At 41.5% G+C, this 72,089-nt stretch overlaps 5 protein-coding genes across 5 annotated transcripts; 2 read left to right on the top strand and 3 right to left on the bottom strand.

Annotated features, from left to right (window-relative positions):
* Positions 1 to 5,826: 5,826 nt before the first annotated feature.
* Positions 5,827 to 7,269, bottom strand: LOC125913741 (olfactory receptor 51I1). Its single transcript, XM_049618929.1, has one exon. It carries the CDS (start codon positions 6,921 to 6,923, stop codon positions 5,979 to 5,981), a length of 945 nt encoding a protein of 314 aa, XP_049474886.1. The 5' UTR covers positions 6,924 to 7,269; the 3' UTR covers positions 5,827 to 5,978.
* A 19,433-nt stretch (positions 7,270 to 26,702) lies between these two features.
* Positions 26,703 to 27,715, top strand: LOC125913826 (olfactory receptor 51I2-like). Its single transcript, XM_049618949.1, has one exon. It carries the CDS (start codon positions 26,750 to 26,752, stop codon positions 27,686 to 27,688), a length of 939 nt encoding a protein of 312 aa, XP_049474906.1. The 5' UTR covers positions 26,703 to 26,749; the 3' UTR covers positions 27,689 to 27,715.
* A 14,579-nt stretch (positions 27,716 to 42,294) lies between these two features.
* Positions 42,295 to 43,314, top strand: LOC125913842 (olfactory receptor 51I2). Its single transcript, XM_049618950.1, has one exon. The coding sequence runs from the start codon at positions 42,349 to 42,351 to the stop codon at positions 43,285 to 43,287; it is 939 nt and encodes a 312-aa protein (XP_049474907.1). The 5' UTR covers positions 42,295 to 42,348; the 3' UTR covers positions 43,288 to 43,314.
* Positions 43,315 to 51,993: 8,679 nt separating this feature from the next.
* On the bottom strand, positions 51,994 to 53,138 carry LOC125913753 (olfactory receptor 51I2-like). The gene has a single exon (XM_049618937.1). The coding sequence runs from the start codon at positions 52,936 to 52,938 to the stop codon at positions 51,994 to 51,996; it is 945 nt and encodes a 314-aa protein (XP_049474894.1). The 5' UTR covers positions 52,939 to 53,138.
* A 16,971-nt stretch (positions 53,139 to 70,109) lies between these two features.
* On the bottom strand, positions 70,110 to 71,106 carry LOC125914074 (olfactory receptor 51I2-like). The gene has a single exon (XM_049619222.1). The coding sequence runs from the start codon at positions 71,085 to 71,087 to the stop codon at positions 70,143 to 70,145; it is 945 nt and encodes a 314-aa protein (XP_049475179.1). The 5' UTR covers positions 71,088 to 71,106; the 3' UTR covers positions 70,110 to 70,142.
* Positions 71,107 to 72,089: the final 983 nt, after the last annotated feature.

The following is a 72,089-nucleotide window of genomic DNA, read 5'->3' as shown; positions in this document are numbered from 1 at the left end:
CATTACCAACTGATTCCATTGCCTCTCAGAAGTCCACTGATTCCATCGCCAACTTACAGTCTCTCTAGAACCTGAAACCAGAGTCCAACCTTGCACCCACTCAGAGAGTCCCCTCCATGGCATCTTTATCAAACTATCACCCACACTCAGCTTGAACATTCCCAGTGATGGCAAGCTCACTGTACCTAAAGCCACTATCCTGGTTAGATGCACTGACTTACAAAGTCTTACTTTGGGCTTAAAGGTTCTTCCTCCACATCATATATAATTGCTGCAGACACAGAGACACAACAGTCTTTTTCAGATTTCACCTGAATATTGTTCTTCATGGTATCTGCTGATTTCTTGAAAACTACATCTCAACTTGCAAACATAGATTTACTTGTGCAATTATTTGTTTAATGCCTGTAGCCCCTCTTAGGCTGTAAACTCCACCAAAATGAAGAGGAGTACTGGCTTTTTTCATGTTGTGTAATTAGACCCCCAATACTAGCACAGGGTCAAGCACATAACAGATGATTAATAAATACTGTAACCAGATAGATAAATAAATAATTGAATAGATACACTGTATCTGAATATGCCAAACATAATATTCTGTAACCTTCCCTTGTTCAGATTATCTTAAATTATTTTTGCTGTTCAAAGTAGCTGATTTTTCATTTCTTCACCATATATCCCCCTGTCCGGGTGACTCACAGATCATCAGTCTAATATGAATCAACGGTGCAATATGTAGCTTATAAAAACTTCATGGGTTTTAGTCTTTGCTAAAAGAAGTATTTTATTCAAAGATAATACGTCCTAACATGCACACATACAATTCTATACTTTATCCCCACTGCTTACATCGTCCTTATTTTCTTTGATAATGTTCTTAAGTCCCACTAGTAGTCAGACTGAAAACTTCCATTTTATCTGAAGCTTTTCCTAACACTTTTTAAGCAGAAATAATAATTTTATCACCTGTGACTTTAAAATAACTGTACAGACTTTTCCCATTTTGCTAGAATTACATTCATGCCTCTATCCTCCCTGTCCTGAGCTCTTTTACAGTCAGACCTGTGCTTAGTTCAATCTTGTCTTCCTAACACTTCACAGAATTCTAACACAAAGACATGCTTAAGAAATCATGAATTTATAATAAATAAAAGCATGACCATACTGCTTGGGACCATAACAGAAGTACATTCAGCTCTGGGCTCCACACTGCAGATGGGAGGTAAACCAACTGGGACACACTCAAAGGCAAGGGGATCAAGTCATTTAAACAGCATGGAAGGAGTCAGTGGTGCTTTGAGAAGAGGAGATAGAGAGGAGGTAGAGATGTGTGGGGGTGGGTGTAAGAGGTGATGAGCAATAAACAGAGATCACAGGCAGTCAGTCTGGGGCCCAGGTAAGGAGGATTTTTCTAAGAGTCAAAGCTGCACAATAGGGATAATAAACTTCTGGTCAGTGGAGACGTTCACGCAAAGACTGAATAATCCTTGATGGGAATATTAGAGGGGCAATTCCAGCATCTGCTGAATTAGGATTAAAGGCTCTTTCACCTGCCTTTCCGCCCTCACACTTATGTCCAGACTGCCAAGGTCTCTCTTATTCCATGACACTGAGAATATCATGGCTGCAGATCTCTGTGGGACCCAACAGAGATCAGAGATCATGGCGCCCCCTGCCAGGTGATCGCGTGTCTTTCTCTAAACCAGTCTCCAGCAGCCTTATCTGAAAGTGTGTGGGAGGACACGGGGGCATTTGAATAAATATTACTCTATGTGTAGGAAACCTACCTGAAAATAAGATCTGGGGACTTTTTTTCCTAGTAAACCTCTCCTTCACTGGCCAAACAAACTGTAGTGAATACACAGCACGCATGTGCCTTAACAGAGACTCACTCAAAGATACAGAGACATGAGAGAGACCAAGAGAACCTCAGGGGCACAAATGGAATTGCAGACAGAACACTCTTGGGCACATACCTAGGAGATGCAAATAGACTCAGATTCACCTGAGAGAGCTTTGTGAAGTAGCTTTTGGATTGATTGAGGGTAGGCCAGAGCTCACAATGGCACCGGAATGAGCCTCAGGCAGGCACTGGCCAAGAGAGTAGGTGGACTCTATGTCCCTGAGAGTCCCCAGAGCCCAGGGCCTTGGGGTCCACGTTGTGCCCGAGGGTGATGCTGAGCTGGTTATGGGGAAAGGAGGGAGATGAGATCTCGCCTTGGGGACAGAAGGAAAAGAAAAAACACATCCTCTAGAGACGCTGCCCTGTCTCCACACAGAAAATAAAATCCCAACTCCTTCCCTATGTTGAAGAGGATGGAGATAAATTTCTACAAGCTCCATGGCAACATCCCCTCTGCCCTCAAGTGTCCAATTTCAAAATTGGAACTCTGCACCCTTAATCCAGCATCTACCTCCTCATATTCTGGGCTTAAAACCTATATCTGAGGCATAACCTAAAGTTTAGACCCCAGTGGGCAAACTCTAGGACTCAGAGATCAAGAGAAGAGAGCTTGGAGCCCAGAGTTTCACCAATAGGGGATATAACCAAGCTTCCTTCATCCGCTTATGACGACTGTTCCCTACTCAATTTTCACTCCTATCCCTACTACTCAACCTCTCACCAAGCTCCAAAAGATGAAGGTCTCTTCCAGGAGAGACGTCCCAAGATACTGAAAGACCATGGGGTACAAAGTCACAGAGATGTAGGTTTGAGTCAAAGGTCTACCATCTACCAGACTTTATATCTCAAGAAACTAGCATTTCTTCAACTTAGAACCTAATTCATAAGGAGGATAGTAACCATATATAGGGGTAGACATTCAAATGAAAAGAAGAAAGTGACATTTTTTAATGTGATTGCACCACACATGATAATTATCCTTATTATAAATTCTAGTGGACTCCCCAATTTCAGATCCCTCTAATAAATTCTTTCCCCCAGATACCTAGACTTCCCATTAAGTATTTCAGTTGACCTCTTCCTTATTTCAGTTTCAGGTAGGGTGTAAGTGTATTTTGGGGAGAAATAGCAGAAGAGCTCTCTCCCCTTTCTTAATCAAAGGGTGGGATGCATGGGGAAAGCAAAGAGAACATGGATATAGAGTAAATTTCCCCTTCCCCATATGGAACTTTGAACTATCTCATAGAGGCAGTTTAAGAGCAATCTCTGCTTTCCCATTGCTGTAGAATTGTTTGCATTAGGTTAATGACTTGGGAACCTGGAGATGGAATTCAGAAGAACACAGATGACAATTTTGTGAATAAGGTCACAGAATTATGGGGGAAAAAGAGACCTAAAAATGCCTCAGAATAGGCATTAGTCCCTGGTGGGAAGGGGCCAGGATTTCAAAAGTCATAGAGCAAAGTAACTGTAGCTATGTCATTAGGGACAACATGATGCGGAACAGGCATCAGATCAGATCCAATTCATTCATTTATTTAATTAGTCACTTGGTTGTTCATTTATTTACCATGTATTGGGTGTACCAAACACTGTGCTAGGTGTAGGATTTTAGGTTTGACTGCCATTATCTCTCTTTTTTGACTTTTCAGAAGCCCTTTTAAGAATCAGTTTCTGCCTCCATTTAATGACAAGAAAAGTAAAGAGAAACCCTATGTACTTGTTCAGAGTGGTAATACTAAACATAACACCTGTACAAATCCCAACAAAAGGGACTTATAAATTAGAAGTGTTAAAAGTCATCTCTGGGGAAATTATGAAACATTTTCCCCCACAAAGCTTAAAGAGAAGAATCAATTTGCCCTGTAAAATAGAAGTGAGATTTTCCAGAGCAGATTGAAGCAAAGATAGGCACAATGCAGGTAGGTGTTTGGTGTAGAAGAATATAACCACGTTAAGCAGATGTCTTCTAAAAAAGGAAATACTTGCTTCAGAAAAAAAAGTTCATAGACTTTTTAGAAAAGAGAGAGAAACCTCAGAAGATGTGCTGGTCAGGGGACTTATATGCATTGAAATCCCAATGACACAGAACTGTTGCAAGGTCCCACATCCCACTGTGACAACCAGCTGATTTTTGCCTCCCAGGTTCTAACTGCCTAATGGGCAACCTTAAAATTGGAGCTTGCCTGAATTTTGGATTCCAGGTAGGTTGTGATGGCATGTGGGATAAGAAGGGAATCGCACGATGGAACAGGGGCCTCAGAGTGACTGTGGAATGGCTGGTGATTGTTCATCAAATCCTTCTGTGAAGCTATTTCAGTGTTCCCACTTCGTGGAGATAAAAGTCTCTAAGTCGGCATTTCCCGTCACCACCTGCACCATATGCCTAGTTGTCCTGCACTCAGTCTCCCCAAGCTTTATTTATTTTTGTAAATGTTTATTTATTTATTTTGACAGAGAGAGATAGAGCATGGGCGGGGTAGGAGCAGAAAGAGCAGGAGACAGAGAATCCCAAGCTGACTCCATGCTGTCAGTGCACAGCCCAATGCAAGGCTTGATCCCACGAACTGTGAGATCATGGCCCGAGCCAAAATTAAGAGTCAGAAACTCAATGGACTGAGACATCCAGGCACCCTGCCCCAGCATGATCTGACTAGGCGGTCTCTCAAGATCATGTTTCCCAAGCTTCTCAGTGTGAAACTTCCCCTTCGTCTAAACAAAGCTGTTTGGAATTCTCCTAAATATTCTAGACCAATATTCTAGGATAAAGCTTCTCTCAACCTTTGACATATATCAGAATTACCCAGAGGGCTTATTAAAAACACAGATTGCTAGGGGGGCCTGGGCGGCTCAGTCGGTTGAGCGTCCAATTTTGGCTCAGGTCATGATCTCATGGTTTGTGGGTTCAAGCCCCGCATCAGGCTCTGTGCTGACAGCTCAGAGCCTGCAGCCTGCTTCAAATTCTGTGTCTCCTCTCTCTGCCCCTCCCATGTTCATGCTTTGTCTCTCTCTGTCTCTCAATAATAAATAAACATTAAGAATAAAAAATTAAAAAAAAAACAACAACACAGATTGCTAGACCTCACCCCCCAGAGTTTCTGGTTCAGGAGATCTGAGGAAAGTCCTGAGAATTTGTACACTTAACAAGTTCCCAATCATGGCTGATGATGCTGGTCTGGGAATCACACTTTGAGAAACACTTGTCCAGACTCTTACACTTTGTGGGTCTCACCATTTTTGTTACATATCAGATAGGCATTACCTGAAAGATGTCTGAAAGAGTAGTGCTGTGCTTCTCAAGCTTTAGTCGCCGAACAGACTGTATTTAGTCTTATTAAATACTATTTGAATCCAGTAGGTCTTGTGTGAGGAGAAGAGTCTGTTTCTCCTAACAAGCTACCAGGTACACCAGTGTGGTTGTTGTCCATTGGGCCACACTTGGAACAGTAAGGTTCTAGCCTTCTTTTGCCTCAATATTTCTTCTCAAGCAGTTATTCATGCTATTTTTGCTAAGATCATTATCTTCTTTTTTCCTGCCACCCTGTACCAAGTACCTTAACCTTACCTCTCATCTTTCACAAACTACTTGACACACACACACACACACACACACACACACACACACACTTAACTTGACCTCCACAAACCAAACAGGTCCTCTTTCTCACATGAAGCACCAAGCCTTTACAAAATTTTGTCTCCAATGTTTATTATTTCCCCCACTCTAGGTGGTAGTAGAATTATTTGTGTTCAGCCTATTTCCTCTGTAAAACTTCCATTGTTTCCATATGTCAAACATTTTTCAGGGCATCTGTTACTCTTTTATATGCTTTTTCCTTGATATGTCTATCTCTTACTTAACAGTTCACCTCGTTCACCATCATAAAATTCTTAGTGACTGGCACTAGCTTTTTCACATGGTGAATGATCAGTACATATTTAGGTCATTTTATTGAGTCAGCTGTTCTTTTATTCGTTCTGTATTCACAACTATCAAGGTCCTGGTTCCCCTCCTGTGTCTCAGCATTCCTCAAGCTGGCAAACAAGTCCAAGTCCTTTCTCTCAGTAGCCTTCCTCAGCTCTGGGATTTATAGAGGACTTTGAGGATCCCTCTGCGTATCTCCTTTGTCTTCACACTGTAGATGATGGGGTTGAGCATGGGGGGTACAAACAGGTAGACATTGGACATCATGACATGAACAACAGGTGGGGCACTCTTCCAGAAGCGGTGGATCATGGAGACAGTAATTATGGGCACATAAAAAGCCAGCACTGCACAGATGTGTGACATGCAGGTGTTGAATGCCTTGAGCCGCTGCTCCTGAGATGCGATGGCCAGCACAGCTCTGAGGATCAATGCATAAGAAAGCAGGATGAACGCTGAGTCTACACCACAGGTGAAAATGACCACAAAAAGCCCATAGATGTTGTTAACATGGGTGTCTCCACACGCCACTCTCATGAGATCTGGATGGAGGCAGTATGAGTGATGCAGAACTTTGCCCTTGCAGAAGGGCAGCCATTTTACCAAAAAGGGGAAAGGGAAAAGAGTGATGAAACTCTTGGTGAGGATGCCCAGGCCCATAGCCAGGATGCGGCTGTTGGTGAGCACAGTGGAATAGCGCAGTGGGTCACAAATAGCCACAAAACGATCAAAGCTCACGGCCAGCAGTATGCCTGATTCCATGAAAGAGAAAGTGTGGATGAAGAACATCTGGACCAAGCAGGCATCGAAGCCAACATGGCGGTAGTTGAAGCAGAAGGTAGCAAGCACAGTGGGAAGTGTAGACAAGGACACTCCCAGATCGTTGAGAGAGAGCATAGAGAGGAAGCAGTACATGGGCTGGTGCAGAGCAGGCTCCTGAGCCACCAGAGTGAGGATGCTGAGGTTGCCTATGATGGAAATCAGGTAGAGGATGCAGAAAACCAGGGCAACCCAGGCGTGGCCTGTCTGCATCCCAGGAATGCCTGTGAGCTGGAGTGTGGCTGGCTGGAAGGGGGTACCATTGACACCCAACATGGCAGGCAGGTGGGAGAATGCAGATGGGGTATAAGCCCCTGAGGATGTATTGGGGGGGTTCTTCACTTTCTTTCAGACATTCTGTCTCCAACACAAAAGGTTAGAGATTGAAAGAGTTTATCTATGTTCCTGCTTCTCCCATCAGACTATGAGCTCTTTGAAGACAGTAACTGGGTTCTAATAATTTCTGTATCATCAGGGCCCAGCACCCTGTCTGAGCCATAGTAGGAACTCCATGAAGGTGTGATGATCAGGTGAGGGCCCATGACGTGGCAAAGCAACAGGGTAGGAGACAACTGGAATGATGCTCCCTAATCTTCCCCTTAAAGTGCATCATGCCTTCACATCCCCGGTCTCACCCCAGAAGCCATATTCTGGAAATTTGGGACAAACAGAAATTAAGATAAACGGGGGAAAAGAAACACCACCATGTCTTTGGGAGCCCTGTGGTCAATGGTGCAGATGAAGCCTCTATTGTCGTACACGTATAGCTACAATAAGCTGTCCTCAGACTTCTCCTCGTGTTCACAATCCCATGGCACACCCTGAATGTGTCATCACCAGAAACGCTTCCACCTCTGAAATCTTAAATTCCATTTTTTTCATTATTACCATAGACTTCCAGCTTCCACCTCACCTACCTTCTCATGCCCATGTACTTGCTCTCAGAGTTTCAATAAGTCTTCCATATGATTCTGTTCTATTCGTCTATGAGCCTCTCCTCACTTTTTCTCTGACCTACTCACACTAGGAGTGGTATCTTCATCTTCTCTATGCTTGTCTTTCATGTTCACACAGGAAACCCTAACCTTTGATAAATTCTATAACCAAACTTCCGGGTGTACAGCTGGATAAAACCAAAGAAGCAAGTGTTTGATTGGAGAAGAGACAGACAGACAAACTGATTTTACCACTACCTAAATTTTAAGCTCAACATCTTTATTTATTCTTACCCCCTTGGTATTCCAAGAAAGAGATGTCTCGCCTTCTCTGAGGATAAGGCACTCCACTTTCAGGATTCCATGCCTTGCTATCTCTTTCAGAGACCACTTCCAATAGTGTATTGAACTGTATCTTCAGCCTCTCCATTTCTGTCTCTTTCCTTTCAGGCAATAAGCATGTGCAAGACCAGCCCATCATGAAGCCATAACCTTTACTCTCTAGCTGTCATTCTATTACCCTCATTAACTCTTAGTCAAACTTCCTGGAACACTGTCTCTCTGGATGCCACGGAAAGGGGGCTTGTTCATGTCTGCTTTTCCAGTTCCGTTCTGAGATCCTGAGAATCAGGGTTTCAACCTTATTAACCATACCTTCTATCACCGTTCAATTCACTGTATGTGGCTTCCACCCTTCCCTCTCCCAAATAAAGTGAATTTCTCTCTGCTCACCAGCGAACTCTTTGTTGCTTCATCTATTTGAGCTCTCTACCAAAGTTAACATTGTTGGCAACTCAGTTTTCCTCCTACCTCGGCATCTTTTTCTGTAGCATCTTTACTGACTCCTCTTTCTTTGTCTTTCTCTTCAAGCCATTACAACTCTAGGAAGAGTAAACATTAGTCAGAATGGTGCAGATTGAGAAACCATACCATAAAGGGCTTCTTCTCCGCCTTTATCTAAAATATCTCTGTAACTGTATTTCCACGGTACTTGATATCTTAAAATTAAAGCTCCATTCTGTAGAGAATAGGATAGTGGTTGCCAGGGGCTGAGGGATGGGGTGGTGAGGGAAATGGGGTGATGTTAGTCAATAGGTATAAGCTTCCAGCTCTAAGATGAATATATTCTGTGGATCTAATTGCAGCTTGGTGACTCTAACTCATACTGCTTTAATATAGACTTGAAACTTGCCAAAAGAGTGTGTCTTAAATGTTATCAACTCACACACAAACAAAATAGAAATTACACAAGGGAACAGAGGTGTGAACAAATCTTATTGTGGTGATCATTTTGCAATATAGATGTGTAGCAAATCATCGCCTCATAGGTCCTAAACTGACACATGTTATATGTCAATATCACAATAAAACTGGAAAAATCTAGGCTGAAGCCAAAGGACTTTGAACCCCAGAGTCTGGGAGGAAAAGAGACTGAATCTACCAGGAAGAAAATGGGAAAACTGGAGAAAAGATAGGGCTACTCCAAGGAACAAATCAAAGCACACCTGGTAGAGGGTCCAAAATATCACTATGACTAGGGTAATAAAATAACCAAAGTGACAACAACAGAGAACAAGTAACAATCTCCAAAAAAACACCTCCTGAGGGGCCAGGCCCTGGACAGTGTATGACCCCCCCCCCCTTAATATAGCAGTGTTCACAGGTGCAGAGAACACAACAAATTTTAAAACGCATAAGGGATGGAAAACTAGCCAAAATGATAAAACAGAAGAATTCTCCTCAAAAGATATTCCAGGAAGTAGTGACAGCTAACACATTGATCAAAATCGACTTAAGCAATACAACTGAACAAGAATTTAGAATAATTGTTATAAAATTAATGGCTGGGCTTGAAAAAAAGCATAGAGGACAGCAGAGAATCTATTGCTACAGATATCAAAGGACTAAATAATAGTCATGAGGAGCTAAAAAATGCTATAAATGAGGTGCAAAATAAAATGGAGGTGGCCACAAGGAAGATTGGAGAGGCAGAGGGGAGATTAGGTGAATTAGAAGATAAAATTATGGAAAAAAGGAAGCTTAGACAAAAAGAGATTTAAAAAATCCAGGAGTACAAGGGGAGAATTAAGGAACTAAGTGATGCAATCAAACAGAACAATATCTGTATCATAGGAATTCCAAAAGAAGAAGAGAGAGAAAAGGGCTGAAGGTGTACTTGAACAAATCATAACTGAGAACTTCCCGATCTGGGGAAGGAAACAGGCACTGAAATCCAAGAGGCACAGGGAACTCCCTTCAGACAAAACTTGAATCGATCTTCTGCATGACATATCAGTGAAACTGGCAAAATATAAGGATAAAGAGAAAATTCTGAAAGCCCCTAGGGATAAATGGGCCTTAACATACAAAGGTAGACACATAAGGGTAGTAGCAGACCTATCTACTGAAACTTGGCAGGCGAGAAAGGAATGGCAGGAAATCTTCAATGTGATGAGCAGGAAAAATATGGAACCAAGAATCCTTTATCCAGCAAGTCTGTCATGCAGAAAAGGAGAGATAAAGGTTTTCCCAAACAAACAAAAACTGAAGGAATTCATCACCACTAATCCAGCCCTTAAGGGGGATTCTGTGAGTGAAGTGTTGCAAGGACCACAAAGTACCAGAAACAGCACTGCAAACATGAAACGTACAGATAACACAATGACTCTAAACCCATATCTTTCAATAACATTGAATGTAAATGGACTAAATGCTCCAATCAAAAGACACAGGATATCAGAATGGATAAAAAAACAAGACCCATCTATTTGCTATCTACAAGAGACTCATTTTAGACCTGAGGACACCTTCAGATTGAAAGTGAGGGGATGGAGAACTATCTATCAAGCTACTGGAAGTCAAAAGAAAGCTGGAGTAGCCATACTCAGATCAGACAAATTAGACTTTAAATTAAAGGCTGTAACAAGAGATGAAGAAAGGCATTATATAATAATTACAGGGTCTATCCATCAGGAAGAGCTAACAGTTAAAATGTCTATGCACCTATATCAGAAGCCTGCAAATATATAAAACAATTAACCACAAACATAAGCAACCTTATTGATAAGAATGTGGTAATTTCAGGGGACATTAATACCCCACTAACAATGCATAGATCATCTAGACACAGGATCAATAAAGAAACAAGGGCCCTGAATGATACACTGGACCAGATGGACTAGACATATATATTTAGAACTCTACATCCTAAAGCAGCAGAATATACTTTCTTCTCGAGTGCACATGAAACATTTTCCATATAGATCACATACTGGGTCACAAAACAGCCCTTAATAAATATAAAAAAGTTGAGATTATACCATGCACACTTTTAGATCACAATGCTGTGAAACTTGAAATCAACAACAGGAAAAAGTCTGGAAAACCTCCAAAAGCATGGAGGTTAAAGAACACCCTACTAAAGAATGAATGGGTCAACCAGACAATTAGAGAAGTAATTTAAAAATATATGGAAACAAATGAAAATGAAAATACAACAATCCAAATGCTTTGCAATGCAGCAAAGGCAGTCCTGAGAGGAAAATACATTGCAATCCAAGCCTATATCAAGAAACAAGAAAAATCCAAAATGCAAAATCTAACAGCACACTTAAAGAAACTAGAAGCAGAATAGCAAAGACACCCCAAAACCAGAAGAAGAAGAGAAATAATAAAATCAGAGCAGAAATAAACAATATGAAATCCAAAAAAACTGTAGAGCAGATCAATGAAACCAAGAGTTGGTTTTTTGAAAAAGTACACAAAATTGATAAACTTCTAGCCAGTCTTCTCAAAAAGAAAAGAGAGTACCCAAATAGATAAAATCATGAATGAAAATGGAATTATTACAACCAATCCCTCACAAATACAAGCAATTATCAGCGAATACCATGAAACATTATATGCCAACAAACTGGACAACCTGGAAGAAATGGGACAAATTCCTAAGCACTCACACACTTCCAAAACTCAAACAGGAAGAAACAGAAAACTTGAACAGACCCATAACCAGTGAAAACATTAAATCTGTTATCAAAACTCTCCCAACAAATAAGAGTCCTGGTCCACAAGGCTTCCCTGGGGAATTCTACCAGACATTTAAAACAGAGATAATACCTATCCTTTTCAAGCTGTTCCAAAAAATAGAAAGGGAAGGAAAACTTCCAGACTCATTCTATGAAGCCAGCATTACTTTGATTCCCAAACAAGACAGAGACCCAGCAAAAAAAGAGAACTACAGGCCAATATCCCTGATGAATATGGATGCAAAAATTCTCAACAAGGTACTAGCAAATAGAATTCAACAGCATATAGAAAGAAATACTCACCATGATCAAGTGGGATTCATTCCTGGACTGCAGGGCTGGTTCAACATTCACAGATCAATCAATGTGATACATCACATTAATGAAAGATAAGAACCATCTGATCCTGTCAATTGATGCAGAAAAAGCATTTGACAAAATTCAACCTCCTTTCTTAATAAAAAACCCTCGAGAAAGTCGGGAAATAAGGAACATACTTAAACATCACAGAAGCCATTTATGAAAAGCCCACAGCTAATATCATCCTCAATGGGGAAAAACTGAGAGCCTTCCCCCTGAGATCAGGAACACAACAGGGATGTCCACTCTCACTACTGTTGTTTAACATAGTGTTGGAAGTTCTAGCATCAGCAGACAACAAAAGGAAATGAAAAGCATCAAAATTGGCAAAGATGAAGTCAAGCTTTCACTTTTGCAGATGACATGATACTATACATGGAAAATCCGGTAGACTCCACCAAAAGTCTGCTAGAACTAATACATGAATTTAGCAAAGTCACAGGATACAAAAATAATGTACAGAAATCAGTTGCATTCTTATACACTAATAATGAAGCAACAGAAAGACACATAAAGAAACTGATCCCACTCACAATTGCACCAAGAAGCATAAAATACCTAGGAATCAACCTAACCAAAGATGTAAAAGATCTGTATGTTGAAAACTATACAAAGCTTATGAAGGAAATTGAAGAAGATACAAAGAAATGGAAAAACATTCCATGCTCATGGATTGGAAGAATAAATATTGTTAAAATGTCAATACCACCCAAAGCAATCTACACATTCAATGCAATCCCAATCAAAATTGCACCACCATTCTTCTTGAAGCTAGAACAAGCAATCCTAAGATTTTTATGGAACCACTAAAGACCCTGAATAACCAAAGTAAATTGAAGAAGAAGGCCAAAGCGGGAGGCATCACAATGCCAGAGTTTAGCCTCTACTATGAAGCTGTAATCATCAAGACAGCATGGTATTGGCACAAAAACAGACACACAGACCAATGGAATAGAATAGAGAACCCAGAACTGTACCCACAAATGTATGGCCAACTAATCTTTGACAAAGCAGGAAAGAATATCCAATGGAAAAAAGACAATCTCTTTCACAAATGGTGCTGGGAGAACTGGACAGCAACATGCAGAAGAATGAAACTAGACCACTTTCTTACACCATTCACAAAAATAAACTCAAAACGGATGAAGGACCTGAATATGAGACAGGGAACCATCAAAACCCTAGAGGAGAAAGCAGGAAAAAAACCTCTTTGACCTCAGCTGTAGCAATTTCTTACTCGACACATCTGCAAAGGCAAGGGAATTAAAAGCAAAAATGAACTATTGGGACTTCATCAAGATAAGAAATTTTCTGCACAGCAAAGGAAACAATCAACAAAACTAAAAGGCAACCGATGGAATGGGGAAAGATATTTGCAAGTGACATATCAGATAAAGGGCTAGTATCCAAAATCTATATAGAACTCACCAAACTCCACACCCAAAAAACAAATAATCCAGTGAAGAAATGGGCAGAAGACATGAATAGACACTTTTCTAAGGATGACCAAAAGACACATGAAAAGACACTCAATGTCACTCCTCATCAGGGAAATACAAATCACAACCACAATGAGATACCATCTCATGCCAGTCAGAGTGGCTAAAATGAACAAATTAGGAGACTATAGATTCTGGAGAAGATGTGGAGAAACAGGAACCCTCTTGCACTGTTTGTGGGAATGCACACTGGTCTAGCTGCTCTGGAAAACAGTGTGGAGGTTCCTCAAAAAATTAAAAATATAACTACCCTATGACCCAGCAATAGCACTTCTAGGAATTACCCAAGGGATACAGGAGTGCTGATGCATAGGGGTACTTGTACCCCAATGTTTATAGCAGCACTTTCAACAATAGCCAAATTATGGAGAGAGCCTAAACGTCCATCAACTGACGAATGGATAAAGAAGATGTGGTTTATATATACAATGGAATACTACTTGGCATTGAGAAAGAATGAAATCTGGCCATTTGTAGCAACGTGGATGGAACTGGAGGGTATTATGCTAAGGGAAATAAGTCAGGCAGAGAAAGACAGATGCCATATGCTTTCACTCATATGTGGATCCTGAGAAACTTAACAGAGAACCATGGGGGAAGGGATGGGGGGAAAAAGTTACAGAGAGGGAGGGAGGCAAACCATAAGAGACTTAAATACTGAGAACAAACTGAGGGTTGATGGGGGGTGGGAGAGGGGAAAGTGGGTGATGGGCAATCAGGAGGGCACTTGTTGGGATGAGCACTGGGTGTTGTATGGGAAAACAATCTGACAATAAATTATACTTAATATAAAAAAATTTTAAAAACCTGGAAAAATCTATATTAACAATTTAAAAATAAAACAAAGTTCCACTTTTGAATTTAAGTTAATGACTCCCTCATTTGCTTCTAACAACTCCTTTTTCTTTTGAAATTCTAGAGTTTCCATCTTTTTTTTCTAGTCCTCTTAGTAAATATAGTGAAATTACATGGTGCCTAGAAACTGGACAACACCCAGGTATTAGCAAAAATCCTGAAAGTATGGGGGCCATGAGAAGGAATTTGTCTATTCCTTTGTTTTCTTTCCTCCAAATCAGAATCCAAAGGAACCCTTTCACTGGTAGGATTTCTTTTCCCTACTCCCCCTGCAGACCTCTCTCTTTTCCTTACCCAGGTTTAAAGGCCACGTCTCTAAGAAGTCTTCATAAATCCAGCCTATCCAGATTTTTTCTTTAGCATCTTCACTTCAAGATTACTTCCACATACTGAAGAAATGGAAAGACTCTTCAGAGCACCAGCAGATACTAAGGTGTCTCTCACAAGAGAGATATAGCCCACTGTCCTTGAATCCAGGTATGCAAATTTAGGTAAACCAAAAGGGCATATTTCATCCATGCTCCAGACTTTCCTCAGTCTAGAAAGCAACTCTTAAAAGGTGTACCCCAAAGAAAACATGCTCTGCCACCACATAACGAACATTTGTCATTGTTTGGGCCATAAAGGTGTCAGGTAAAGATTCCTAAATGTGACTAATCTAGAAAGAAAAGCCAGGAAGATAGAGACAGACACAACAAGGTGGTACTCTTGCACAGGATGTGGATGAGCATGAACACACACATGGTCACACAAAAGTACCATTAAATATACATGCTTACACTCCTACACACACTAAGGCACTCAGATATTCATAAGGACTGTCTCAGGCATCACACAGACAGAAACTATAATGCACTCTTTTAGTCATACATAACACAATCACAACCACAGACTTTAGGTAGATGCAGAGCTGCTCACTGACATTATACAATATGCGTGAAATATTCTCTCATATTTATACCCCCTCAGAACACAGACTTGCAAGCATGCACGCACATGCACATACACACACGTGCCACAAATAACATCAGTAAGTCAGTAATAACAGACTCACATCAGTACATCAGTAATAACAGACCCACAGTAATATCTCTACCAATTACATTCCCATGACATGGTCAATACTAAAATCCCAGCTAAGCTTGAATACTACATGGTTGAATGACTTCAATTCATTTGGTTCTGTGATTTTTTTCTCCAGCTGCACACCAAAAAGGTAGGTATACGAGACAATAATTCAAATTTCAGGCCAATGAAAGTATGGACAAAATCTAGATCTCATGCATCTAGAGCTCCTTAGCCTTAAAGGTATATGGTTTGGTATCAGGGTTTTGGTTCAGATGGGACCTGGCATCAGAAGCTGTGATCCTTGACTTTGCAGGCCAACAAATTTGGCTCAGGTCTGCAGGGGAAATATGAGGATTGGAGTCTGTCTGAGGTTGCAGTAAGAGTGTTAAAGCTTGGGACAACTTCCAGATAAGGAGCCCACATAGGCAATCTAAAGGAAGGACACTCACTGGGTGGCAGATGATTCTTTTCCCTGTAGCTGGATGTGCTGGCCTATGAGTCCAGCTGGCAAAGCAGCATCAACTCACTCTCCTGTGACTCATAAATTTACAACTACCCTAGAATCCCAAAGCTCGTTTGTTTGTGGTAGGAGGAGGAGAAAGCAGAAACAATGGAGAAGGTGGTATCCATGAGTAGTGAGCCGGGCCATATGAGAATTGCTCCCAGGAGAATCCCATTCTTGGACTCATCATCCCTGATGCCATCATCCATATCCATTACTATATTAATTAACCTTTCCTTGATCAGGGGATGCAAACATATGTATGCAAAACATACATAGTCATAGACATTCTGAGACTCCCACAGACACAACCCTAGACACATTTAGCCATTTCTTTACCAACATTCGTACTGCCTCTTTCTGATCCATACACAAACAGAAAAACACAAATACACTCAACTGCCCAATGCTCTAATCACCAGTCACATATCTTGACACATCAAACACACACGCAACCTCTGTTTTCTTACACTGATTGTACAGGCTCATGTAGATTATAGACAAAATCTTAGAAATCACTAAAGGCTCATATAAATGCTTGACAAAACAAGCAAATATATTCCCATGATCACATATCCAAAAGTATACACTTCAAATATCCACATTCTCATTAAGAGATCAGCAAAAAAAAAAAAAAGAAAGAAAAAGAAAAAGGAAAAGAAAAAGAAAAACAGAGAGAGAGATCAGCAAAATATCCACTGACTTCAGACTATCACCACATCTATTCACAGATTCACATATGGAGTTTAAATGCACCGCATATTTTTTGTACAAATGCATGTCAGCACTTACAAACATACTTGTGTAAGCATTCCTTTACTCCAACACCGTATGGAGCCTAAAAATTATGAATTTCATTCAATTCAACTAAAACCAACATAAAAATTAAAAACCACATTTTTGAGCATTATTCTCCTCCAGGTATTATCTCAAAACTGATGTTATGCAGAGCAACAGTGCCTATTCTTGCAAAGAAGATAAATACTGGAAAAGTGATCCATTCAATAGCGCAGACAAATATGCCTCAGGCACTCCCTAGAAATATGTCATAAACAGATTTCACAAGAAGATCAATGCATTTGTCAAAAATGTATCTAACGTAGGATCTGTGCGTTATGTGCTTGAACAAAATCAAAGAACTACATAAAATATTAAACTTCAATTAATGATCTGAACTCTGAAATATTTAGGGTGAAGTGAGATGCATCAGTAAGACAAATGGACTGATGGATGATAGTGGGATGGATACGCCCGTAGATATATGATAAAGCAAGCAGAATAAAATATCAATGATCTGTGACAGGTAGATTGATGTTCACTGTAAAATTATTTCAAGTTGTCCATGTTTGAAATTTTACATGATAAAATGTTGGGGATTTTTGTTAAGTACTTGGGCAGGAGCCCACTCCAACTTGAGATCTCCAGCACACCCACCCTCCTTAGAAATCATACAGCAGGGGGCACCGGGGTAGCCCCACACCTCAGCACCAGGCCTGACACACCCACCCAATTCCTGATCACTGGGAGGGACTGAAAGTTCAATCAGAGCCAAGAGTCAACCTAGCCCACCTCTGGCCCACCTGACCATTGCCCCCCACCCAGCTGGGGCCGAGAAAGCAATTGGAAGCCAGGCATCCTGCACTGGAGAACAAAGGTGCCCAAAGCGGAGGGTGTGATAAAATGAGGCCTCTTCAAGGAACTGATGGCTCAACACAGCTCTCCCTCCCCAGTCCCACCCACTAGCTTTGACTCTGTCCCTGCCCCCCTGGATGGAGAGAGGAGAGGAAGGTGGGAATGGGGGTAACTGAGGCAAAGGGTGTTTACCTGATGGTGATAATATAAATAATAAAATTAAAAAACAAGTGGAGCCAGACATAGACCATTCTCCTGAAAGCACACACCAGGTTTAAAACTGCAATGAAGATGCAACTTTCTATGGAAACCAATTTGACAATAAATTTCATAATAAAAAAAAAAAAAAAAAGAAAATGCAACTTACTGCAAAATGATTTCAAGTCCTCACTGAAACCAACCCTGGTCATCTTTTGTATAAACTCGGTACTCATATGTGTTACGGGATAAATTTATCTATTTGGATAACTGCTGTCTTTCGTATGGCTAAAGACACGAATCAAATTTTTCAGCCACGGCTTGTTTTGTCCCAAGGTCAGCCACTTATGTTTAATAAAGGCACACTCCAGCCATCCTCCATCTCTGTGCCCCATCCTAGGGGCATCCGGTTCCTTCCCCAGACTGTTCTCTGCAGTGGAGGCTGCAGAACCAGGCAGAGCCAGCTGTAACACAGTGGGATCGCTGCTTTCATGGTCGAAATAAATAATGCAGTAAAGAGAGAGTCGTGAATTCTACTTGAACAGGGAAGGTTTTCAGAAGTTTGGCTGGTTTCATTGTGTGCCAATCTTGCAGTAGTTACCAGAGAAATCTGGCTATCTGGCTTTGAGAGAAAAGATCTTAATGTACAGAATTTCCACTCCTCAGAACGCTACAAATTCAACTACCTTCCTCTTCCAGGCATGACAAAGTGTTGCTGGCTATGACGCCGGAAGTCCATGAGAGATCACGGATCTTACGGTGTTAGTGGTACCATCACACCGCAGTGAATGAATCAACTATGCTTCTATGGTACTGAGGATACGCATGTTTACCCTCAGATCCGCCACTCACCCTTCTGCAGCTCTTCCCCCCATCACAGGGGACCAGTCATAACCTGAATATCCCAGACTTCGGAGGGAGATAGGCTCAGGTGTAGGGAGTACCGGCAGACAGGGGGCACGTCACTCACTCCACTCTCCCGCCTTGAAGCAGAGTCGCCCAGCTGGGTCTGCATGTCTGCTCCAGCTTCTACCGGGCAAGGTCACCTTGGATGCAGCTCCAGAACCACCACCTCTGACTCCCCAGCCTGGGGATTGCTGTGGCCTCCTGCTGTTGCAAATCTCTAGGTTGTATTCTTCTGCTGGTCAGTTTCTCAGCTCTTTTGAAATGTGTGTAAACAATTCCCACGGTTCTGCTCATTGTTATATTGTACTGGTTATTATGTTAATGTTTTTGTGTTTCAAGCCCACCTTTTATATTATTCTTTGTAATACTGTGTCTGGATCTCTGCAAATGACATTTCGCCTTTTGAAAAGGGAAATGGTTAATATTAGGGAGAGATAAGGGAGCCTAGGGCAGGTGGGGGCTGGAGGGGCAGATTGCAGCTGCAAGTGGGAGGCTGAAAAAGCAGCAGGGTTGGGGGGCAGGGGTGGAGGAGAAAGGTATTCCAGACCCGCCCAGGCTAGGTACCATGAATGGACCCTCACAAACTTTCTGATAAGGTCCCAATAAAAAGTCAGGGACAAAAATCCTTGGCGGCCATTCAGTCAAGAGCTGCGTCACTTTGCCAGCCAGCTCCCAAATCTGCAGAAGAGGGCATGGGGAAGCTAGCTGGAAGCTGGAAGCTGGGGTAGGAAGATTTGCATTCTGTCCTTGCTGGCGGCAGCCCAGCCACACCCCCGTGTGTTAATTGTAGGTTAACCCTGTCTGTTAAACACTGCAGGTTAATTCCAAGAGATTATTTGTTCCATTTTGTAGTTTTCCACACTTTCAGAACCAGTCTTACCTCAGAACAAGCCAGAGAGACCCCCTGCCCTGGCCCACTGCATCATCTCAGAAGAGTAAGTCCCAGGCACACAGGCCTCTTCTCTGAACTCTTGAGACCCCAGCAATATCTAAACAGCACCCAATGTTCAAAATCTGTTTCAGCTTGGGGGAAGGGGGGGGTGTCCCTCCTCCTCCAGTCTGGTCAGAATTCATACTCTCATTCTCTCTTTTTATTCCCCAGTACTAGGGTTAGAAAAGACTTCTGGAATTGACACCTCACATTCTTTTTTTGTGTATAGGTTCTCTAATGTTTGATTAACAAATTTTTATGTGATGTGGTTATATTCTGGCTGTACTGTCCGTGGACGCTGGTTTTGTCTCCTGGGTTAGATTATGACTAATACATACATTTCAGTACTGAATACTGCATTCTGAGCCCAGGCCAGGATGTGGAGACACTGTGCTCCTCTGGGACACTGGGATCCTTCTCTGGGAGGACTTGTGTTATATTTGGAAATACAAGTGAATCCCTTGCCATCAATGTGAAAGGACCCTTATAAGAAAGTAAGGCATAGTGTGGGAGTACTGAAGCACATATTATGCAAATAATCAGAAACAACTGAACAGAACAGACACTAAAATTTCACAGATGCTTAAACAAGAAACACATTCACAATATCTTCATCAAATAGAGCAGGGATCATGAGTTCATTCATTCAGCAAATGCTTATTGTGTACCTACTGGTATGCTACAATATTTCAAATAATGTAAAAAAGTAAATTAATTAATTAATTAATAATGTAGGCACAACTGTGAACAAGCTAGTTAAGGATCATAATGCTGGTGTTTCTCTTTTAGTGGTGATGACAGACAACAAAGAGTAATAAGATAATTTCAGAGCATGCAAAGTGAGAGAGAGAGTATGTGCATGCGCACAGGTGAGGGATAGACAGAGGGAGAGAGACAATCCCAAGCAGGCTCCGTTCTGTCAGCATGGAGCCTGATGTGGGGCTCAATCTCATTACCCGTGAGATTATGACCTAAGCTGAAACACAGTCAGCCACTCAACTGACTGAGCCCCACAGGTGCCCCACAGGCTATTTTAAATAATGCAGATAACGTAGGAATGCATGTAGCTTTAAAAATGTTTGGGTTTGTTTTGTTTTGTTTTTCGTAAACAGTAGTGGAATTACTGGATCATATGGTATTTCTATTTTAGATTTTTGGAAGAACTTCATGCTGTTTTCCACAGTGGCTGTACTGATTTATATTTCCACCTACAGTGCACAAGGCTTCCTTTCCTCCACATCATTACCAATACTTTCTATTTCTTGACGTTTTAATTCTAGGCATCTGGTAGGTGTAAAGTGATACTTTCCTGTGGTTTTGATTTGCAATAACCTAATGATTAGTGATGTTGAACATCTGTGATGTGTTTCATTGCCACATTGAGTTCATAACTTAATGACATAAGGATTGTTTGTTATTTTAATACGCTGAGGGTATTTTGGTAATCTTTTATATATCAATTGAACCTGATATGGATGCAGAATTCCTATTCCAGACTGTGAAAGATGTATTCAAGTACAGGTATAGACTAAACACATAACAGTGATCTTCGGCTAATTGATTTATTGTTTCACATTTTATTGAACAAATATTATTGATCCCCCAAGATATAGTAGAGGGAAATGACAACCAGACTCCTTCCTTCTTCATAGACCCTAAAGAGAGTTTTGTGGTGACAGCCTAACAAAATTGTGAGTAAATCCCCTCATTGACAATGCCAGAAACATTCCAGGTATAATAAAGGAAAAGGAAGTAATTGGCAAAAATCCACTTAGCCAGAGCAAGGTTTGAAATCTTTGGGTGAAAGATTCCAAATCCTGTGTACTATTCTGAAAACAGCTGGTTTCACTGCCTATATTATATTTCATCTCAGAAAATACTGCTCAATTTCTGAGTTTTAAAGAAACTTTGAAAATGAGTAAATGATGATAAATGGATATGATACCAACTGAGACTACATGGGACAACTGCTAATTTATGGAAACATCTATAGCTATGCCATGAATAGAGTTCCTCCGTGGGCACACTCCAACCCAAAAGCAGCTTCCAACTTGCTATAACACAGAGAGCCATGCCAGACCCTATAAGACATGCTTTCTGTGATTATGAAGTTCACAATAATGTTATTCATTCATTCTAAAGGACAACCAAGACCCAAACACTGGTCTACGTACTGGGGATAAAGCAATGATTACGGCTGGGAGAGCAAATATGTTTAGGTTGTAAACATTTCAGCAGTATCTGATAATCTAATGAAGAAATGAAAAGAAACTAGGGTTCTAATGAAAAAGGTCAATACATTAGGAAAAGAATCACAGAGAAGCTAAAGCTTATAAGGAATCTTGGAGCTGTGGGATTCAGCAGGAAGGGTTTAGGTGATAGAATTCCATGCAGAGGAAGTGATGTGAACACAATGACAGAAGCACAAAGCATGAAAGAGAGTAGTTAGTGATTCAGAATCTGCAACAGCTGCAGTAAGATGTCTTTTTCGAGAATGTCATAAGTCTAGGATTAGGCAGAGATGGTGGGAAAGAGGAACAACTAGGCATTGGCCACACTCAGCTGCAATCCTTTCAGGGAAGGGTTGTGATAAAGAAAATAAGCATCTCCCAAATTGCACAAATACAGCTCAGAAAATAGCCCTTTGAGGAAAGAAACTCCAATCGGCCAGGAGTTTGAGATTGTACACTTACATGGAACAGAAATTTAAAACGAATTCTCCATATGTCAAAATGGCTAATACATGAGCACAGTGGGTTCTATATCCTAAATGAAAGCGCATGGGGAAATTTTGAATTAATTATCAGGGAACCAGTTAGCCACATTTCAAACTCCTTCTCAGAATTCAGTGGCTCTCCACTGGGGTAATTTATTTCCCCAGTAATTTATTACACTGAGGTAATTTATTACCTCAGTGTGAGGTGTCATACCCTCAGGGGTGAAGCAGCTTCTGTGTGAAGATCAGGGATGCCACTAAATATCCCACAATGCAGAGGACATCACACTGAAACAAACGGTCATCCAGCTCAAGATGGTAATATGGGTGAGATGAAAATCCTGCCCTAATTAAAGTGCTAAAAAACAGTTTTGAATTAGAGGATTTGAATAATGACTGCTGAAGAGATCTGTTGGAAATTAATGAGTCTTCAGCCCCACACCACACCCAAGGGAAAGGGATAGGGAAGTACATCCCATTTTAACTTGGGTCAATACAGAGATACCTCAAGGATTCTACTCAGGAGGCATATGTTCCCCCAAAATTTGGAGAAAGAAAAACATGGCCGACTGGTTCCTGACTCATGCCCCTACATCTACTCTTTTACATCCTTACAGTTTGCATGACAGACTAATGATGTTCTGAGGAGACTATTTGTTGCAGTAGGGGCAGGTTGACCATTTCCTGGATGAGCTGTGTGCTAGAGAGAGCTGTCAAGGCGTTGCCTTAGCTCCGGTCCACCAGAGCATAGGGCTCTACAGGGGTGATGAGTATTTGGATGAAGACACAAGCAGTCATACAGAGTAAAGAGACATTAATTTAAACCAAGTGAAGGAGAAGTAAACTATGGAAAGAGGTTCCACGATAATCTATGAAACACAATGAAAGGGTCAGGTCTAAACATTTAACACACCTACTAAACATGACAGCAGCTAAATGAAACACGCATGAATAATGAACCATCCACTTTCCCTTCTCTCTCCTTTCAGAAGAACAAGTCAAAAGCCATGGTCAGCGAGTGAGGGATGGGAGAAGAGAAATGGGGTGACTCTGAACCCTGGAAAGTTCGACTATTATGTGACCGTGGGCATTGTCAGTACACACAGGGCTCACCAGAGGCTGTGTTATCATCTGCAGAGGACCAGAAATCTTAGGAAACTCAGTTTTCATGCACGGTGGAAGAAAGAACTAGCCTGATTCAATGCAACTAAAGGGGTCTGAGAAGCAAAATTGGTTATGTTCTGCTCATACATTACTTGTTGGGCTTGGTCAACATTACAAAATCCTGGGATCCCTTAGAAGACAATGAACTCCCCTCTAACACACCTGCCCATCCTTCCAGACAGTGTCTTGCCCTGGGTAGAGAATTAGACTGGCTGAATAATTGCTGAGTTCTTTTTCAGATACAGGGGCCCATGCTTTATTCTCACTGGTCTTTAAGGCTCTCCAGAGACTAAATTCTTTCCGATGCATGTTCAGACACAAAGCCAGCCTCACTTGCTCTCTCCAGAGGCTTAGAATTAGATAAAAAAGAGCAGGCATGAATTCACTCTAGCAGATACAGAGGAGTGTGTGTGTTGTTCCCCTGGTGACGTTCCTGTGTTTGGCTTCTGGTGAGTTCTGCAACCCAGTAGTGGGTAGCTAGCTGACTCTTCTGAGGTTTCTTCTAAGAAAGGGTGAAACTGGGTAAGGGGTGGGGAGATAAAGAAGAATAGAGTGCAGGAAGCTACCAGAAGGGAGCTTTTTATTAGAGTGAGCAGAGCAGGGGTCCCTGGGTGGCTCAGTCAGTTAAGTGCCTGACTCCAGCTCAAGTCACGATCTCACGGTTTGCGAGTTCAAGCCCCAAATCGGGCTCTGCACTGACAGCTCAGAGCCTGGGGCCTCATTCGGATTCTGTCTCCCTGTCTCTCTGCCCCCACTTGTGCTCTCTCACTCTCTCTCTCTCTCTCTCTCTGTCTCTCTCTCTCAGGAATACATAATAAACATTAAAAAAAACTTAGAGTGAGCAGATCAGATGCAAAGTCCCTGGACTTTGGGTTCCCATTCCGGCTTTGCCACTAACTTGTTAACCCTGGGTCATGCACTGTTTCTCCAGGGAGCTCACGTTGCAGATTCAGTGAACTTGGGATTCATGTTCCTACGATTCATTAACATTATAGCAGTTCAGGGTGGAGAATAGGATCAGGGCACAGGCAAATTTCAGAAATCCAGGAAGCAAGGTGATCACAAATTACAACACGGATCAAACCCACTGCTGAGCGTGCAGATGTTCAACGTTCGTACTTGTCATATGAATTCTGAGACAAAGTCTGTAAAAGTCACCTGGGAGATTAAAAGTGTAGACAAATCAGCTAGTTCTAAATTTTACAGCGGTTTGGCATAGCCAAGCATGTCTAATCTTTTTCTATTCCTGCCCTTGATTCCAAATGCTGGTCATCAGCAGAGCCTCTCAGTTCACCCCCAACTCCTTCTCAGCCTGTCTTTGCCTTCTTGAAGCTCTGTAGCAAACCTTCACAGGCATTCTCTCTTTGACTAGAAAGTAAAAAGTAAAAGGACTTCAGAGCCATAAAGGATAATATGTGGGAAAACAGTGATAAAGGGGAGGAGACTTGATCTAGACAGAGAACTTGAGCTTCCCAAGCCCACACGGCCAGGACAAGCCCCATCCAGGAGAAATGCCAGGGCTCCTCACCCCCTCCAGGGCCTGTTCCCCTAAACCACTCTGGCCTCTCTGTGGCTTCAGAGAAAGGAAAGTTCTGAGTTCCAGGACAAGGGAAGTGGAGCCCCGCATTGGAGACAAGAACTTCTGCATCTTGTTGGCCACGTGAATCTGCCTTTAGCCTTCCTCTTTGTTCGATAGTGTCTTTGAAATCTCCATGCAGAAATGTGTGCTCTGTTTTCCTTCTCAGCATCTTCTCCAACACCTCAATGGGTCTCAAAGACTGAACTAGACATTAGAGAGTCTTACAGTTCTTTACTCAGATGAGGCGTTATCACCTGCTTCCATGCTCTAAGAGGCAGGCTCACTTTGGGGAGCCTCCACCTCTGTCATAGATTCACTGGTGACATAGATATAAGTTCCTGGCAGGGTATCTGGCACGTAATGTGCTCAGCAAGGATTGGTTTTCTCTCACTGATTTCTTTTTTCCCATTCATCCAGACCCCCCAACATGGTGAGTCACTCCTGGGAATGATAAAGGATGTGCTCTTGGGGCTGTCCGGCAGCCTTTTTCCCACAAATGCTACAACTCAGATCCCTACACGCACGATGGCTTTCTCCCTGTCCTTCACAGAATCCTGCTCACTGAAGCCTGTTTTCTTCCGCTTTCTCTTTCTGTTCCTTTCACTTTTGCTCACTCCTCTTTTCTTTTTTGCCCCAAATTTCTTCAAGGAGGGTTGTATGAAAAATGGTAATTGTAGTCAGGTGGGAGAAAAAAGAGATGAATGGGGTGGGTCATTCATAGATCTGAAGCGTCACGTGTCTGGAGTAAGATAGGTGTGCACAGACTCAGCTCTAGGACACAAAGGGATACAAGCAATCACACAGAGAAGTAGCCACTGACTTCTTGAGAATCACAAGGCAATCTGAGCCATATACTACTCCCAAAATTCCAGGAATATTCTGAGTGATAATGTGGCATAGTCCTCATTGGAGCATTTCTGTGGCCTTCAGATACCTGGGTCTCCAAGCTCCTCCACCCTAATCAGCAAGGAATCTAAGATGCTGTGGCCTTGCTTTGTTAGGTTTGGCAGAGGAAAGAGGAAGGGAAAATATTTCTGGAGTTCTTCTCCCAAAGATGGGTGCCTGAACCTGAAACAGTTTTGTCAGACGAAAAGCCTTTTGGCCCTCACTGTCTTCATCCATCATGAGGGAATGAAAATGACGGGGTTTCCAAAATATCAGAATGACAGGAGAATTCAATATGTAAACACTCTCACAAAGAAATCATTGTGGCTTATCCTGTAGAACGCAGTCAGTCATGTGTCATTATACAAAAGCTGAGCAACGCAGTACATGAGGCTTTCTATGTGTGAGGGGTTAATAACGTGAGTTATTGATAACTCAAACTGCCAGTGTCCTTTATAATAACTACCTATGAATTGCACTTAACATATTTCTAGTCAAAGTTGCTTCAGGGACACCTTAAAATGGTAGATAATATTGCTTAACATAACATGACTCAAATGTTTACTTTGTACCTAGTTGATATTTGTGAAGCTTTACCAATGTCTTCCTTCATTTATAAAACAAAAGGTTATTAGCCAAGCCTATAGCCTGACGATCCTACAATATGAAGAAAAGAAGAATGCCTGTGTTTTCCCCTAACCAGTGATTTCAGGAAGGCATCAGTTTCCACCTGTGTAGACTTCACCCCCTGTGTGTCTTACTCCCTGGCTTCTTGCCCTCCAGTAGGGGCAACTCCCAGAAGTCCCCAGGTTCCAATCCTGAAAAGTGCCCTGGCCTCCCCCCAACCATGGGACTGTTCAATGTCACTCATCCTGCTTCCTTCCTCCTGACCGGCATCCCTGGGCTGGAGAGCTCTCATGCCTGGCTAGCAGGGCCCCTCTGTGTCATGTATGCTGTGGCCCTCGGAGGCAACACTGTGATCCTGCAGGCCGTGCGAGTGGAGCCCAGCCTCCATGAGCCCATGTACTACTTCCTGTCCATGCTGTCCTTCAGTGACGTGGCCATGTCCATGGCCACACTGCCCACCGTGCTCAGAACCTTCTGCCTCAATGCCCGCAACATTGCCTTCGATGCCTGCCTGATCCAGATGTTTCTCATTCATTCCTTCTCCATGATGGAGTCGGGCATTCTTCTGGCCATGAGCTTTGACCGCTATGTGGCCATTTGTGATCCCTTACGCTATGCTGCCGTGCTCACCAATGAAGTCATTGCCGGAATAGGCATAGCTGTGGCTGCTCGGAGCTTCATCATCCTCCTTCCCCTTCTCTTCCTCTTCAAGAGGCTGCCTATCTGCAGATCCAATGTTCTTTCCCATTCCTACTGCCTTCACCCAGACATGATGAAGCTGGCCTGTGCTGATATCACTATCAACAGCATCTATGGATTCTTTGTTCTTGTATCCACCTTTGGCATGGACATGTTTCTTATCTTCCTCTCCTATGTGCTCATTCTGCACTCGGTCATGGCCATCGCTTCCCGAGAGGAACGCCTGAAAGTTCTCAACACATGCGTGTCACATATCTTGGCTGTACTTGTGTTTTACGTGCCGATGATAGGGGTCTCCACAGTGCACCGCTTTGGGAAGCATGCCCCACGCTATGTACATGTCCTCATGTCCAATGTTTACCTCTTTGTACCTCCTGTGCTCAACCCTCTCATTTACAGCGCCAAGACAAAGGAGATCCGCCGAACCATTGTCCGTATGTTTCGGCGCATGAAAACATGACTTTCATGCTTGCCTTTAATATCTGATGTTGACTGTAGCCATAAGGCTTCATCCGTGGTGTCATTGTCGTCATCATCATCACCATTGCCATCATCATCATCTTCATATCACGAACAATGAGACAGACTGTGTGGTGGGGGAAAAGTAAAAGATCAGGACATGGAGCTACACAATTTGTACATAAAACATATGAAAGTATATTCACAATATACTCAATGGCATTCACAGAAAGGTGAAAATCGGGGACAATTGAATGATATGACACAACTTGAAAGGAAGATCCATCTAAACTATTCATTTCCCACACAAAAAATCTCTTATTGATGTAGTAATAATTAATACATTAAGACTTTAAAAATGCCAGTATCTGTTAGAAATTACTAATGTTCATTAATTCATGTTACCTTCCCAACAATCTCATGAGGTGTAAAGAATTAAGTTTGTTTTTCAGAGTAACACAGATGATAGATAGGTGACCCAGATGAGACTCAGTTCTTGTCTGTCTCCACTCTGAGTATTCTAACCCCTACCAATACTGTCTCTCTGTCGAGTTGGTCTGACTGCTAACATTACCACTGTTGTCCTTCCCTTCACCTCCACTGTTTCAAATTCACAAAGTGAAATTTGATGAACGGTCAGGACCTGCCATAAGATATATGAACAAATGGGACTCAGGGTAACTGCTCAAAGCTGAGTCTAAAAGAAACTCCATTTCTTCTCTGTTTCCTTCATCTGCTCACCAATCTGTCCTCCCACAGGGAAAACAATATTCAATATCTGAACCATAGATCCTTGTACTTTTGGACATTGGGCTAAGTAAGTGCATGATTTCTCTTCATTTTCTTTCACGGGATTGTAATTGTTACCCACACTATGACCTAAGATATGTCAAAAATTATGCCTTTCTAGGATTTCTAGCTACCAGGGCTTAGGAAAAACAGAATAGAGAATTTATGGTTTAGATCTTATAAAATAATTATTTTCGACCTTCTATTAAAATGGTTTTCTTCACACTCTTTCCTTGATAGCAGGGAAACTCCTTGGCCATACTTGATTGCTCTCAGATGACATATGTGTTTACATCTAGACTAAATTAAAGGAGGTGCCCTGTGGAGACTGACCTACTCACCAGAAATACTGGGTCAGAGACCTCAGCGCAGCTGAGCATAAAGTTATCCAGAGTTTTCTCTCTGTGAAGCTCTCCTGAAGGAATATGAAGGAGAAGTATCAGGTGCCAGAGGGAGGGACCCATTTCTGAATGGAAACGTTTTAAGTATTTGGGATCCCAGTTTCCATATATGCCCATAAGTGAAATACAGGACTCCTAATGTAAGTGCTCTTATCCACTAAATAAGCTAATTTACAAGCGTGACTGACCACCAATGCTCAGCATGTTTTTAAATGGAAAATAATGAGCCAGACTGTGGTCTTCAGTCAGTTTAAATAGTGACCTTATTGATTCTTGCAAAAAGCTCTATATCGGCAAATCAAATAATAATAGTAACAATTTGTAATGCCCTGAGCGCAGTGTTGAGAGAATTTACAAATAAAAAACAAGACTTGGGGAAATTGTCATTGATTCCTATCCTGGGGAGAGAGGGGAAGACAGTCCCTATGACCACAGCCTTGACATTGACAGCCCAGGGTATAAAGGAGAAAGGACAGGGAGCACTGGAATAGGAGTCTCCTCTAAGCGCTGCTGGCTCCTCTCCACTTAATTTCCTCCCTTCTTTCTCCATCATCAATTAGAAAAGCGGCTTGTCTGAGGGGATAGAGAAAAGGTACTTTTAGGTTTCTCTTCCTCGTATGAGGCAGGTGCCATAACATAGAGGCACTCCTGCGTCTTTTATCCTGAGAAGGCCAAAAACAAGCCCAGTTGTCTGGTTTGCATAGAAACTCTCTTTGCAGTCAAAGCATAAGAGACTGTTAAAAACTGAGAACAAACTGAGGGTTGATGGGGGGTGGGAGGGAGGGAAGGGTGGGTGATGGGTATTGAGGAGGGCACCTTTTGGGATGAGCACTGAGTGTTGTATGGAAACCAATTTGACAATAAACTTCATATATTGAAAAAATAAATAAATAAATAAATAAATAAATAAATAAATAAAAACTCTCTTTGCCTCTTTCTTCATAACAAGCTTTTTTTTTCCTTTTAACTCAACGTTTTTCCCTATTGAAATGGGGAAATACCTGAATTTTGGCCAAGTAAAAAAGGAACAGAGAGTATTTTATATTTCTTTTGGTTTAGGCCCTTAAAGTCCACCTCAAAAATTAAGTCACCTTAGAAATTAAACACTAACCATGGTTCAGCTAAGCTTGGGTGGGGACAATATTGAATTGTGTGTGTGTGTGTGTGTGTGTGTGTGTGTGTATGGCGGGCTAATCTCTGAGTAATAAAGGTCATGCCGATCAGGGAAAGGGTTAGCAGTAAGCAGGGGTAGATATGGGACCCTCAGGGAGGTTGACTGCAGCAGTGGCAGGGTTTGGGGGCAAAAAAGGATGAACGCATTCCAGACCTGCCTATGTTAAGCACCATGGATGGACTCTCACAAACAGTTCCTGATAAGGTCCCAATAAAGAGTCAGGGATAAAAATCCCTGGTGACAGCCCAGTCAGGACCCCTCTCACTCGAGAACTTTGTTACTTTCGCTCAATAAACTACCGCTTTGCTCACTCGTGGCTGTCCGCGAGATTCATTCCTGGACTCAGTGAGACAAGGACCCGAGTGTCTCCCACCTTGTGGTATAAATTGGCATTGCCTGTCAGCGGCTCCTATCTCATCCTCCAGGGCCTGTGTTGGGTAGGTCAGATGAGGAGAACAAAAGCAAGAGAAATGTAGCTGAAATTAAACCTCCTTACAGCTTGCAGCCCACTGATACGTACCTGAAACATGCAGACCATGACCTTCCTCAAGGAACTCATGGCTGCCTGAGTGCCTTAATGTTTATGTTTTATTAAAGACTGAAGGTAACATTATCCTTTTTTAAATATTTATTTATTTGGGGGAGAACACAAGGAGGGGAGGGGCAGAGAGAGAGGGGGACAGATATTCCAAAGCAGGCTTTGTGCTGACAGCAGAGAGCCCGATGCGGAGCTTGAACTCATGAACCGCAAGATCATGACCTGAGCCGAAGTCAGATGTTCAACTGACTGAGATACCCAGGTGCCCCTAAAGGTAACCATATGTAAACAGCATCTAGCCCTGCAAGGTCCTCAAAGTCTTGCTTTAAAATTCTTTAGAAACTTACTTTATCTCTATCCACCCTCCTTCCATCAACTTAGAAGTATACAATCAGTCACTCCTCACATTCCCAGTGCAGCTCTTTCTGCTCACAGGTCCTGTCCCCATGCTTTAATAAAAATCACCTTTTTGCACCAAAAATGTCTCAAGAATCCTTTCTTGACCATTAACTCTCAAGCACAAACCTTCAAATCCTATCAGGTCAATGAAGAGACAGAATAAATTAGAACGAGATTTATGATAGGATAGGATTCCTGACCCCCATGCCTCATAGTAAGACTCACAGTAAAATCAATACAACTAGAATGTGATGCAGAATTGAGAAAACACATATCCACGTTGTGTGGCCTTCCATGCAATTAATTTTTGTGTGAGCCCAGGAAGTGGGAGAACCTTCAGAAATGAGAGCAGGGTAGCAGAGGGCTATGACCAGGCCCCTGGGCATGGCTGACCATCAGCCCCAATTTCTCAGTCCCACTGAGGTTCACCGCACCTCCAGGAAGCCATCTCCACACTTGATCAGTTCTGCTAGGATGGGACAGCTTTGCTGCTGCTGTTGTGATTCAGTAGGATGAGAAGTGCTCTTCCCCAGAATCAGGGGTACAGACGATCTTTCTTCTGGGTTACGGTTCTCCCCAGCAAGGGCATTGCCTCGTCAGGAGAATATCCGACCCTCTTTTGTCAGCTGCACATATTTTCCCACCGTGCTGATGCAGGGTGGACTCAGGACCCTGCACCGCTCTGTTTCATGTTCAGGAAAGAGGGGATCCATGTGTTGGTGGCTGTGCACTGAGCACAGGAATGCCCTCCAGACAGCTCAGTGGGGTGTGTGCCCTGAAGAGGGCTCAAGTTTCATAGAAACAACGAAGAGCTCATGAAGTCAGCAGTCACTTTGTGAATTACTATCTTCCCAACTTCAAACAAGTAATTGGGTCCCTGCTGAGCAATTACCCCATGCAGGGGAAGAGGAGGACCTCTTATCAAGCAGCACCTGAACACGAATGTCTGTTGGGAAGGTCATGGAGAAGTCATGACTGCTGGCTGACCCAAGAGCTGGACCCCAGCAGTGGGGGCTCCTCACCCCTGACCCTGTCCTTGGAATGTGCATAATCTGTCTTCCTTCTCGCTGAAACAGCCCCAAGGGCATGACCTTGAGATAGTCATGTCTTGCTGAGACCAGGAGGAGGGTATACAACGGAGCCCAGTTGTGTCCTCTATATAAACCGAGTTCTGGTGCCTGGTGCAGACATCTACTAGCTTGCCACCACCCAAGACAAACCTCCTATCTTTGTTCCCTTGCTCAGGAGTTCTGCTACCTACCATCTGGGGTGGCCTGCCTCTTTCCTGGTCTCTCCCTGCCCTCCAATTAAGGCAGTCGGTTTCAGATGACACCTGGGAAACTTCCCAGGAGCTTGAGAAGCAACAGTTCAGGTGTAGGGAGCAGTGGCAGGCAGGAGTCACATCACTCACTGCACTCTCCTGCCTGAAGCAGAGTTGCTGGCCTGGGTCTGCATCTCCGCCCGGGCTCCAGCTTGTGCTGGGCAGGATCACTTTGCTGCAGCTCTGGTAACACCACCTTTGACTCCCCCACCCAGAGGTGGCGATGGCTTCCTACTGTTGCAAATCTCTAGGTTGTATTCCCTTCTGCTGGTCAGTTTCTCAGCTCTTGAAACCTGTATAAACAATTCCCAGGATTCAGCTCATTGTGTTTTGTTTTGGGTTTGTTTTATTTGTTTGTTTGTTTGTTTTTTTTTTGTACTGGTTATTATGTTACTGTCCCTCTGTCTCGATCTCACCCTTTAAGCTATTCTTTGTGATTATGAGGCTGAGCCTCTGTAAATGGCATTTCTCCTTCTCCAACCCGTTCCCCAAATCTGTAAATGAGGGTGAGGGGGGCTGCGGTAGGAAGGAATGCCAGTGGCATTATTGGTTCTATTTTGCAACTTTCCACGTTGCCAGAACCAGTCTTACCAAGACCTATAAAAGACCTCGGAACAAGCCTGAGAGACCCCCGGCCAACCTCACCCCCATTTCAAAAGAGTGAGCCTCAGACACACGGGCTTCTTCTCTGAACTTTTGACACTCCAGAACCACCTAAATAGCACCCACTCTTCAAAATCTGAGTTTCAGCTCTGAGGGGCTCCTCCTCCAATCTCGTCAGATTTAATACTGTCATCCCCTCCTTCTGTTCCCCAGACCCAGGGTTAGAAGTGACTTCTGGAATTGACACCTTCACATTCCCTTTTGGTCTCCTTGGTCCTCTAATACTTGGCCAACAATTTTTTACATTATTTTTTTTCTCAATCTAAGGAACTGATGTGGTTATATTCTGACTGTACTATCTCTGGACCCTGGCTTTTGTCTCCTGGGTTAGAGTATGACTAATACATACAAATTCAGTACTGAATACTGCATTCTGAGACCCAGGCTAGGATGTGGAGACACAGTGCTGATCAGGAGCACTGGAATCCTTCTCTGGGAGGACTTGTATATTTGGAAACACAAGTGAATCCATTATTGATGTCTGTGTGGAAAGATTATTATCAAGAAAGTAAGGCATACTGTGGGAATAGCAGATGTTATATTACATAAATAGTCAGAAACACTTGAACAAAATAGAAACTAAAATTTCACAGATGTTTATTCAAGAAACACATTCACAATATTTTCATCAAATAGAGCAAGGATCATGAGTTCATCCATTCAACAAATGCTTATGGAGCATCTACCAGGAATCCTACAATATTTCAAATAAGGTGGACACAACTGTGAACAAACTAATCAAGGTTCATTCTGATCATGCCTTTGTTTCACTATAGATGACAGGCAACAAACAAGTAATAAGAAAATTTCAAAGCATGAAAGCGGGATGAAGAAAACAAAGTCCAAACTAGGAAGGTACGATTGATATGCTCAGGCTTGCCACAACGCTTCACACAGTGGCAGGCACTTCATAAAAGCTTCACATGTATTGATTGAGTAAACAGAGGAAGTTTCCGGAGAATCAGGCATTGTCAGATTGGCAGTTTGTTTCACTATTTTTTGTTGTCCTTTACAGTGGAAACAACTGATGTGGTTACAAGGAGGTAAGGGGAAGCTTGCCTAAAGCATAGGGTTTGCTCATGTCAAGAAGAAGGAACTGCTTCTGTCACAGCGGTCGCTGAGGAAGAAAGTCAAGACAGAGAAGTAGGAGACAATATGGAAGGAAAAGGGGACCAGCAGACAGGTCGGGAGGAGATGAAAAGGTGAGACATCAAGGAGAAGTATGGAAAGGTCTGGAAGAAAGAAGAGCATAAGCAAGAGGAAGGAGAGTAACTGGAAGAGGGGAAGGAGATTGAGGGGCAAAAAAAGAAAACTCAAGAGGAGGTGAATAGCAGTGTGATCACCAAGTGCTGTATAACCACTTAATCCATGGAACTTTCCTCCTTTCTTTTCCTCTCAGCTTTCAGGGATCATACTTTCTTTAAATTCCTGGAAATTACTCTGATAATCAGCAATCAATCCATGTTTCAACCTTTATTCCTCCACCACCCCCAAAGTTCCCCTGCTACAGGTGTCCATGCCCCTGGGCACTATCCTCCCATTGCAGGAGCGAGGGGTCAGTGACGCTTCTACATAATAGAATGAGGGGTAAATGACCACGTGTGAGGCAAAGATTAAATTGAAAACAGTAGAAAATTAAAGAAAGAAAGCAGTGTGGCATTATACTGACTGATGTTCAAATCATTCATTCTGGAGAAATCTATGTGGTGAACATTCCTATGGACAGGGCTTTCCAGCCAGGAACTCAAAGAAACCTCCTGCCAACAGCCATGTGAGCTTGGTAGTGCATCTTCTAAACCTAATCAAGTCCTCAGAGACCACAGCCCCAGCAGGAGCCAAATGCATTCTTGTGAGAGAATTTCAGCCTGACCACTCAATCAGGCAACTTCTAGATCCCTGGAGCTTAATGAATATGACAGAGTTCATTTTTTTTTTTTGAATATAGCTAACACACAATATTACATTGGCTTCAGGTGTACGACATAGGGATTCAACAAATCTATATGTTATGCTATGCTCACCACAAGTAGAGCTCCCATATTTCACCATACAATGCTATTACAACATAATTGATTATATTCCCTATGCTGTGCCTTTTATTTGCATGATATACATAAGTGGAAACCTGTATCTCTCACTCCCTTTCACCTATTTTTGCCTTTCCTTTAGTGCCTCACCTCTGGCAACTTTCAGATTTTTCTCTGTGTTTATGGGTCTGTTTCTGATCTTGTTTCTTTTTTTTTCATTGCACATATAAGGATCATATGGGATTTGTCTTTCTCTGCCTGATTTATTTCACTTAGCATAATACCCTTTGAGTCCATCCATGTTGTTGCAAATGGCAAGGTCTCCTTTTTTTGTGTGGCTGAGTAACATTCCATTGTATGTGTATACCACATCTTCTTCATCCATTCAATTATAATGGATATTTGGATTGTTTCCATATCTTGGCTGTTGAAAATACTGCTGCAATAAACATATGGTTGCATATATCTTTAAGAATTAGTGTTTTGAGGTTTTTCTGGGGTGGGTAAATACTCAGTAGTGGGATTACAGGATCATATGGGATTTCTATTTTAAATATTGGAGGAATCTTCACGCTGTTTTCCACAGTGGCTGTACCAATATGCTTTCCCACAAACAGTACACAAAGGTTCCTTTTTCTCCACGTCCTTTCAACACTTGCTATTTCTTTACTATGTAGTTCCAGCCACTCTGACTGGTGGGAGGTGATACCTCCTTGTGCTTTTTATTTGCATTTACCAGGTGATGAGTGATATTGAGCATCTTTTGATGTGTCTGAAAGCTTTAATCAAGTCTAGGCACAGCCTATACACATAACAATGGTGTTTGATTAATTCACTTATTCATTCACTTTTATTCAACAGATATTATTAGGCCTCCAGGATATATTAGGGGTAGGTGAGCGAAGCCAGACCTCTTCCATCTTCACAGTTCCCAAAGTGGGTTTTGTGACCATAGCCTTAGGAAATTGTGAATATATCCCTGATTGACAATACCAGCAACATTCCGGGTAAAATAAAGGAGGAAGTATTGGGGAAGAATTGACTGAAGCCAAAATTATGTTCAAATTCATTGGGTGACATTTTCTAAATAGCATGTAATATTCTGAAAATGGCTGGTTGTACTGCTCATATTATTTCTCATCTCAAAAAATATTTGTTAACTTCTAAGTTTTAAAGAAACCTTGAAAATCAGTGGATGCCAATATATGTCATATATATATGTCAGTATACGGTCATAGCTTATAGGTGATAACTGCCATTTTACAGAAACATCTCTAGCTATGTCATGAATAGAGTTCCTCCATGGGCACACGCCAACCCAAAAGCAGCTGCCAATTTCTTATATCACACAGAGCCGTGCCAGACTCTGTAAGACATGGTTTCTGTGATTATGAAGTTGACAATGTTACTTGACTCATTCATTCTAAAGGAAAACCAAGACCCAGACTCTGGGCCATGTACTGGGGATAAAGCAATGAATATGACTGGTAGTCCAATTATATTTAATGTTGTACACATTTCAGCAGTATCTGATAAACTCTCTAATGAAGAAATGAAAAGAACGTAGGGTTCTAATGAAAAAGGTCAATACATTAGGAAAAGAATCACAGAGCAGCTAAAGCTTATAAGGAATCTTGGAGCTGTGGGATTCAGCAGGAAGGGTTTAGGTGATAGAATTCCATGCAGAGGAAGTGATGTGAACACAATGACAGAAGCACAAAGCATGAAAGAGAGTAGTTAGTGATTCAGAATCTGCAACAGCTGCAGTAAGATGTCTTTTTCGAGAATGTCATAAGTCTAGGATTAGGCAGAGATGGTGGGAAAGAGGAACAACTAGGCATTGGCCACACTCAGCTGCAATCCTTTCAGGGAAGGGTTGTGATAAAGAAAATAAGCATCTCCCAAATTGCACAAATACAGCTCAGAAAATAGCCCTTTGAGGAAAGAAACTCCAATCGGCCAGGAGTTTGAGATTGTACACTTACATGGAGCAGAAATTTAAAATGAATTCTCCATATGTCAAAATGGCTAATACATGAGCACAGTGGGTTCTATATCCTAAATGAAAGCGCATGGGGAAATTTTGAATTAATTATCAGGGAACCAGTTAGCCACATTTCAAACTCCTTCTCAGAATTCAGTGGTGCTCCACTGGGGTAATTTATTCCCTCAGGGGCATCATACCTCAGTGTGAGGTGTCATACCCTCAGGGGTGAAGCAGCTGCTATGTGAAGATCAGGGATGCCACTAAATATCCCACAATGCAGAGGACATCACACTGAAACAAACGGTCATCCAGCTCAAGATGGTAATATGGGTGAGATGAAAAATCCTGCCCTAATTAAAGTGCTAAAAAACAGTTGTGAATTAGACAATTTGAATAATGACTGCTGAAGAGATCTGTTGGAAATTAATGAGTCTTCAGCCCCACACCACACCCAAGGGAAAGGGATAGGGAAGTACATCCCATTTTAACTTGGGTCAATACAGAGATACCTCAAGGATTCTACTCAGGAGGCATATGTTCCCCCAAAATTTGGAGAAAGAAAAACATGGCCGACTGGTTCCTGACTCCTGCCTCTACATCTACTCTTTTACATCCTTACAGTTTGCATGACAGACTAATGATGTTCTGAGGAGACGATTTGTTGCAGTAGGGTCAGGTTGACCATTTTCTGGATGAGCTGTGTGCTAGAGAGAGCTGTCAGGGTGTTGCCTTAGCTCCAGTCCACCAGAGCATAGGGCTCTACAGGGGTGATGAGTATTTGGAGGAAGACACAAGCAGTCATACAGAGTAAAGAGACATTAATTTAAACCAAGTGAAGGAGAAGTAAACTATGGAAAGAGGTCCCACGATAATCTATGAAACACAATGAAAGGGTCAGGTCTAAACATTTAACACACCTACTAAACATGACAGCAGCTAAATGAAACACGCATGAATAATGAACCATCCACTTTCCCTTCTCTCTCCTTTCAGAAGAACAAGTCAAAAGCCATGGTCAGCGAGTGAGGGATGGGAGAAGAGAAATGGGGTGACTCTGAACCCTGGAAAGTTCAACTATTATGTGACCGTGGGCATTGTCAGTACACACAGGGCTCACCAGAGGCTGTGTTATCATCTGCAGGGGACCAGAAATCTTAGGAAACTCAGTTTTCATGCATGATGGAAGAAAGAAATAGCCTGATTCAATGCGACTAAAGGGGTCTGAGAAGCAAAATTGGTTATGTTCTGCTCACACATTATTTGTTGGGCTTGGTCAACATTACAAAATCCTGGGATCCCTTAGAAGACAATGAACTCCCCTGTAACACACCTGCCCATCCTTCACAGACAGTGTCTTACCCTGGGTAGAGAATTAGACTGGCTGAATAATTGCTGAGTTCTTTTTCAGATACAGGGGCCCATGCTTTATTCTCACTGGTCTTTAAGGCTCTCCAGAGACTAAATTCTTTCCGATGCATGTTCAGACACAAAGCCAGCCTCACTTGCTCTCTCCAGAGGCTTAGAATTAGATAAAAAAGAGCAGGCATGAATTCACTCTAGCAGATACAGAGGAGTGTGTGTGTTGTTCCCCTGGTGACGTTCCTGTGTTTGGCTTCTGGTGAGTTCTGCAACCCAGTAGTGGGTAGCTAGCTGACTCTTCTGAGGTTTCTTCTAAGAAAGGGTGAAACTGGGTAAGGGGTGGGGAGATAAAGAAGAATAGAGTGCAGGAAGCTACCAGAAGGGAGCTTTTTATTAGAGTGAGCAGAGCAGGGGTCCCTGGGTGGCTCAGTCAGTTAAGTGCCTGACTCCAGCTCAAGTCACGATCTCACGGTTTGCGAGTTCAAGCCCCAAATCGGGCTCTGCACTGACAGCTCAGAGCCTGGGGCCTCATTCGGGTTCTGTCTCCCTGTCTCTCTGCCCCCACTTGTGCTCTCTCACTCTCTCTCTCTCTCTCTCTCTCTGTCTCTCTCTCTCAGGAATACATAATAAACATTAAAAAAAACTTAGAGTGAGCAGATCAGATGCAAAGTCCCTGGACTTTGGGTTCCCATTCCGGCTTTGCCACTAACTTGTTAACCCTGGGTCATGCACTGTTTCTCCAGAGAGCTCACGTTGCAGATTCAGTGAACTTGGGATCCATGTTCCTATGATTCATTAACATTATAGCAGTTCAGGGTGGAGAATAGGATCAGGGAACAGGCAAATTTCAGAAATCCAGGAAGCAAGGTGATCACAAATTACAACACGGATCAAACCCACTGCTGAGCGTGCAGATGTTCAACGTTTGTACTTGTCATATGAATTCTGAGACAAAGTCTGTAAAAGTCACCTGGGAGATTAAAAGTGTAGACAAATCAGCTAGTTCTAAATTTTACAGCGGTTTGGCATAGCCAAGCATGTCTAATCTTTTTCTATTCCTGCCCTTGATTCCAAATGCTGGTCATCAGCAGAGCCTCTCAGTTCACCCCCAACTCCTTCTCAGCCTGTCTTTGCCTTCTTGAAGCTCTGTAGCAAACCTTCACAGGCATTCTCTCTTTGACTAGAAAGTAAAAAGTAAAAGGACTTCAGAGCCATAAAGGATAATATGTGGGAAAACAGTGATAAAGGGGAGGAGACTCGATCTAGACAGAGAACTTGAGCTTCCCAAGCCCACACGGCCAGGACAAGCCCCGTCCAGGGGAAATGCCAGGGCTCCTCACCCCCTCCAGGGCCTGTTCCCCTAAACCACTCTGGTCCCTCTGTGGCTTCAGAGAAAGGCAAGTTCAGAGCCAGGACAAGGGAACTGGAGTCCCGCATTGGAGACAAGAACTTCTGCATCTTGTTGGCCACGTGAATCTGCCTTTAGCCTTCCTCTTTGTTCGATAGTGTCTTTGAAATCTCCATGCAGAAATGTGTGCTCTGTTTTCCTTCTCAGCATCTTCTCCAACACCTCAATGGGTCTCAAAGACTGAACTAGACATTAGAGAGTCTTACAGTTCTTTACTCAGATGAGGCATTATCACCTGCTTCCATGCTCTAAGAGGCAGGCTCACTTTGGGGAGCCTCCACCTCTGTCATAGATTCACTGGTGACATAGATATAAGTTCCTGGCAGGGTATCTGGCGCGTAATGTGCTCAGCAAGGATTGGTTTTCTCTCACTGATTTCTTTTTTCCCATTCATCCAGACCCCCCAACAAGGTGAGTCACTCCTGGGAATGATAAAGGATGTGCTCCTGGGGCTGTCCGGCAGCCTTTTTCCCACAAATGCTACAACTCAGATCCCTACACGCGCGATGGCTTTTGCCCTGTTCCGCACAGAATCCTGTTCACTGAAGCCTGTTTTCTTCTTTTTCTTCTCCCTTCTCTTTCTGTTCCTTTCACCTTTGCTCACTTCTCTTCTGCTTTTTTTTTCCTTCCATGAGTTTTTTATGAAGAATGATAATTGCAGTCAGGTGGGGGAAAATAAAGATGAGTGGGGTTGTTCAGTCTTGGATCCCAAGCATCACATGTCTGGAGAGAGGCAGGTATGCACAGACTGATTCTAGGACCAGAAGGGATGTAATCAGTAACACAGAGAATGGCCGCGTACTTCCTGGGAACCATAAGACGATCCAAATTATAAATTTTCCCATAAATTCTGTAATGTTCCCCTTGTAATAATGCTGAATTAAGGGTCATCCAAGAATTTCTATGGCCTTTGTATACCTGGGGCTCTCAGGTCCTTTTTCTTTCATCCTGATCAGCAAGGATTCTGAGATTATACTGTGACCATGCTTTGTTAGGTTTGAGAGAGGAAGGGGAAACAAAATATTTATGGAATTTTCTCCTATAGGAGAGTGCCTTAGCCTGATACTGTTTTGCCAGATGAAAAGTCTTCCAGCCCTCTCTGTCTTCATCCATCATGAGGGGCTGGAGGTGAAAGAATTCCCAGAACATCAGAATGCTGGAGATTACAAAATGTAATCACTCTCACAGAGAAATGGTGGTGGGTTAGCCTCTGGGATTGGAGTCAGGAACACATGTCATGGTAGAATAGCTGAGTAATAGAGTATATGAGGGTGTGTCTATGTTGTGAGGGGTTAATAATGTGGGCACAGGAGTCTACACACATGTAAGTGACATGCTGTTGATGGTCGAACTCTGCACGTACATTGTGCGTTGTGTGCATACAAAATCTGCATATATATCAGTGTGGACTGAGTGTATGAGCACCACAGGGCACATGCATGTTCAAGAGTATGAATGTCAAGAAGAAGAGTTGAGTGTATCTGGGCAATAAAAGTAAGTGTGTGAGGGGCTCCTGGGTGGCTCAGTCAGTTAAGTGTCTGACTTAGGCTCAGGTCATGATCTCCTGGTTCATGAGTTCAAGTCCCGTGTTGGCCTCTGTGCTGACTCCTTCAGATTCTGTGTCTCCCTCTCTCTCTTCCCATCCCCAGATCGTGCTCTCTCTCTCTCTCTCTCTCTCTCTCTTTCTCTCAAAAATAAGTAAACATTTAAAAAATTTAAAAAAAGAAAGTGTGTGAGAGACAGCAGTGCAAGTGCAAGATGCTCTTTCTAAGAGCAGGAATGGGATCCTGGTGAGGCTGTTGTGAAGGTACATGAATGTGTCTCTGAGATAAAGGATATTTTGAAAGTATATATGACTATGTAAGGGGGTGAAAGCCTGGTGTTTGGTGCAATGCCCTTCCACAAGCTGAATGGTAGCATAACTGTAGAACATTTAAGAGAGAAGTAATAATGTTTCCAAAACGAGGAACACCTTTGTGCATTTCCACAACGTCTTCTTGTTCTTTTTGTTTTGTTCTTTTGGAGCACTTCTGCCAATAAAAGGCTGGTGTCCAGAGGTGGTCAATTTTCTCCATATCCCATGGACCCTTCCCCTCTCTCACATAGCACATCATTATTCAAACTAGCCCTCAGAAATGCTGTGATTAGTCGAAGACACCTCTGGTTAACCATTTTCAGGGAAATGTTTAATACTTCCAAGAGTTATTGTAACTCTGATTCCTGGTTGTCTTTACAATGACAATCTACAGATTATACTTGACATATTTGCATTCAATGATGCTCTTAAAACTAATTGAAATATAGACAATTTTCTTTGTACCTAAGTAATATTTTTGAAGCATTCTCAATGTCTTAATTTTCTTCATAAAATAGAGGAAATATTAGCCCTTCCTGGGGCCTGCTGATCATAAAATGAAGAAAGAAAGTTTGCCTACATTTACCTCTAACCAGTGATTTCAGGAAGGCATCAGTTTCCACCTGTGTAGACTTCACCCGCTGTGTGCCTTACTCCCTGGCTTCTTGCCCTCCAGTAGGGGCAACTCCCAGAAGTCCCCAGGTTCCAATCCTGAAAAGTGCCCTGGCCTCCCCCCAACCATGGGACTGTTCAATGTCACTCATCCTGCTTCCTTCCTCCTGACCGGCATCCCTGGGCTGGAGAGCTCTCATGCCTGGCTAGCAGGGCCCCTCTGTGTCATGTATGCTGTGGCCCTCGGAGGCAACACTGTGATCCTGCAGGCCGTGCGAGTGGAGCCCAGCCTCCATGAGCCCATGTACTACTTCCTGTCCATGCTGTCCTTCAGTGACGTGGCCATGTCCATGGCCACACTGCCCACCGTGCTCAGAACCTTCTGCCTCAATGCCCGCAACATTGCCTTCGATGCCTGCCTGATCCAGATGTTTCTCATCCATTCCTTCTCCATGATGGAGTCGGGCATTCTTCTGGCCATGAGCTTTGACCGCTATGTGGCCATTTGTGATCCCTTGCGCTATGCTGCCGTGCTCACCAATGAAGTCATTGCCGGAATAGGCATAGCTGTGGCTGCTCGGAGCTTCATCACCCTCTTTCCCCTTCTCTTCCTCTTCAAGAGGCTGCCTATCTGCAGATCCAATGCTCTTTCCCACTCCTACTGCCTTCACCCAGACATGATGAAGCTGGCCTGTGCTGATATCACTATCAACAGCATCTATGGACTCTTTGTTCTTGTATCCACCTTTGGCATGGACATGTTTCTTATCTTCCTCTCCTATGTGCTCATTCTGCACTCGGTCATGGCCATCGCTTCCCGAGAGGAACGCCTGAAAGTTCTCAACACATGCGTGTCACATATCTTGGCTGTACTTGTGTTTTACGTGCCGATGATAGGGGTCTCCACAGTGCACCGCTTTGGGAAGCATGCCCCACGCTATGTACATGTCCTCATGTCCAATGTTTACCTCTTTGTACCTCCTGTGCTCAACCCTCTCATTTACAGCGCCAAGACAAAGGAGATCCGCCGAACCATTGTCCGTATGTTTCGGCGCATGAAAACATGACTTTCATGCTTGCCTTTAATATCTGATGTTGACTGTAGCCATAAGGCTTCATCCGTGGTGTCATTGTCATCATCATCGTCATCATCTTCAATCACAAATAATAAAATAGATGTGTGTGGTGTGGGAAAAGTAAAAGATCAGAAAGTGGAGATAACACAAAACAAATGGTAGTACAATCAGCAAACCTCAGTGGCATTCATAGAGAGATGAATGTTGGTGATTAGATAACATTTTCCTGAGGAAGATTGATGTAAGCTAGGAATCATTTTTTATAACAGAACTATTACCAATATTATAATAACTAATAAATTGAGTGTCATCACTAAAAGTGTCAGGTTCTATAAGAAATTGATGTGATTTAATTCATTTAACCTTCATCACAATCTCATGAGGTGTAGAGAATTAAGTCAGTTTTTCAGAATAACATAGATGATAGGTGATTCAGATGAGACTCAGTTCTTGTCTATCTCCATTCTGTGTGTCTAACCCCAACAAGGACCACCCTCTGTCGAGTTGGCCTCACTATTAACATTACCACAGTTATCCTTCCCTTCACCATCACTGTCACCTTGAACATTCATGAGTGCTTCGAAACACTCAAAGCACAAAGTGAAATTTGATGTATTGTCAGAACTTGCTATACGATGTATGACCCCAAAAAGCTGAAAGAGGCTGACATCTAGAAGAAACTCCAGATTCTTCTCTGCTTCCTTCATCTGCTCACTAAACCATCCTCTCACAGGGAGGTTCAATATCTGAACCATAGACCTTTTTTCTTTTCAACATTGTACTAATAAAATGATTTTTCTTTGTCTTCCTTTCTTGGGATTTTAATTTTCTTCTACATAATGATGTGGTAACAGATGTCAAAAATCATATCTTCCTAGAATTTCTAGCTAAAAAGCCCTGGGAGAGGCAATAGAGAATTTATGACTTAGACACTAGAAAATAATTATTTTGCACCTTCTGTTAGATCAGCTTTCTTGCATTCTCTTTCCTTGATACCAGGGAGGTGGGATACAATAAGAAATTCCTTGGCAGAATTAGAGTACTCTCAGATGAGTTTTGGGCTTACATCTAGACTAAGTTAAGGAGCTGCCCTGTTGAGATCGACCTACACACAAGGGAAACTGGGCCAGATACCCCAGCACAGCTGAGCATAAAGTTATCTAGAGTTTTCTTTTTTTTTAATATGAAATTTATTGTCAAATTGGTTTCCATACAACACCCAGTGCTCATCCCAACAGGTGCCCTTCTCAATACCCATCACCCACCCTCCCCTCCCTCCCTAAGGGAATATGAAAGTGAAGTATCAGGTGCCAGAGGGAGGGAACTATTTCTGAATGGAAACGATATAAGCATTTGGGATTCCGGGTTCCATAAGTGAAATAAGAGAATCATAATGTCAGTGCCCTTGTAACATCACTCAGCATGAGTTCAAATGGGAAATAATGAGTCAGACTATGGTCTTCAGTCAGTTTAAGTAATATATATATACATTTTTCTTAAGTAGGCTCCACACCCCATGGAGGGCTTGAACTCATGACCCTGAGATCAAGACCTGAGCTGAGAACAAAAGTCAGATGCTTAGCTGAGCCACCCAGGCACCCCAATAATGACCTTTTTGATTCATACAAGAAGCACTGCATCAGTTAATAATAACAGTAGTAATTTATTATGCCTTGAGAGTCAGATTAAATTATTATATAGGTGCAAAGGCAAGGGTTGGGGACCCTTCTATATATGAAAATGAGGAAAACGTTCTCTGACTCCATCCCCAGGGAGAAGAAGAAGATGACCTTTTCACTACAGGCCTAACATTGACAGCCAAGGGTAGAAAGAAGCAAAGACAAGGAGCACTGGAATAGGAGCCTCCTATACGTGCCGCTGGCTCCTCTCCACTTTATTTCCTCCCTTCTTTCTTCATTTTCAGTTACCAATGTGGCTTGTTTACAGGGGATAAGGAAGAAACATTCCTATGTTTCTCCTCCTCTTATGAAGTACTTCGGAAGAACTTAGGGCCACTACTGGGTCTTCCGTCCCCAGAAGGTGGAGATTAAGCCCTGCTTTTTGCTAAAATGGAAACTCTCTTGTCTTTCTTTATTTAACAAGCTTTTCTTTGAACTCAACCTTTTTCCCTATGACATGGGAAAATACCTGGATTTGGCCAACTAAAAAGAGAAAAGAATATTTTACACTTCTTTTATTGTATGTCCCTTAGTTCTGCCTTAGAAAATTAGGTCACAGGGCGCCTGGATGGCTCAGTAGGTTAAGCGTCTGACTTCGGCTCAGGTATCGTGACCTCACAGTCCATGGATTTGAGCCCCGCCTCGGGCTCTGTGCCGGCAGCTTGAAGCCTGGAGCCTGCTTCGATTCTGTGTCTCCCTCTCTTTCTGCTCCTCCCCCATTCACACTCTGTCTCTATCTTTCTCAAAAATGAATAAACATGGAAAAAGAAAACAAGTGTGAGTTTAAAAAAAAATAAAAAGAAAAAAGAAAATTAGGTTACCTAAGAAAACTACATACTGAACTTGGCTCAGCTAAGTTTGCAGGGGAACAATACTGAGGTTTGTGGGGGAAAATGTCTGAGTAATAAAGGCCATGCTTTTGCATTGCCTGTCAGGGGTGCATAGTTCATCCTCCAGGGCCTGCATTGGGTGGGTCAATAAAGAGATGGAACTAGAACAAGACTTACAGTAGGGTAGGGTTCCTGACCCCCTTGCCTCATAGTAAGACTCACAGTAAAATCAATACAACTAGAATGTGATGCAGAATTGAGAAAACACACATCCACGTTGTGTGGCCTTCCATGCAATTAATTTCTGTGTGAGCCCAGGAAGTGGGAGAACCTTCAGAAATGAGAGCAGGGTAGCAAAGGGCTATGACCAGGCCCCTGGGCATGGCTGACCATCAGCCCCAATTTCTCAGTCCCACTGAGGTTCACCGCACCTCCAGGAAGCCATCTCCACACTTGATCAGTTCTGCTAGGATGGGACAGCTTGGCTGCTGCTGTTGTGATTCAGCAGGATGAGTAGCGCTCTTCCCCAGAATCAGGGGTACAGACGATCTTTCTTCTGGGTTACAGTTCTCCCCAGCAAGGGCATTGCCTCGTCAGGAGAATATCCGACCCTCTTTTGTCAGCTGCACATATTTTCCCACCATGCTGATGCAGGGTGGACTCAGGACCCTGCACTGCTCTGTTTCATGTTCAGGAAAGAGGGGATCCATGTGTTGGTGGCTGTGCACTGAGCACAGGAATGCCCTCCAGACAGCTCAGTGGGGTGTGTGCCCTGAAGAGGGCTCAAGTTTCATAGAAACAACAAACAGCTCATGAAGTCAGCAGTCACTTTGTGAATTACTATCTTCCCAACTTCAAACAAGTAATTGGGTCCCTGCTGAGCAATTATCCCATGCAGGGGAAGAGGAGGACCTCTCATCAAGCAGCACCTGAACACGAATGTCTGTTGGGAAGGTCATGGAGAAGTCGTGACTGCTGGCTGACCCAAGAGCTGGACCCCAGCAGTGGGGGCTCCTCACCCCTGACCCTGTCCTTGGAATGTGCATAGAGTTTGTCTTCCCTCTCCCTAACGCAGCCCCAAGGAAATGACCTTGAGATAGTCATGTCTTGCTGAAACCTTCTATAAAATATACATGACTGAGCCCAGGTAAAACCTCCATAGAAACTTAATTTTTTTTTTCTTAATGTTTATTTCGTTTTGAGAGAAAGAGAGACAGAGACAGAGAGAGCTCAAGTGAAGGAGGGGCAGAGAGAGAGGGAGACACAGAATCCACAAAATCCAAAGCAGGTTCCAGGCTGTGAGCTGTCAGCACAGAGCCCAACACAGGGTTTGAACCCACGAACTGCGAAATCAGGACCTGAGCTGAAGTCAGACGCTTAACTGACTTAGCCACCCAGGCGACCCCCTCTATATAAACTTTTAAGATTCTGGCAGCAGGTGTGAAGATGTACTGGCCTTGGGTCATCCAGGACAAACCTAGTATGTAAGTTTCCTTGTTAAATCTGCCACCTACAGATCTGGGGCGGCCTGCATCTTTCTCCGGGTTCTTCCTGTCCTCAGAATATGGGGGTCAGTTTCAAATAATACTTGGAAACCTCTAGAGGATCTTTCAAGCCAAAGTCAGAGGCCAACAGCTTGTTCAATGGATTTGTCAGATTAGGTGTAGGTGTATGTGGTTTGTATTCATATTTCTCATATGAAGTGTTTTTATTCCTTTTTCTTTTCTGCTATTACCCGTGGAAAACTTCTTTATCAAATATATGTAAGAAAATAAATAGAGGAGATACTTTATCTGTTAAATGATTATTTGATTTAGTCTGTTTTGTACATGTGTCACTCAGGAGTCAGCTGACACCACCTAAACACTGGCTATTTCATTGAACTTTGCATAAGCCCCCAACATTCTTCACAAAGAAAGTATAGCCCCCAGCCAAAACTTACGATACATTTCTGGAGTCATGCATCACTCATCCAAAGCATGGATGTGTGGCAAGCTTTATTAAAAATTTAGATTATAAACAGATCTCAATTAATAGAAATGCAACAGACAGAGCTGGTTATTGGACAATCTTGATCTTACAACATTTACGGCCAGTAATGGTGTTAATAAAAAAAATTTTTTTCTCAATCTCCATTTTTCCTAGCACAGATATTAGTCACTATCCTTTATTCAATCCTGAGTCTAAAAAAAGCACTTTTTTTTTAGTGGAGTGGATATAATTCTGGTGACACACTATTTTTATTACAATCTTTACTTCTGGTTTGCTTAAAAGAAACACAGCTCATTCCTTTATTCCTCCAAAAGTATTTATTGTGACTTACAACATGGGAGGCACCATATTCGTTTTAAGGGCTCCGTGATTATGAAATTTAGTCATTAGGGTCTGCGAGAGAAAACTGCCTGAAGGGAGATGGTAGGGTTATGAAAAAGTCTCGCAAGATGTGTTTACTAACTATTCCTTTTAAATACCCCCTTGCATAGCTAGGCCACGTTGGGAACGGCTGCAGTGTGATAGAGAACGTGAGACTGTAGTTAATGTTTATGAGAACTGTGCAGAGCAGCATGAAGCCTGGGAACCACAAGGCTATTTTTTAGGGCAAATATCCCATATTACAACCTGGGAGTAAGAAGCTTCCTGAATGGCTGTCTGTATTCTTACCCCAGAAGACAGTCTGTAAGCAACAGTGGCTCCGAGTCAACTTTACATACTAGTCTTGGTGGTCAAGCACATTGTCCCTGACTGAGACAAAATCCTCTGTGAATATTAAACAGCTTAGAAGAGAGTGTTAAGTGGCTTTTCTGTATTGGACATTTGACATGACATTGTATAAACTAAATCTACGGTGGATTTTAACACAAAATTCTGGAGTCAGCAATTTCATAAACAAATCTTACATGAAATGTAGAAGCAAGTAAAATAAATCTGAAACTCAAAGAAATTCCTGCGAAACATATATCCAAAACTTTATACGCCTGGGTTACAAACACTGGAATGGAAATAGCTCTCATTTCATTTATTCAGCAAGGATGGAGATTAATGATTACATTCTATTACCATCCAACATTAAGCATCCAAATATGTGCAAGAACGTTTTTACAAATAATGTAGAAAAACAAGTTTACAGTTATTAGGGAGAAAGTTAAAAGACACATCTTAGGTATAAATTGGACAATTAATTGTACATGAGTTTTAAATCAATCCTGGTTTATTTTCAATACACTTTCTTAACTGTGTTAGCCTTCAAACCACACGAAATATTATAAACAGGTTTATAAATGTATCATTTATTTAGATATCAGATTAAATACTAACCTTACCAGTTTGAACACATGCAATTTATGTCCAAAAGAAAACTTTTCTTTTAACATACTGTTAATTAGTAACTTTATCAATATTTTTTAGGCAGCAGTAAAACATATGCATATATACATGAATAAATGTAAAGGATTTTTTCTGTATTAATGAATTAAGAACTTTTAATTTTCTGCCTCCTCAGTATATTTTTCTTTAATTCACAGTCAGTATGCATAGGTCATATTTACTGTGTGTGTGTGTGTGCGTGTGTGTGCGCGTGTGTGTGTGTGTGTGCGTGTGTGTGTGTACACCCCACTGGTCCTTGTCCAACTAAGGATTGGCAGGTGAACAGTTCTAGAACAATGAAAGGGATTTCTCACTTTTTTTGTGCAGTGATCCCTTACTTATTCAGAGCTTAGCCCAGCACATTTATATTCAACTGGTGAGACACACACAAGAAAACATTCCCAGTGTCACATGCTTTGTTATCAGGAAGCAGTGCTTATCACTGCCCCCGCCCCAGTGCTCAGCACAGGTTAGTCATTCCATTTGCTAAAGGAATAAATAAGGCATCACTGAACAAAATGATGACAGAAATACTTTGTGTTACACCTAGCACTCACTCTGCCCCTTATTCTGTGACTTTTCAATTCTGTGGTTGGAGAACCTATGAAATACTGAAGTCAGCCATATGGTTTCTGATATTCAGTTATAGATACCAAAGCATTAGGATATAAAAATAGTTTTAAAAGAAGAGGAAAGATTCCCATTGTAATTGTAAGCATGACTTTAAGGGCCGTGGGTTAATCTTTCTCCTTCCTTTCTTTTTCGCTCATATCTGTGTGGAGAGTTAGTTTATATCCGATTTTTGGACCCATACATAGAGAAGGATGGTTTTCCAGCTGACTGGGAGGGGGATTCTCTGGACTGGGAGGGGATGGCCGGTAGCTTTTCCAGCTTTGTGGCTCTCGGGCGCCATCTATTGTGCAAACAGCGCAAAGGAACACCTATTTTTGAGGCCACTTGTGTGTCTCAGACACACTTGTGTGTTTCCAGAAGATGTCTAGCTCCCTCCCTCTGTTCCAACCCTAGAGCTCTCCAAACCTTCCTTCCAAGGGGTACACGCAGTTGAGAATTTTATTCTGTACTGTGGCGCTATCTTGCACCTGCTTCCTCTATAGCCTGCACCTGTCATCAGTACAGTCTTCCTTACTCAGTGATCTTTATCTGTTTATCTCTGGTTTCCTTCAGGCTGAGGTTAAAACCTCCTGGAAAAGCTTATTTGTTGAACATTTCTGAGATTCTCAAATGCTTAGGAGCACCACAGCATTCTTTGATTCTCTCAGGTGCATGAGGACTTGGACCTTGTAAGGGTTCCCAGTTTCACCAGTCAATCTCAAGGTCACCTGCCTAGATTTCTGTTTAGGTTACCATCCTCTCCTGTTGGGGGTGAATGTTTGTGATGGGGGCGGGCATTTCTTGTTGGAATAAGTTTGGTTATTACCCTTCACTCCACTGCTCCCTACCAAATACTTTCTAACTTTGTGCTTTGGCTATAACTATCTTGTTCGAGGGTACTTGTCATTTCTCTGTCATCTAATACTGTCGAAGATGTTATCTCTATATTTTTATTCTGTTTCATTTTTTGTAATGGATGGTGAATTTTGCATTCAGGTGGTGTTCAGAGAAGATTCAGATATATATTGTTGCTATGTTTAGGGCAATGTCATGTCACTCAGTCCTTATGGCTTTATTTTTTAAAAGTTATTTGATGATGATTTGAGAAAACAAATATGGAAAAGGATGTTTCTTTAAAAAGTGTTAAGTTTCTGCCTCAGTGTCTGCCTCCTCCAGTCATCCAACAGAGCTGACATATTCCATAGCCTGCCCTCTGTCCAGTGAAAGCTGCCATGCTTGTGTTTACTTCTGTCAAGTGTTCACGTGCCCTATGTGGGTTGTGCTCTATGTGTTTTGCATTAATTTTCAGATGATTACTCTCTCCTCCTGGCTGTTACTCTACAGGGATTATGCTCTCTGAATGTCTTGATATTCTTCAGCTTCTCTACTTTACTCTACAGCTCTACTCTAGCATGTGCTGAAGTCTCTGGGCTTGGGTGCTCACTAAAGCCATGAACGTCCATATTCCAGCAAATTGTGGGCCCAACTGCTGTTGCCTCTGAAGCAGACTCGCCCCACCATCAATCACTGGTATCTGTTCACCTTCCACTTAGAGTGCTAACTAGCTCTCTAGAAGAAAGTTAGTCATCCCCCAAGTCAAGTCCAAGGAATAGAAATATATGATTTTTTCCACAAATTTTTTCTCCTTGTTTTAACTTGTAAAGTTCAGGTGTAAACATTTGTATTGCATAGTCAGAATGTCAAGCATATAGGTTCCATTTTATAAGACTCATAAATAGTCTTATTTATTTCAAAAGTCAAAAGTTGGTCACAGCTATTGTGTGTCTTTAATTTTTAAAGTTTAAAGATACTCAAAGTATTATTCCTTTAAAATGTATTAGGTGATACCTTTGATCTCAAGTAACAATCTTCAGTTATAGCATGGTTTACATAGGTGTTTGTCTGTTTTGAGATTTACTTGAAAGCATAGATGTAACTAGTTCATTGGGACAAATATAAGAGTCTAATTGAAGACCCTCTTCCTTGTTAGATCTGAGAGAAGTCATCTGTGGCAACTTGTGACATAGTTAATTACAGCGTAAGGCAGTCCGATGTATTGAGTTAATGGGTTATACCCAGGCTGTCCCATACAACTAATAGCAGATACCGAGCAGAGGTACATTTACAGGAGGAGATTGAAACGCTCCAGGGCCAAAATCGGCAAGAACAACAAACTCCTAGGGTACTTAGGTTCCCAGAAGATCTCTCCCTGATCAAAGCTTAGGCTTAAAAAACATTTTGTGTAGCCTCTTACGAATTTCTTTAGTCTTAATGGAATAGATAATTGGGTTGAGCATTGGAGGCACAAAGAGATATACCAGGGACATTAACTTGTGCACATACTCAGGGGCATTCTTCCCAAATCGATGAACCATGGACACACTAACCATGGGTACATAGAAGATGAGCACAGCACAGATGTGTGACACACATGTATTGAGTGTCTTAAGCCTCTCCTCCTGGGAGGCAATGGCCAGTACAGAGCGCAGTATGAGCACATAGGAGAGGAGGATGAGCACTGAGTCTACACCAAAGGCAGAGATAACAATGAACAAGCCATACATGCTATTGATGGTGGTATCTCCACAGGGCAGGCGGATCAGGTCTGGGTGCAAACAGTAGGAATGGGTTAACACATTGGCCTTACAGAAAGGCAGCCTCTTCAGAAGGAATGGCAATGGAAAGACCATGCAGAAGCTGCGGATGATGATGGATATGCCCATGTGAGCCACACGGATATCAGTGAGCACTGAAGAATAACGCAAAGGGTTACAGATGGCCACATAGCGATCAAAACTCATGGCCAGCAAGATCCCAGATTCTGTCCAGGAGAAAAGGTGGATGAAGAACATCTGGGTCAAGCAGGCATCGAAGGCAGTCTCCGGGGCATGAAAGCACAAGGCAGCCAGTACGGTGGGCAATGTAGAAAAGGACACGCCCAGGTCATTGACAGACAACAGAGACAGGAAGTAGTACATAGGCTGGTGCAAGCTCTGCTCCTCCTTTATGATGAAGAGAATTAGGATGTTACCCAGGGCGGAGACAGCATAAAGCAGCAAGAGGAGGGCCGCTAACCAGTGCTGTAGGCCCTCCATCTCTGGGAAGCCTGTTAGTGTGAAGCTGGTGGTGCTAGAGGTATTAGTCCCAAAACTTCCCATGAGGATCCCTGAGTGGCTTTTGGGGAAAGAGAACCAGAGCAAAGTGAGGTCAGAAAGTGGAAGATCAGGAGAGCTCACTGTCCTCAGGATGGAAGGGGCAATGATCCTTAGAGTCCATGACAGATCATGAAAGGGTCAGGAAGGAACAGGTAAGAAGCTGTTAGTTATATTTCGGAACTTCTATAGTCTTACCATATCCACAGATGGGTCATGGGCTCCAAATCCGTCTCCACAGATACCCTTTGACTCTTTTTTGAGGGTCAGATATTATCCCTTATTCTTGTTGTCTCTGTGTGTTCTTTACAGAAAGAATCAAATCTTTCTCCATTAGTGGAAAGTGATTTTACCCTTTATTCCTACCAGTTCTTAGCTACCACCTTCTTCAAGAAGTGAGGTACAGGATGTCTTCCTTAACCCTCCTGGCTTACTGATTCATTCATTCTTGTGAACGGGATGACATCTCCATCTATGCTCTGCACCGTTTCTCCTCTCTTACCTGCACTCAGCCATCACTCCAGCTCCTTCCTCATCCTCTCTTTGTTGCTTGAGCCCCTCACTTATTTGTCAAGGGTCCAGAATATCTGATTCCTCCACAGCTGCCTGCTTTAGATTGTCCTCTCCTGCATGTTCACATTTTTTCTTCTCTGTTTAGATGAAGCATTCTCAAACTGTACTGCATGTTAGATTCATTTGAGGAGGTTTAAAAAGCTCCTTTGTCTGGGTCACACTCTTATCAGTTAAATCAGAATCTCTGTCAGTGGGTCTCAAAATATTTTTTTTATTTCCCAGGTAAATGTGATAGGCAGCCAAGTGTGAAAATCAGGGGCTTAGATCACTCCCATAAGCTTCAGCTATGTCCTACCTTACACCAACTTCTTTGTTGAGGAACAATTTCATGATCTACTGTCATGAGAAATAAACAAACAATAATCTTCTATAACCATTCACTTCTTTTTTCTCATTCATAATTAAAATTTTCAAAATCATTTTCTATTTATAATGTGCTTCTTTGTCTCTTCTCTGTACATCAATGATCCCAAATTTATGTAGCTCAGATTTCTCTTCTAGTTATAGACACAAGTATTCAATTCCCTGTTGGACCATCAATTGTAAGAGCTTATCTGCCTCTCAAACATAACATCCAAAGTTGAACTTGTTGTTAATCACCGTATTTGATCCTCTCCAATATTTATCATCTCATGAAAGCCCATCTCCATCTACCAATGCACTCAAGCCAGAAAAACCTAGGAGGCATCTCTCACCCTTTCCCGTACCAAGATCTAATTAACCTATTACCATCTTTCCAGACTATAACACTGGCTTCTCTCCTTCATCACACTTCCAACTGTCATCCATCCATCTCCCTCAGCATCTGCAACCAGGATGTCTGTAGAACCTTCCTTAATGATTACCCAGCTTCGTGTCATGCCCCTCTCCCATCCATTCTCCACAACAGAACCAAATTATTTCTTTATAAGTAAAATGGTGTTACACTCCCACTGAAAATCTTCCAATGGGTTCCTTTACCTTTAGAAATAAGAATTCATGCATCCTTACTTTGAAGCATCATCAGCACTACCTGGGAAGGTGTTACCTTCCAGTTATTCAAATCACTCACTACTTCTCTGTTCATGGTTGTGTGCCACTGTTACACAATCCCATACATATTTTTCTTCATGACTCATCACACTTTAGAATCATAGAATTATTATATATCTGTTTGGATATTGGATTAGTATCTTTCTCCGCCCATAAATTGTAAGTTCCCATAATTGTCTGGTTTACTTCTCATCTTATTCTCAGTGCCTAGCTGAGTCACTAGCATAGAGCCCTGGACTAGGACTCAAAGATGACCAATTCTAGTTCTAATCAGTAAGTATCGATTAAGTAGATAAATACATTATGTGAGGAAGAAGCTATACATTCTCAAGTGTAAAAGGAATTTGATAAACTAAATAACTCACCTGACATCTAACAACTAAGTTTTTATCTCAGCTTTGCTATATGGCAGCTGTGCATTTAGTTTATGTCTTCACACCTTATTTTTACATCTATAGTATAGAAAAAAATAACAGAGTAAAACATTTAAAATTCATATTCAGGACGCTGGTGCAAGTTATGCACTGAATAAATGGCAACCACAGAGCAGGAATAAAAAAGGTTATTCAGGGGGTGGGGTCCCCTGGTCCTCTTTCCACACTGTCTGCCCACTTTCAAGATCCCAAAATCTTTGTCTCAGCCTTTATCCACCACCCAGTGAGAATACTGGAGTGTGAGTTAATTACATTGTAACGTCTGCACTAAATAAAAAGCTTCGGAGGCCGCCTGGCTGGGTCTATACGTGCTTGGAGGTGTAGAGTAAATCTGTAAGAATGAGGCCAGGACACTGGGATTTCAGGCATCAAGGGCTGCAGATGGGAAGTGTGGGTTAGGGGAAGAGGAATGTAGGCAAAATCTCTAAATTTAGATCACAGACAGCCTCTCCGTCTTCTTCAACTATTTGTACCCTGATTGCCTTAGGATTTCGAAGCTCATAATGAGGTTCTTACAGACCTTTGAGTGGGAAGAGTTGAAGTCCCGACTTACCTCCCTAGGGCAGCTGTGCTGGAAGGGAGGAGACTGGTGGGTGAAGTATTTACCAGGGTGCATACTGGGCACACAACCTCCCCGCCTTGATCTCTATAAAGCTGTCTCTTAAGAGCCCCCTGGGCCCAGTTAGCCCTGGGGCTCAAGGGGGCTGGGGCAGCAGGCACTGCACAAAATCTTAAGTGGTTGGCTCCCCTGTGCTCTGGAATCTCTCTTCTTTAGAGGCTTCAAAGAAATTAAGAATTCTAACTGTGTTGCTCTTTATTTTATAGAAGAAGAAGTGAAGCCCAGAAGGAACCATTCAGGAAGCCAACAAAGAGTTGGATTCAACCCCAGACCCTCTGACTCTCACCAATTCCCAAATTAGAGCTTTTTGCACTAAGTATCCTACAACATAAATAGATTTCAAAAAACAAAATAGCATAACCACTAAAAGCCTAATAATTTACAGTCAGCAAATAAAGGGGTTCCCGGCTGCCTCAGTGGGTAGAGCTTGTGACTCTGAATCTCAGGGTTGTGAGTTCAAGCCCCACATTGGACATAGAGCCTTCTTATAGTCAGAAAATAGAGTGACCATCCTGGTTTGCCTGGAACTATACTGGTTTTAGCACAGAAAATCCTGCACGGAGGGAAGCCCCTCAGTCCTGTGAACTGGGGCAGTTTGTCACCCAACATCCAGCTCTAGATTCAAAACCAACTTCTTAAACATCCTTAAAAACATTTAATTGGCTCAAGTTCCTAATTCCTCATTTGTAAAATTACAGTACAGATTCTTATAAATCCACTTGACTATGAAACTTAATATCACATGCTAAGTGCTTCTGACACAAGAATTACTGTAATGATTTATCAAGTTTTCATCTGCCAGGAAAGAATTTGAATAGAAAAATTTGAAAGAATTTGATAACCAGTGGGCTCTGGGGGCCCTGGGGGCTGTGAGGACAGGCAGATTCCCAGGACACTAAGGAGAGTCTTTTGGTCATCTCATATCGCACCCAAACTTCTGTAATGAAGAAATTGAGGCTCTAAGGAGGAAGAGACTTCCTGACAGAGAAATTGGCATAGAGACAGGACATGAACAGAATTGTCCTGATCCAGACTCCAATTCTATCCCCACTGCCCATGCTGTCTCTTATTACCAGGGTTAGGAGAGGGAGAAAAGAATAACTGGTATGTTTTGACCTTTTACCAAGTGTCTGGGACCATGATAAGTTGCTTGATATAGATTAGCTTATTTAATCCTCAGAGAAAACATGATGAATGCATTTTATTATGACTAAAATCAGTACTGGATTTCTCAGTAGGCAGACTACACCTACAGAGTTACAGCAATGGGGAAGTAAAGCACTAAATATATATATATCATACACTATATTTTAAATAAAGCATTATATTAATACTATATATTAAAATGCATAAATATATTTTAAATAATAAATAAATGTATAGGCATTTGTATATATAAAACCATTCATGGCTCCAATGGAGATCCAGAAAATGAGATTAAATGTCTACTTCTTTTTTTTAATTTTATTTATTATTTTGAGAGAGAGAGAGAGGGAGAAAGCAGGGGAGGGGCAGAGAGAAAGCAAGAGAGAGAATCCCATGCAGGCTCTGCACTGCCAGCACATAGCCCAATGTGGGCTGGATCTGATGAAGTGTGAGATCATGACCTGACCCAAAGCCAAGAGTCAGACATTTAACCGACTGAGCTATCCAGGTGCCCCAGGCTAGTGTATTTCTAATTTTCCCTTACTCCAAGGTTTAAAATTTTGGAGTCCAGGAGCCCCCTAAATGTCTATTTCTTTTTTTTAATATGAAATTTATTGTCAAATTGGTTTCCATACAACACCCAGTGCTCATCTCAACAGGTGTCCTCCTCAATGCCCCTCACCCACCCTCCCCTCCCGCCCACCCCCATCAACCCTCAGTTTATTCTCAGTTTTTAAGAGTCTCTTATGGTTTGGCTCCCTCCCTCTCTAACCTTTTTTTTTTCCTCCCCCTCCCCCAGGGTCTTCTGTTAAGTTTCTCAGGATTCACATAAGAGTGAAAACATATGGTATCTGTCTTTTTCTGTATAATTTATTTCACTTAGCATAACACTCTCCAATTCCATCCACATTACTACAAAAGGCCATATTTCATTCTTTCTCATTGCTAAGTAGTATTCCATTGTGTATATAAACCACAATTTCTTTATCCATTCATCAGTTGATGGAAATTTAGTCTCCTTCCATAATTTGGCTATTGTTGAAAGTGCTGCTATAAACATTGGGGTACAAGAGCCCCTATGCATCAGTATTCCTGTATCCCTTGGGTAAATTCCTAGCAGTGCTATTGCTGGGTCATAAGGTAGATCTACTTTTAATTTTTTCAGGAAACTCCACACTGTTTTCCAGAGTGGCTGCACCAGTGTGCATTCCCATCAAGAGTGCAAGAGGGTTCCCGTTTCTCCACATCCTCTCCAGCATCCATAGTCTCCTGATTTGTTCATTTAGCCACTCTGGCGTAAGGTGTTATCTCAGTGTGGTTCTGATTTGTATTTCCCTGATGAGGAGTGATGTTGAGCATCTTTTCATGTGCCTGTTGGCCATCTGGATGTCTTCTTTAGAGAAGTGTCTATTCATGTTTTCCGCCCATTTCTTCACTTCATTATTTGTTTTTTGGGTGTGGAGTTTGGTGAGTTCTTTGTAGATTTTGGATACTGGCCCTTTGTCTGATATGTCATTTGCAAATATCTTTTCCCATTCTGTCGGTTGCCTTTTAGTTTTGTTGATTGTTTCCTTTGCTGTGCAGAAGCTTTTTACCTTCATGAAGTCCCATTAGTTCATTTTTGCTTTTAATTCCCTTGCCTTTGGGGATGTGTCGAGTAAGAGATTGCTACGGCTGAGGTCAGAGAGGTCTTTTCCTGCTTTCTCCTCTAGGGTTTTGATGGTTTCCTGCCTCACATTCAGGTCCTTTATCCATTTTGAGTTTATTTTTGTGAATGGTGTAAGAAAGTGGTCTAGTTTCATTCTTCTGCATGTTGCTGTCCAGTTCTCCCAGCACCATTTGTGAAAGAGACTGTCTTTTTTTCCATTGGATATTCTTTCCTGCTTTGACAAAGATTAGTTGGCCATACATTCGTGGGTCCAATTCTGGAGTCTCTATTCTGTTCCATTGGTCTATGTGTCTGTTTTTGTGCCAATACCATGCTGTCTTGATGATTACAGCTTTGTAGTAGAGGCTAAAGTCTGGGATTGTGATACCTCCCATTTTGGTCTTCTTCTTCAATTTACTTTGGCTATTTGGGGTCTTTTGTGGTTCCATACAAATCTTAGGATTGCTTGCTCTCCCTTCAAGAAGAATGCTGGTGCAATTTTGATTGGGATTGCATTGAATATGTAGATAGCTTTGGGTAGTATTGACATTTTAACAATATTTATTCTTCCAACCCATGAGCATGGAATGTTTTTCCATTTCTTTGTATCTTCTTCTATTTCCTTTATAAGCTTTGTATAGTTTTCAGCATACAGATCTTTTACATCTTTGGTTAGGTTGATTCCTAGGTATTTTATGATTCTTGGTACAGTTGTGAGTGGGATCAGCTTCTTTATGTGTCTTTCTGTTGCTTCATTATTAGTGTATAAGAATGCAACTGATTTCTGTACATTAATTTTGTATCCTGTGACTTTGCTGAATTCATGTATCAGTTGTAGTAGACTTTTGGTGGAGTCTGTCGGGTTTTCCATGTATAGTATCATGTCATCTGCAAAAAGCGAAAGCTTGACTTCATCTTTGCCAATTTTGATGCCTTTCATTTCCTTTTGTTGTCTGATTGCTGATGCTAGAACTTCCAACACTCTGTTAAACAACAGTAGTGAGAGTGGACATCCCTGTTGTGTTCCTGATCTCAAGGGGAAAGCTTTCAGTGTTTCCCAATTGAGGATGATATTAGCTGTGGGCTTTTCATAAATGGCTTCTATGGTGTTTAAGTATGTTCCTTATTTCCCAACTTTCTTGAGGGTTTTTATTAAGAAAGGAGGTTGAATTTTGTCAAATGCTTTTTCTGCATCGATTGACAGGATCATATGGTTCTTATCTTTTATTAATGTGATGTATCACGTTGATTGATTTGCGAATGTTGAACCAGCCCTGCAGTCCAGGAATGAATCCCACTTGATCATGGTGAATAATTCTTTCTATATGCTGTTGAATTCTATTTGCTAGTACCTTGTTGAGAATTTTTGCATCCATAATTCATCAAGGATATTGGCCTGTAGTTCTCTATTTTTGCTGGGTCTCTGTCTTGTTTGGGAATCAAAGTAATGCTGACTTCATAGAATGAGTCTGGAAGTTTTCCTTCCTTTTCTATTTTTTGGAACAGCTTGAGAAGGATAGGTATTATCTCTGCTTTAAATGTCTGGTAGAATTCCCCAGGGAAGCCATCTAGTCCTGGACTCTTATTTGTTGGGAGAGTTTTGATAACTGATTCAATGTTTTCACTGGTTATGGGTCTGTTCAAGTTTTCTGTTTCTTCCTGTTTGAGTTTTGGAAGTGTGTGCGTGCTTAGGAATTTGTCCCATTTCTTCCAGGTTGTCCAGTTAGTTGGCAAATAATGCTTCATGGTATTCCCTGATAATTGCTTGTATTTCTGAGGGATTGGTTGTAATAATTCCATTTTCATTCATGATTTTATCTATTTGGGTCATCTCCCTTTTTTTTTTTTCAGAAGCCTGGCAGGAGGTTTATCAATTTTGTGTATTTTTTCAAAAAACCAACTCTTGGTTTCACTGATCTGCTCTATAGTTTTTGGGTTTTTTTTTAGATTCTATAATGTTTATTTCTGCTCTGACCTTTATTATTTCTCTTCTTCTGCTGGGTTTAGGGTGTCTTTGCTATTCTGCTTCTAGCTTCTTTAAGTGTGCTGTTAGATTTTATATTTGGGATTTTTCTTGTTTCTTGAGATAGGTCTGCATTGCAATGTGTTTTCCTCTCAGGACTGTCTTCGTTGCATCCCAAAGCGTTTGGATTGTTGTATTTTCATTTTCATTTGTTTCCATATATTTTTAAATTACTTCTCTAATTGCCTGATTGACCCATTCATTCTTTAGTAGGGTGTTCTTTAACCTCCATGCTTTTGGAGGTTTTCCAGACTTTTTCCTGTGGTTGATTTCAAGTTTCATAGCATTGTGGTCTGAAAGTGTGCATGGTATGATCTCAATTCTTTTATACTTATTAAGGGCTGTTTTGTGACCCAGTATGTGATCTATCCTGGAGAATGTCCCATGGGCACTCGAGAAGAAAGTATATTCTGTTGCTTTGGGATGCAGAGTTCTAAATAGATCTGTCAAGTCCATCTGATCCAATGTATCATTCAGGGCCCTTGTTTCTTTATTGATCCTGTGTCTAGATGATCTATCAATTGTTGTTAGTGGGGTATTAAAATTCCCTGCAATTACCACATTCTTATCAATAAGGTTGCTTATGTTTATGGTTGTTTTATATATTTAGGGGCTTCTGTGTTCGGTGCATAGACATTTATAACTGTTAGCTCTTCCTGATGGATAAACCCTGTAATTATTATATAATGCCCTTCTTCATCTCTTGTTACAGCCTGTAATTTAAAGTCTAGTTTGTCTGATATAAGTATGGCTACTCCAGCTCTCTTTTGACTTCCAGTAGCATGGTAGATAGTCCTCCATCCCCTCACTTTCAATCTGAAGGTGTCCTCAGGTCTAAAATGAGTCTCTTGTAGACAGCAAATAAATGGGTCTTGTGTTTTTTTCCCATCCTGATACCCTATGTCTTTTGGTTGGAGCATTTAGTCCATTTACATTCAGTGTTATTATTGAAAGATGTGGGTTTAGAGTCATTGTGATGTCTGTAGGTTTCATGCTTGTAGCGATGTCTCTGGTACTTTGTCTCACAGGATCCCCCTTAGGATCTCTTGTAGGGCTGGTTTAGTGGTGAGGAATTCCTTCAGTTTTTGTTTGTTTGGGAAGACCTTTATCTCTCCTTCTATTCTAAATGACAGACTTGCTGTATAAAGGATTCTCAGCTGCATATTTTTTTTCTGTTCATCACATTGAAGATTTCCTGCCATTCCTTTCTGGCCTGCCAAGTTTCAGTAGATAGGTCTGCCACTATTCTTATGTGTCTACCTTTGTAAGTTAGAGCTTGTTTATCCCTAGGGGCTTTCAGAATTTTCTTTTTATCCTTGTATTTTGCCAGTTTCACTATGATATGTCATGCAGAAGATCGATTCAAGTTATGTCTGAAAGGAGTTGTCTGTGCCTCTTGGATTTCAATGCCTTTCCCCTTCCCCAGATCGGGGAAGTTCTCAGGTATGATTTGTTCAAGTACACCTTCAGCTCCTTTTCTGTCTCTCTTATTCTGGTTTCCTATGATACGGATATTGTTCCATTTGATTGCATCACTTAGTTCTCTATTTCTCCCCTCATACTCCTGGATTTTTTTATCCCTCTTTTCCTCAGCTTCCTTTTTTTCCATAATTTTACCTTCTAATTCACCTATTCTCTCCTCTGCCTCTTCAAACCATGCTATGGCTGCCTTCATTTTATTCTGCACTCATCTATAGCATTTTTTTAGCTCCTCGTGGCTATTTCTTAGTCCCCTGATCTCTGTAGCAATAGATTCTCTGCTTTCCTCTATGCTTTTTTCAAGCCCAGCGATTAATTTTATGACTATTATTCTAAATTCTTGTTCCATTATATTTCTTAAATCGTTTTTGATCAATTTGTTAGCTGTCGCTACTTCCTGGAGTTTCTTTTGAGGAGAATTCTTCTGTTTTGTCATTTTGGGTAGTCCCTGCAGTGGCTCCAAACTGCAGGGCACTTCCCCTGTGCTGTCTGGAGTAACTTGTGTTGGTGGGTGGGGCCGCAGTTAGACCCCAGCCAGCCCACCGCTGGGGCCACAGTCAGACTGGTGTGTACCTTATCTTCCCCTCTCCCAAGGGCAGGACTCACTGTGGAGTGGTGTGGCCTCTCTCTGGGCTACTTGCACACTGCCAAGCTTGTGGTGCTGCTTCTATGGGATCTGTATTAGCCAGGGTGGATCTGCAAGGTGCACAGGGGTGGGAGGGGAAGACTCAAATTGCTTTGCTTTCGGTGGTCCACTTCTGGAGGGGCCCTGTGGCACCAGGAGGGAGGCAGACCCGTCGAAGGGATGGATCCACAGAAGCACAGCGTTGGGTGTTTATGCGGTGCAAACAAGTTCCGTGAGGGGAACTGGTTCCCTCTGGGATTTTGGCTGGGGGATGGGCAAGGGAGATGGCACTGGCCAGTGCCTTTGTTCCTTGCCGAGCTGAGCTCTGTCTTCTGGGGCTCAACACCTCTCTCTCCCATTCTCCTCTAGCCCTCCTGCTCTCTGAGCAGAGCTGTTGACTTCTAGCATTCCAGATATTAAGTCCCACTGGCTGTCAGAACACTCGGTCTGGCCCCTCTGCTTTTGCAAGCCAGACTCAGGGGCTCTGCCTTGCCGGGCTGGCTCCCCTTCCACCGCCCAGGCTCCCTCCCACCAGTCTGTGTAGTGCGCACTGCCTCTCCGCCCTTCCTACACTCTTCCGTGGGCCTCTCGTCTACGCTTGCCTCCAGAGAGTCCATTCTGCTAGTATTCTGGTGGTTTTCTGGGTTATTTAAGCAGACATGGGTGAAATCTAAGTGATCAGCAGGACGAGGTGAGCCCAGTGTCCTCCTATGGTGCCATCTTCTGGAATTTTCCAGAAGATGGAAAATGTCTCTTTCTTGAAAGTAAACACAAAAAGAGCAAGAGAGGACATGTTGGTAAGTTTTACACCCAGAGTCTCCAAATAGGCTTTGACTTGTTTTAAACTAATGATCTCATATGATACTTTGACCACAGAGTAAAATTTCTGGCTAGCACAGGCTTCTGGTGAGGTGGGATATGGGGAGTGGAAGATTGATGCATTCTGCATATGCACCAGGTGGGATGACTCTCTTAGGGCCCAAATCAGGCCTCCGTAGGTAGTGACGTGGGCCCTCCACAGCCTGCAGCCACATCTGGAAGGGAATGACTCCACTATGAAAAGGAAATGCTTGTCCCTTGAGATGAGCAGAGCAGAACGTTTGAAAAGTTCCTCTGTGGGGATCCAGTGGGGGCATCGAGGCTCAGACCCCGCCCCTGTGAGACCCAGCACCTCTCTGGGACTCTCAGGTTATTCTCATCTGCCTGCATCTGTCTCTCTCCTCCTCTCCCTCATTTTACTAAAAGCATAATATATACGTTTTACAGAAAAGTAGAAAATACAGATAATTAGGAAAATAAGTCTTCCAACTCTCATTAACCAAGACAAACTGCTCATGTAAATTGTTATTCCTTCCTTCCAAACTACTTTTTCTTTGCAAGTGTGTGAATGTGAAACAGCAATAGTATATGTCAGTGTTTTTTACCAAGAAAAAAGTGTCAGCATGCTGTACATTCTATTTGATAAGACGTTTTATTTGAAATACGGCTCTACAGTGGATTATGTACATTCTTCCAGTCTGTCCTGTGCTAGAAGTCTGTTGTTGCAGCCATAGCTTCTATTTTAATTAGTCTATTTTTCTTTTTTTTTCCCTCTTGTTTTAAATTGGGGAGCTCTACCTCATTCCTGTTCCATTTCCCAATTTTTTTTAACTTTAGAGAAAGTAATCTCCATTGTATAAGAATTCTAAATTAGCTTTAAGATCATGTTGTTGTATTCCCCCAAATATTCATAATTAAGTACATTGAATAGGGAAGAAATGACACCTTCACTATTTGTTTACTCTTTCCACCTAGACACATGCTTTTGTCCCCATCCATTCAAGTTTATTTCTAAACCTATTGATCATACTTGAACTTTTTTTCCATAAAACACCTCATTAAAATATTACTGAGGAATTATTTTTTTCTCTCTTTCTCTCTCTTTTCTTTTTTGAGAGAGAGAGTGTGAGTGGGAGAGAAGGGCAGAGGGAGAGAGAGAATCTCAAGCAGACTCCATGCTCAATGTAGAATCCAACTTGGGGCTGGATCCCAGCCTGGTTCCATGGATCATGGATCATGACCTGAGCTGAAATCAAGAGTCAGTCACTCAATGGATTGAGCTATCCAGGCACACCCTGAGGAATTATTTTTTTAAGTTTGAGAGTTGAATTAAATATTTGTTGTTTTTGGAAATTTCTGGTTTTTTTATATTATGTTATATTTGGAAAATTTTCTCAATTTTTAGTAATTTTTCTTTTTCTTTATTTTTTATTTACTTTTTAAATTTTAATTTATTTTTAAATTTACACCCAAGTTAGTTAGCATATAATGCAACAATGATTTCAAGAGTAGATTCCTTAATGCCCCTTACCCATTTAGCCCATCTCCCCTCTCACAACCCCTCCAGTAACCCTCTGTTTGTTTTCCATATTTAAGAGTCTCTTATGTTTTGTCACCTTCCCTGTTTTTATATTATTTTTGCTTCCCCTCCCTTATGTTCATCTGTTTTGTATCTTAAAGTCCTTCTATGAGTGAAGTCATATGATATTTGTCTTTCTCTGACTGACTAATTTTGCTTGGCATAATACCCTTTCGTTCCTTCCACGTATTTTTAAATCTTTGTGTTTTCTTGAACCACAAATTACATCACTTGGAAATAATTATAATATGGTTGTATTCATTCATTTATCCAATTCATAAGTATTTACTGAAATCTGTATAATCTGCGCAAGGTTAAGGTTATAATTTGGTTACTATAAATGTTAGAATTTTCCTTATTGAGTATTTTACTATATGCCAAGCAGTGTGTGAACCATTTTGCAAATTATCTGTAAACTTTATAAAAAATATAATCTGGTTATTTTGTATCAATTTACAGTTGAGTAAATTGAGGCTCAGAGAGGTTGGTATTTTTCTTTCCTTTTTAAAAAAAATGCTTATTTTTTGGAAAGACAGAGAGGGGTAGGGCATGGGAGGAGCAGAGAGAGGGAGACACAGAATCTGAAGCAGGCTCCAGGCTCTGAACTGTCATCATGGAGCCCAACATGGGGCTTAAACCCACAAACTGTGAGATCATGACCTCAGCCAAAGTTTAACCCACTGAGCCACCAGGTGTCCCAGGTTGGGATTTTTCTAAAGCCATGATCTTCTGTGCACAAAGTTCATACCCTTTCTAATATTAAACAATTAATTCTTTCAAAACGCTTATGATTCAAGTAGGAAGCTATATACAGAGTAGTACAGAGTGCTATCTAGCTGCTGCAGTGTAATTCCACACAAATAGATTTGAAGCATAAAAAGAATAAAATATCTGTTTTAACGCTACTGGAGGTGAGGGGACCAGTCAGAGGGCACGTAGTAAAGGAATTCCTTAAAATGCTGCACAGAGTAGATAACTTAAAACCTGAACCAATGTTTAGCCCATGATATCTGTCTAATAAATATTTTTGATGAATAATTAGGATGATATACATTTTCCATGCAGATAAAGATGGACAAGATACCCCAAGTAAAGTCTCTCAGAGCAAGGATATAGATATAAAGCAGCTTGTTGGTTCATAAATCACATGTAGTTCCATATGGCTAAGGCAAAATACAAGATAGAGTGGTACTATGATTAAGAGACGTGTTACAGCTTTTGGACTTTATCCATAGACAGTAAGAGACATTGAAATCTCTTGAAAGAGACATTGAAAGTATTTTATAATCAGATGGAGCCTTTGGGAAGATCATTCTGGTTGTGGTGTAGTAAAAGGAGAGAAAAGATCAGTAAATGATGAGATCATTTTGGAAGATATTGCCAAGTTGAAGTAAGGGATGATAATGAAGGCCTCAAATAAGGTAGCAATAGTGGTGAGGTAGAGGCAAAGTTGGGAAAAATCAAAATCTGGAATTTTCAGGATTTAGTATAGAGTTAAAGATACAGGTTAAATTAAAATAATCATTTCTATCTCAAGTCTCACAATATTGAAAAAAGATTCCTCAAAAAAATGGTAAGTGATAGCCAAATATCTGTGTGTGTGTGTGTGTGTGTGTGTGTGTGTGTATGATACAGTATAAAAAATATATATAGAAAATTTTTAAAAATTTAACCAGAAGGTATATGATATAACACATTAATAAAATATGCATAAAGTTTTCATTAGTACTTTCTGGAAAGTACTATTGCTTATATAGTTTTTTCATAATTTCACTCATTAGCATGATGAATTATATTGATGAATTTCTGAAAAATGAGTTATGCTTTGAAATCTAGAATATATGTTGATTATTCTTTGTCTATATTATTAATTGTATACACGACTTTGAGTATTTACACATATGTTCCCATTAGTGTGTTTTGTCTACAAGATTGTTTGCCGATATAAATTTTTTCTGTATTATTTATCAAGATTATATTTGCTCTTTTGAATAGCTTTCCAGTTTTATTTATGACTTAAGATGTATAGGGGTGCCTGGGTGGCTCAGTCGGTTAAGTGGCTGACTTCAGCTCAGGTCATGATCTCGCGGTCCGTGGGTTCGAGCCCCGCGTCGGGCTCTGTGCTGATAGCTCGGAGCCTGGAGCCTGTTTCTGTTTCTGTGTCTCCCTCTCTCTCTGCCTCTCCCCCATTTGTGCTCTGTCTCTCTCCACCTTTCAAAATGAATAAATGTTAAAAAAAATTTTTAAAAAAGATGTATAAAAAGAGGGCGCCTGGGTAGCTTACTCAGTTCAGCATATGACTTCAGCCCTAGTCATGATCTCACAGTTCATGAGTTTGAGTCCCACATCAGGTGAGATCGAGCCCCCTTTGGGTGAGACCCGCTTCTCTCTCTCTCTCCCCCGCCTCTCTCTGCCACTCACTCACTTGTGCCCTCTAAATAAATAAATAAATATTAAAGAAAAGATTAAAAGAATAATCTGTTTCTTGAAATGTGGGGAGAAAAGCAAAGAAAAAAATCTTGTTCTATATACAACTGTAATATGTTGTAATATGTATAAATACATATTATAATATGTTGGAGATGATGTGAGTATAATTGTTAAGTTGTAATTTCTTCCTTAAGTATGAGTTAATTCTTCATGCATTTACATTTTTTTAAGTTTATTTATTTATTTTGAGAGAGAGGGCATGAACACATGAGTTAGGGAAGGGCAGAGAGAGAGAGGGAGAGAGAGAATCCCAAGCAGGCTCCATGTTCAGTATGGAGCCTGATAGGGGACTCAATCTCACAACAGTGAGATCATGACTTGAGCCCAAATCAAGAGTCCGTCACTCAACTGACTGAGCCACCCAGGCACACCCATGTATTTACATTTTGTTATTTTCCCTCGAATACCAATTTATTCCAGACTTTAGATTACTTATAGAACATGCTGCTGTAATTTTAAAAATATCTCTAATCTAGTATTATATATGATTCCTGAGTGTATTTTCCATTTGATTAAGTTTTTAGAGGTTGGTCTACTTTGAGAGCTTAAAAGATTGGTTATTTGATTATTTTCAATCTTTCCCATTCATATCATTCCATCATTTAAACAATTTTTAATGATTTTAAGTAGTATTTTATTCTTTTATAATGTCTTAAATTGACTGCTTAATTTACTAACTTTCTCTTTTTGTCATAAAAAATACCACCAACTTTCTTTTTAAGTTTATTTCTTTATTTATGAGAGACAGATCTAACCTGAGCAGGAGGGGTAGAGAAAGGGAGAGGGAGAGGAAGAGAAAGAATCCCAAGCAAGCTCTGCACTGTCAACACACAGCACGATGCTGGACTCGATCTCACAAACTATGATATCATGATCTGAGCTGAAATGAAGAGTAGGACACTTAATTGGCTGAACCACCCAGGTGCCCACCACCAACTTTTTAGAAGACTATGAATTTAGGCAGAACATATCATTGCATACATTTTGTATGTTTTGCTATGTAGTGTTTCCACTTTGATTCTTTCTTTATAATTTGCTAATATATGCATTTATATTGTTCATTAAAATATATATACATACATATATGTGAACATATACAATTTATGTTATACACCTTACCAAATTTTATTATTATTGAAACCTAGATCACAATACAATTTATATTGTAATTGCATTTATTTCATCTTTTAAAAGCTAGGTAGATAGTGTGTATTATATGAAATAAACACTGACATGCATAGCTATAGCTAATATATATATTTCATTTGAACTAATATTCTTTTTCATAATCTTAATTTTTTTTTATTTAAACACTTAACATGAGATCTCCTCTCTTAACAAAATTTTAAGTGCCATTGTATTATTGTTGACTATCTGTAAAATTCTGCACAGAAGATTTCTACAGCTTATTCATCTTGCTTAACTACAACTTTATGCCCATCAATTAGTAACTTGTCATTTCCCCTTCCCCCGAGCCCCTGGCAACCACCATTCCAATCATTGATTCTATGAATTTGACTATTTTCTGTACCTCTTTTAAGTGGAATCATGCAGTATTTGTTTTTCTGTGACTGGCTTATTTCACTCAGCATAATGTCCTCAAGGTCATCCACATTGTCACATATTGAAGAATTTTCTTCTTTCTTAAGGCTGAATAGTATTCCATTGTATGGATATGCCCATTTTCTTTATCCATTCATTGGTTGATGGACATTTAAGTTGTTTCCACATCTTGGCTATTATAAATAGTGCTGTAACACAGGTGTGCTATCTCTTTGAGATCCTGATTTCAATTCTTTTGGATAAATACCAAAAAGTGAGATTGATGGATCATATGGTTATGACACAAAAAAGCACAGTCAACAAAACCAAAAATAAACAACTGGGACTACATCAAACTAAAAAGCTTCTGCATAACAAAGGAAACAATTGTAAAGGCACCCTTGAAAATATTTGCAAACCATATATCTGATAAAGAGTTAATCTACAAAATGTATAAGGAACTCCTACAATTTAATAGCATAAAAACTAATAATCTAATTTTAAGATGGTATAAAGAGTAGAATAAGCATTTCTCCAAAGAAGACCTACAAACAGTCAACAGAACATACAATGGCATAATGGCATAACATCACTCATCATTAGGGAAATCCAGATTGAAATTACAATGAGATATCATCTCCTATCTTCCAAGATGGCTATTACTAAAAAAACAAAAGACAACAAGTATTGACAAGGATATAAGGAAATATGGGCCCATGCACACTATTGGGAATGTAAAATAGATCCACTATAGAAAACAGTATGGAGATTCCTCAAAAAAATTAAGAGTAGAGCTACCTTTGGCAAAATCTTGGGAAATGGCTTTCTTTACCCATTATGAAAGTGTTTCCATGGTACTAAGCAATTTCCTTTGTGATGATTCGCTTTCAACAAAAACATATTGTGATAAAATGAGGGACTGATTATAAGGATGTATATTTTTGGATTAAAAAAGAGGAAAATTGAGCAAGTTTTTTTTTTTTTTAACTAAATTCTGACCCAGTTTATCTTGGCAAAACCTGTTGGTTTAAGTCTTAACTATTGTCAGGTAGTCATCAAACATCTGGTGGCAGAAATCCTAATATTGGTTAATGACTAAAAAGAAATGTAAAAAGCCTTGTCGAAGTAGATTTTAAAAACTCGAATTTGTGGTCTAACAATAAATATCCTCTCAGTCTTGAAATTTCAACATGTCTCCTACTTAAAACTTTGTTCCCAGCAGTATTTTGCAAAGCCTCCGACGAATCTCTTTGGTTTTGATGGAATAAATGATGGGGTTGAGCACAGGAGGCACAAAGAGATAGATCAGGGACATGAGTGTATGTACATACTGTGGGGCATGCCTCCCATAGCGAGCAACCATGGACACACCAACCATGGGCACATAGAACATGAGCACAGCACACAAGTGAGACACACATGTATTCAGTGTCTTAAGTCTTTCCTCCCAGGATGCAATGGCAAGTACAGAGCGCAGTATGAGCACGTAAGAGAGAAGAATGAGTGCAGAATCCAGACCGAAGTTACAGATGACAACGAATTGACCATAAATATTATTGATGGTGACGTCACCACAGGGCAAGCGGATCAGCTCTGGATGCAGGCAGTAAGCATGGGAGAGTACATTGGCCTTGCAGAAGGGCAACCTCTTCAGAAGGAAAGGCAGTGGGAAAACCATACAGAAACTGCGGATGATAACAGCCATGCCCAAACACACCACACAGGCACCAGTAAGAACTGTGGCATAACGCAGTGGGTTACAGATGGCCACATAGCGGTCAAAGCTCATAACCAACAGAATCCCCGACTCTATGAAGGAGAAGAGGTGGATAAAGAACATTTGAGCCATGCAAGAATCAAAGCTGATCTTCTGTAAGTGGAAGCAAAATGTGGCCAACACCGTAGGCAGTGTGGAAAAGGACACACCTAGGTCATTAACTGATAGCAGGGACAAGAAATAATACATAGGCCGATGCAAACTCTGTTCCTCCTTGATAATGAAAAGGATAAGGGCATTTCCCACAATGGAGACAGTGTAGAGGGTACCAAGGAGCAGAAACACATAGTGTTGGGAGGTCCCCAGCCCTGAGAACCCTGTCAGGGTAAAGGGAGGCAACTCTGAGCTGTTGTGGGGGTTACCTCCCATATTGGCATTACTGCTTAGACTCTAGGACCACTGTCCTGTAAAGAAGATAAACATACAGTTTAAATCATGACCTAGACCTAATATCCTAAGACTCTTATATATCATCCAGCCATTTATTTGTAGCATTAATCAATCTTGCTCCCCAAATCATTCATCCTTCTCTCTTATTGTCAACAATATCTCTGGAATTATCTGAGTGTTCTCTTTTATACAGCTAGCTAAACAGGTCACATTGTCTTCGTTTACACCTGTGCCTAACACCACAATGCTTCTTCTCACATTCAAAGCTATGAACTCTTTTCATCAATCTCTGGGCATCTTTTTCCTCAAGACCTAAAATCAAACTGTCTTTATCACTACTTCCTTGACTATCCCACCTTCTTCCTGAACATTTCGCTTAGTCATTGAACCATAAACTTTTCCTCTTTCCACTCTCTCATGCTACTGAACCTTTATTACCTTATTATGATTCTCCAGCTTCCTCACTCCTGTATAGCCTGTCAGTTCTTCTATCCACCCATGCATCCATCCTGATAAAATATAAATGGGTAGAAAGAGGTGGTCAGTACTAAATCAGTAGTTCTGGTTTCAATCCTCAAAATTTCCTTCCTTGTACCTCAGCATACCCACATTGATCTCTTTGTTGCTATCCAAACATGAACTGCAGGTCCTCAGCTCTCTGAGGCAGCCCTGAATGTGATAATATAGCCATTAGATCCATCTTCTAGGGCCCAGGACCAGCGATGCCCTCTGCCATGGATATTTGTTGGCCATGGCCAGCAGAGGTAACTTGTCTTCCTGCTACCACCTTCATAGCTATAGGTTTGTGTCTCCTTTCATGCCCACTTCTCTGCCAGTCCTGCATTATAGCTTTGTGAATCCTGTCTTCCCTCCTGACTCAGTTCCAAGAACTCAGCCATGACTCTCGCTCACTTTTGAGCCCCTTCTGTGCTTAGTGCAAGGTCTTGCACAGGAGATATACTCACTAAGTCACTGATCCCT

Source organism: Panthera uncia, chromosome D1 (assembly GCF_023721935.1).
Source record: "Panthera uncia isolate 11264 chromosome D1, Puncia_PCG_1.0, whole genome shotgun sequence".
NCBI classification, from domain to species: Eukaryota; Metazoa; Chordata; class Mammalia; order Carnivora; family Felidae; genus Panthera; species Panthera uncia.
This window is presented reverse-complemented; position numbering and strand designations above follow the sequence as displayed.

What these genes read in the sequence shown, in the direction of transcription:
- LOC125913741 (XM_049618929.1), bottom strand. Translation starts at nt 6,923, where the DNA reads ATGTTGGGTGTCAATGGTACCCCCTTCCAGCCAGCCACACTCCAGCTC.
- LOC125913826 (XM_049618949.1), top strand. Translation starts at nt 26,750, where the DNA reads ATGGGACTGTTCAATGTCACTCATCCTGCTTCCTTCCTCCTGACCGGC.
- LOC125913842 (XM_049618950.1), top strand. Translation starts at nt 42,349, where the DNA reads ATGGGACTGTTCAATGTCACTCATCCTGCTTCCTTCCTCCTGACCGGC.
- LOC125913753 (XM_049618937.1), bottom strand. Translation starts at nt 52,938, where the DNA reads ATGGGAAGTTTTGGGACTAATACCTCTAGCACCACCAGCTTCACACTA.
- LOC125914074 (XM_049619222.1), bottom strand. Translation starts at nt 71,087, where the DNA reads ATGGGAGGTAACCCCCACAACAGCTCAGAGTTGCCTCCCTTTACCCTG.